The sequence below is a fragment of the Schistosoma mansoni genome, chromosome 2 (assembly GCF_000237925.1).
Source record: "Schistosoma mansoni strain Puerto Rico chromosome 2, complete genome".
Classification (NCBI taxonomy): Eukaryota; Metazoa; Platyhelminthes; class Trematoda; order Strigeidida; family Schistosomatidae; genus Schistosoma; species Schistosoma mansoni.
In genome coordinates this window covers 12807406-12879494 of record NC_031496.1, presented here as the reverse complement: position 1 = coordinate 12879494, position 72089 = coordinate 12807406, and the positions used below count along the sequence as shown (strand labels likewise).

Here is a 72089-nt window from a genome sequence, read left to right as displayed (position 1 = left end):
GAAAGGAGATCTGAGCAATTTTGAGAACTACATAGGGATCACACTGCTATCGGTACCTGTAAAAGCTTCCAATAGTTTTGCTGAACCGCATGAGAAAGTCAGTATAAATCCAGCTTCCAGATCAACAAGCTGGATTTTGCAAGGATAAGTCATGCACAAACCAAATCGTGACACTACGGATCATCGTCGAACAATCATTTGAGTGGAACTCGTCACTACACATCAAATTCATTGATTATGAGAAAGCATTTAATAGTGTGGACAGGAGAACATTATAGAAACTTCTTCGACACTATGTAGTTCCTGAAAAGATAGTCAACGTCATCCGGAATTCATACGACGGACTACAGTGCAAGGTCGTGCGTGGAGGACAGCTGACAGACGCATTCCAAGTGAGGACCAGAGTTAGACAAGGCTTCCTACTCTCCCTCCTTCTCTTCCTTCTGATTATTGTCTGGATTACGAAGACCTCGACATCTGAGAGGAAGCACGGAATAAAATGGACAGCTTGGATGCAACTAGACAATTTAGACTTTGCGGACGACCTGACCTTTCTATCCCATACACACCAACAAATGCAGGTCAAGACAAACAGTGGGGCAGCAGCCTCTGCATCAGTAGACTGCAACATATGCAAGGGCGAAAACAAGGTCCTGAACTACAACACAGAGAACACCAATATAGTTACACTTGATACAGAAACTTTAGAAGAAGTGGAAGCATTCACATGTCTGGATAGTACCATCGATGAACAGGAGGATCTGATGCAGAGGTAAAGGCGAGGATTGGCAAAACAAAGATGGCATACCTACAAGTGAAGTGTGGTGCGCTACTGATGTCGACAGATATAAGTAGAATGTGTCATCGATCGAAAGTGATTTGTCTAGCTGAGGAGTGTTGAGAAAGTCGAAGTTAAAAGAACGCGAACAGAGAATGATTGGTGTGGAAACGAAAGAACAAAGACGACTGGTTGACATTTAGCAGAACTAATAGTCAATTTTGAAACAATTGATTGACATTTTGCAAATGAAGAATTTACTGTGTGGCTCTCAGACCTCACTAAGATATTCCGTAATTTTTTGTTCAAATACATTCGTCTATTCCCACTAGTGTTCTCGTTCACCACAGAAGAACATATGGAACTCAAAACAACTGTCTGCAAGCCAACATCGAATTCAGAATCTTCAGTACAAACGTTAAAATAGTTCTTCTGTATGGAGCTGAAACTTGGAGAACTACCACAACCATCATCAAAAAGGTGCACGTATTTACAAAAAATTGTCTACTTAAGATACTGAATGTTCGTTGTTCAAATACCATCAGCAACAGCCTACTGTCGGAGAGGACAAACCAGCTTCCAGTTGAAGAGGAAATCAGGAAAAGACGTTAGAAGTGGATAGGACATATATTTTGGAGAACACCAGACTGCATCATGATGCAAGCCCTAACTTGGAATCCTGAACTGAAAAGGAAAAGGGGAAGATAATGGAACACTTTGCGTCGAGAATTGGAAGCAGACCTAAAAATACTGAATACCTACTGCAAGCAAGTGGAAAAGACTGTCGAGGACAAAGTTGAATGGAGAATACTGTTGAGCGTCCACTGCTACTTCAGAAGAAGGGTAACAGGGGTAGGTAAGTAAGCTAGTAATTAAGTAAGCAACTCGCAAAAGTCCACAATCAACCACAAAGGAATCATCGATTAGTACAAATACTACGGTTTGACAATGCTGTAAGATCCATTTTGAAGGTTTTGTGTGTGAAAACCCCTCCATGCATACATTTGCAGCTTTTTCTGATTGGTTTCTCTAGTCGTACATTTTGTTAGTCTCTTGATGCCATTTGAGATTGTTGTGTTTCATTTTATAATAGTTTTCTCATCCTTTCCTTTGCCTTTACTGTGTTTCTATGTTTCTTCCTGAATTGTATTTATGTTGTTTTGGTAGACACTTAATCTTGGCGGCAGCCATATTGACTGTTCCTCTCTTTGAATGTGTTGCTTGAGTTGACTGGGATAGTGCATTTTGGTTGTGAATTGGAGCACTTTTCCAAAATCGGAAACACTTTGTGTTAGAAAGCAACAAAACTGTTATCTTTTGAACGGATTTTTTCTTGATTTATCCAGAAATAGATAGAATATGACTTACTTTTTCACGCGTTCGGTAATTTTTCCACATTTCTTACCAATTTGTCTATTTATTGTAATTAAGATCGATTATTATGGAAACAATTAATGGTTGAATAACTAAATGGTAATATTTGTTGAGGTAAAATTGTACGTTTGTATTTATGATAAAATTTAGAACCGTTTTTCCCCAATCACCTTGTTCTGATTTCAATCGGGGTCCACGCGTATCTAGTTAATCAGGCAGTTATTCTTCAGCCAAACCTGAGTTTGGATAGTACAAATGCCTTTGTCTTTAAAACCTTTATAACGAAAATACACCAACCCGGTAAAATCAGAAGTCGAGGATAAGTGATTTCGTAGGTATATTTGGAAAGTTGTTGATATTTTGAGAAGCATTTGATTTAGGTTGGCTGTCAGTTGTAAGGGATGATTGAACGAGCGCCTCTAGCTAATGTCAGCCTGGTGCAACTAACGAATTTACCACATATGTTAAGGACTTACACCCCTATTTATTTTACGAATTTATTTCTACCACACACTTTCTAAACTCCAGGCACTGAAATATGTGGCAGGGATTTAGTAATTGTTGGAATCGACCCTACTTTTGTGCACTTGTTGCATGAAAAACGGTTCTTCATTTACTTTAACTTGAATTATTTAGGTTATGGCTGAAATTTCGCCTAACTTCATCTCGTGGTACTTTCTCCTTGATTCTGACACTTGTGTTCATATTGTGATCATGTTGTGTTTTGAACTCCCTTAATCTGATCGAGGTGGTTGACAGTACATATATATGTGCACAGCCAAATTGTTTATTCTCTGTGTAGGAAGGAACGCAATGTGATGAGTGTAAAAAGTGGCTCAATAAGATGTGTACCCGTTTAAGTCCCACCACATAAGAAAGGCTCTTGAAGCCTAACTCGCATATGCTTCATATGTTTTGCTGTAATAGTAAGACGGTACTGATCCAGGAGGCTATGAGCCCTCCAGCTTTGACATGTAAGGAGAAAGATAGTGATTGCGCTGGTAACACGAGTACTGACAGTCAAGAATGCGTCAGTGTGTGACTTGCCTTAACGGTACGTGTTAAACACCCTACTGTGATTGACGGAAAGGAAAAATCTCCATTAAAACTAACTAGAGGTGAAGCGCCACTTCATATTGATATAGGGAGTCATGCTTTTACAGTAGAAATTGAGGACCTGGATAAAACCGTCACCGCTCACAACAGTCCCGGTGTGACCATCTCGAGTGATGAAAAATGGATGACAGTATGGAGAAAAGAAGCACCCACTTGGCCGACGAGTCGTTGGTTAACTCCCATTCTAGTTCGCACAATACACTACCAAAGTCTGAAAGACAGAATTCCACCCTAGGGTGGCTTGGAAAGATTTGATCCCATCAAATATTATCACAAGTAATTAGCCAGAATCAAAAGACCCTTACCCCAAAATTAACATGAGCATGACCTGGAGAGGCTCAGTGAATTTATCCGTAGCATATTACCAGATAAATCTAAAGGTGTTCAGGCCAATAAATTTATTAGAATAGGTAAAACGGCCGACGATAGTTTTCAACCCCGACCATACAGACTCCTTAACGTAATCCTGGGGTCGGAGAAACAACGTGATCTTCTGTTAAGTAGCGCTCTAGTCATCACAGTACTGACATTCGAGTAAGACCTGATATGTCTCTTAAAGATAGAATAAAAAAGGAAGTTGGCACCAGCTGAACTAGAGACCCGTCGACAAAACGGTGAGGATAATCTCCGCTTAGTGGGTTTTCGAATACTCAGGTCTTGGAAGCGAATGTTATCAAGGCCTGTGTGGATAGGTCGTTCTCCCTAGGAGTTTTATATGCCAACGCTAGTAGTCCAAGAAATAAATTATATGAACTAGGAGCATTGATGGACAAATCAAGACCACTCATTGTAGCTGTGACGGAAACTTGGTTAGTCCATGACTTCGATATTACCCCAGAATTATCCGGATACCACTGCTTAGGAAGTGATAGACATAGATGTAGGAAAGGAGGTGGAGCCCTTTTATACATAGCCAATAATATAAATAATCAGTACTTTGCTTGCCAACTCTATGATGGTGGAACTTGTGAAGTCATTAGCTGTGAGCTCACTATCGGATGTTTCACATTTGTACTCGATGTCATGTATCGTAGCCCAATCTGCTTAGCTGATGACTTTATTTTAGAACACATTCAGCTATGGAGTGCAAATATAACAGATGCTTGATATTAGGAGACTTCAATGCATCTGATATTAGTTAGACTGAGATAGCCAAAGTAGGACCTAAAAACTATATGCCATTTAAATTGAACAATCATTTGAACCGTCCTTGATATTTTTCACTAAAACCATCAGAGTCGTTATTGCTATATGTATTTTGGTTTATGAATTAAGCTATCAAACTAGTTACCTAAAAAGATGTTGAACATAGTTCAGATAATAAAGTCACTGAATCAAGGTACTATCGTGCTACATTGGTATGATGACAAAACTATCGCGTAGTTGTCAGTCAAACAAGTATTCATGATAAACTCCGGAACCTATTATTGAAATTAACACCAAGTAGACGAATATTTCTGTACCACATTCGGAATATAATCAGGTAACGTGGACCCGCTACTGCCACAAACTTCCAATATTTCGGAATCACATAAAACAAAACTTTTTTTTAAAGCCTAATCTTCATTCAATACCATAAATATTTATTCATAATGGTTTCAGGATATTGCCATAAAGCATTAACATAACTCGACAACCACGTAATATGATTGATTAAATTGATGGAACTAATAACACAAAATCCGTTAACAAACTCACTTGAGATTATGATTGGATAGTGTTGTCTCTTCGTTATCTTCATCCACTACAGATGATTACAATTTGCTTATCTGTCGGTTGCTAATTCAGTAAATATCTTAAAACCTTATCAATCTAATTGGAGGTTTAGCGACGCAAACACGCATGCGACTCATCAGTATAAGCAGTCAAGTAAATTTCCTGCAAACTGAAAACAGTGTCTAATTTATCTCAACACTGACTAAGGTTCAAGCCGTCACCATTGATATGAGTTGAGAGTGTACTTCCCTCGGTTACAATCTACGTTCTCCCTGATAATCACATAAGTAAAACTCTTTGTTTTTTACTTTGTAAAGACTTATTTAGCCGAAAACATCTTGCAACACCACGGCACCTACATTTGCGACACATAGGCTTTGCTGATTTCAATAACTTTTAATCACTATATTTCAGACAAATAGTTGTCTACCTTATGCTTAACTCCATATTTGCAACCAACGTGCATGCACCATCAGCCGGTAAATATGCATATAAGTAATTGGTTTATTGTATACCAAAACATTTAGTCTAGAGCATGTTTTTCATTGATCCACTCATATTTGACAAATTACTGTTAACCATCTGTCCGTGGTTCGCACAATTGTCATCAATTTCACTTAATTCCTATCACGGGTAAACAACAATGAGGTCGTGTAAATCTCTCCAAAACTAAACAAACGTATTAAACTCGTTAAACTAACTGGAGCACTAGTTGAAGTTTATACCTTTGTTCTTTCAGTTAGCATACTAATGCAGATGCCAATGGAAATCACCTCATAAGGAGAGTACATCGACATGCAATAATGTAACAGGATGACCTCAATCAATTGGTCGCATGGATGGGCGGGTGGTCACCAGTAGTGAATCCTAACAAGAGTGTGGTGATACAATAAAACAACTATGATTATTCGTATTACTACACAATATGTGGATTCATGTTACCCAAAGTAAGAAGCTATGAAGATATAGGAGTCATAGTAAGCAGTTATCTCAAAACAACCAGTCACTGTAAGGCTGCTGCTGCAAAAGGTTATAGGGTATTATGGTCTATTCGTAGATCTTTTCAGTATTTGGATGGGGAAATGTTTAGATTATTATACCTGACCACATTTGGAATATAGGATTCAAGAAGCGAACCCTTGTTTCAAATATGAGGCGGATATACTGGAACGAGTCCAATGCTGAGGGGCTAAATTGGTAAAGGGTCTACCTGGTTTATCTTATGAAGACAGACTGAGACACCTCAACTCATTTCCGTTACCTTACCGCAGATTACGGGAGTGATCTAATATTGGCCTATCGTATACTGAACGATGTCCTTGGTAATATGTCTTATTTTTTCCTTCCGTTCGGGACTTATCATTTGATAGGGCATTCGAAGAAAGTCCAAAAACCGAGATCAAATCGTCGACGTTTGGAGTTTCGTTCCTCGCACCGAGTGGTGAATTACTAGAATTTTCTACCAGAACACGTAATATTATCACCTTCTGTTGATATATTCATAAGGAGATTGAACCTGCACAGTGTAACGAAACTGCAAGGAATAATATAGGTCGATAGACCTATCCTTATCACTGAAGTAGCCTAACTATTTTGCCTATTGGGTTTCAGAATTCGCTGGCATTAGCACTTATATGAAAATTGCGTTACTGTGCATCATGACTCCAAGGTCAGCTGGAGAGTCAAAACAATTGCCCCCAGAAGTACTATGTTTAATCCATAAGTCTGATCTCAGTACAGATGATTTGAAGAAAATTTATAACTATGCTCAAGCTAATCCAGTGCATCTCAGTCACCACATAAATCGTCTGGAAGTATTATTGACCAAACTGATAAATCCTGTGGAATGTAGTTGTTCAAACAGAAACTCAGTACATTTCGACTTTGCCTGCAAGAATGTGGAATATGATGAAAGGCTTCAGCTTTCCGCTGCATGTTTCTCCCTAATCCCATTTTTGAAATGCTCCCCTCAACGTCTTCAGGAGTTCCAGTTACGTCTGTCCAGATGCCTTTGTGACTCATTGTCCTGCCTCCTTAAAATCCATGGTTTGCCTCACGTGACTTTATCGACCGTTCAAACGTATTTAAATTCGAAGGTAGACGATTTTTCATGTATTATTCCGGTAGACAAGATAAAAAAGCTACCTGACGACTTCTCCAAGTTGCTGATTATGCGTGTTGATTTTTTCACCTATTGCTTACGTTATATCTTCACGCGTGATTTTCCAGTGCGCATCACTTTTTGCTTACCTATATTTGTTTCCATATTTAGTGGTTTTTTCGAAGTAAAATTGACAGACGTATCGAATATGCCGAATAGTCTGCTAAAAAGTTCCAGTCGTCTAATGTTATGTTTAGATACAATGTGTCAAACTGTTGGTACAGTAATCATGCCCGCTGTTCCTTGCTTGTTAACTCTTCTCACATACCACTTAGAATGGACTGCGAGCTGGCGACTTGAAAGTAAAAATATGGAGTATTTTGTGCGTCTGCGTTTGGCAGCTCTTTCTTGCTTACTCCATCTTACCACCGCGAGTTTAAAGTTTTCGTACGCATATTTTATAGAAATGATACCACGAATATTTTCACAGTTGATTTATGATTTACGAGGATTTCTTTCTACTTGTCAATATACATATCCAATCACATCCGCCAATGCTGTTTTCAATAGTGACCATCCGAAACCTCAAGTTGATTCGCCCGGAATGTTTGAGAAGCGTATGCTGTTGGCGATCCTGCTCCTGATAGAATATATTTTTAAAGATCCAGGGGTTCTGCGCTATGTGGAACTCTCTAAAGCAATAGACTCGAGTTGCACGACTAGTAAAGAAAATCCCTCCAGTCATACGCCTGTTCATAACGAAGTGAATAGTCTTTTGAACTGTATAGTCAGCTTACTCTCACATATAAATGTTATTCTTAGCTATGGAGTGTCTCATACTCAGCGGCAGGAAAAGACCGGTTTTACGGATTTGGTCAGTCCACCTCTGTTAATTGCTTTAGCAAAAGCTTCCTTTGCATGTGCCATGTCTACTCGCAGTCAAACGTTTCATGTCACTGTCCGGAAATTCTTCGCCAACCTCACAAAACATTCAAACAGTGTGGTAAGTTTATTCGCATTAGGTAATTACCATCAACTATGTGGTCTAAATATCAGCAGTTCCATTAGTCACGAAGATTCAGAGATAAATAGAAGTAGTCCGTCAAGTAGTCAACTTACTCATCAAACTAAGCTTGTCTTACCCGATGAAAAATATGGTGTCGAATACACTTCAGATGTATGTGCCGCTTCAACTAAAGTTTTGACTCCCGAACAAGAGAGACCTCCCGTCAAGCGTCTTCGAATGATAGAGTCACATACAGTTGCACAAGTTACTGATATATGTTCAGATGCCAGTCGTGGTGCTGTTGAAGCTGACGTCTCACCTAAAATTCAACAAGAGGATTCGCCAGCATCTGGTGAGCCAAATGTACTTGCATCAGATGATATAAACAGTTTTCTGACCACTTTCGATCCGACTTTTATGTGATTCTTTGGTAATTTTACTCCTATTCATACCTCTGTAAATAAAACACTTATTCTATAGTTAAAAGAATATTGAGAATAATTTAATTTGTTTATTTTTTCAGCTATTGCAGTGCTAGAATCGTCGTATCCAATTTGAAAAGTCTCTTGCAAGTTCTCCGTTTTTCTGACTGCCTTTTCTGTGGCTTTTGTTTAAGTCATGAAAAACGTTTGTATGTTCAACAAACTAAACTTTTGGGTGTAAACATTAGCAAGTTCAGATAACGTATAAGAGTGCTATATATTAATCATAGGTATTGTTTGATTGGTGCTAGCAAAGAATGGCACGAAGTATAAGTCAGAAAAAACTACCACAATGGTAAAGTACTAGTCGCCTATGTTAAAGTTACTGTGTTTGTTATGTCAATTTGATAATCAAACGTCGAAAACTACCGTTGAGTTTTGCGACCATGATCACAGGCTGTGGAACTTCAATCCTGATCCTTTTATCAGGTCACAGTCCCGTTCTATACCTCACCACTTCCCCACTTCGTTCTTTACATCATTCTCATCGTTAGTCTATACTACATCCACCCACCAGGTACTTAGAAATGAGCCAAATGCTGTGTGAGGAATATGGTACTAACTGACCGCCCAAACCGAATTATGATTGGTCTGCACTCCCCACCTACGTCTTTCGAATGTGTAGTAAATGATAGTTATTCAAGCTGTTCGTATCCAATACCATATCATGACAGTTTTCGCTAGCTGGATGTGAAATTCAAAATCAGAAAAGTATGCTATGTTTCTGACACACACAAACAGAACTAAGCTATGGTTATCCACTTAATCTCACCTCTATATCGTGGTGACCCAAAACTATTAACTCCTTGGTCATTTGAATATTACATACCGATGAGTAGATATGGAATTAAGCTTGAATTCAAAGCATACGCCTATGGACTGTCCCGTAACAGTTGCCTGTGCATTTCCGAATTGACTGTCACTTTAAGATCTGAAAAGCCCAATATACTACGTATCGCCTCTCGTTTAGAATCTTTCTACACTTATCGGACAGTTTCAAAGAAATAAACGGAATTTTCTGTCAGCAGCTTTAAAATTTACATAAGGACAGATGAACAAGTAAAATGCATCAGGATTAAGTTAAATCAAACGGAGTTATCTAATTACGACTTTTGTCCACATACCTCAGTGAGAAAATAACGTCAGGTATTTGGTATATTCGACCCCTGACAACCATTCGTTGTGAACAAGTAAAATTTTTATCTAAGGAAATATAACTTCTGGCTTAGTGACCGTCAACTCAATAAAATAAATATTGCCACTAGAAATCGTTCATTGGATTAGAACTGAACTCCAGGTTATTTTAAAACACATCTGTAATGACTTTTCAACGAATATTCAAATTAAGATACCAAGAGCTTTTTTAGGAAATACTAGTATGGGGGGAAAGTATCATCCCAAGGCACCTTGATGTGATCCCCAGTTTATTTCGAAACTGTTAACTACTGGTCACAACCCACAAAATGCTATGTATCAAAAACTAGTAACCTCCGGAATAGTGGCTAGTGGGGAACACTTGGGATGGCTCTCAGTGCTATCGATAAGTGTACCCCCAACATGTTTAGTGGATGGAAATGAACGATACGAAGTTTCAAATTATAAATATATGAGGCTACCCCGGAGAAACAAATCAGTGGCTATACCAGACTTATTTACTAAAATGATGGGTGTAGCACTGCAACAACAAGAGACCCTTTATTTTCTTTTGCCTACCAACAACTTGGATAAAGTACTCGCCTAAAGTCCCCAGTTTTAGCAAACTAAGGCGTTTCTAGAGGTTTTCGTTACGATGAAAGAAGTATGGGGAAACTCGGGACAATCCGGATTATTATGTAATTAGTAGGTAACCTTGCCATTGTATTTCTATATTCTCTTTATTGTAAGCTTCCAGTCGACCTATCAACTGTTTCTCAGTTATTGCTAATTAATCATATACTGTTTGCTCCGCTTTCTGTCACTTATAGCATAATTCTGTTTAAAGTATGCTTTGAGGTCTGGTAATTTGTTTATGTAAGCCGAGTGTTTGAAGCAGCTGCTGTGCCAGTGGGCTCGGCTAGATAGTTGCAGACTTTTCTTCAGACGCAAGACTGGGATCTTATCACAACAGTCTTTAAGGAGAAGTAGAGTAATAGAACTTAACGAGCTAACTCTAGAGGATTTTGGAAAAAGATAATTCAAAGTTGCTAATAAAACTGACTTCTTTTGGAGATTCACAGTAAACTCATCTTGTCAGTCAGTCTCTGTTAGTTCCGGTTGACAGGAAAGAATCGTAATCTCTTTACAATGACAATATGTTAATCAGCTAAAATTCTAGACTACGTATCAGCATAATACTTAACCGAAGTTCAGAAATAAGGGGTAATTTCGTCGTATCTACTAGCACTGAGCAGAGTATAGGCCATAGGAGTACTTAAGATTCTAGCTGTTTCTTGATCTGAAAGCGATAAGGGAGGTTACTAATCGAGATCTGTAATAATAAAGTGTTCAAAGGGTTGTAACTGGAAGCTTTTTATTCGAACACGTGGTCAGATCATCTTGCAGCGAATTAACATCTGGGTTTGTTACTCCAGTTAGCATTGTTCAAAGTTGTTCATTCTTCCTTTTTCATAAATGAACTACAGGTAATCACCTCTCTGCTCTTCTTGATTTGTTTGACCCAGAATTATTGATTGATGTAGAGCGATCGCAAAAAGATTTACGTAGCATGTTAGAGAGGCACTAAGACAGAATAGTCTCATCTGTGCAGCACTCTTGATTGGGGTTAGGTTACCAACCGCTTCTGTTTATGCTTATTCTCTTTGTTCCTAAAAAGCTGCGATGAATTAGAAAAATACATTTGGACTAGTATTGCGTGTGGTGGTCTTTTTTGCTTGGAACTAAGCTGTCGTAAAATATTTCAACGTTTCCAGTCTTCCTAACACATTATACAATCAGATGTCTGCGACCTTTTTTCGAGTGAATATCATTTCCACAATTGAATGAAATTAAGTATCCTGTTACATATTAATGACTTTGAAGTACATAACTGAACACAGCACTTTTAGACTAAGATACAACCTACTGAGTTCCAGTTTGTACATACGCTCAAGAAATAACGGTTACAATCAATATGTGTATATTTCTGAGACGAGTTAGGACTTATTTGGTGAAGTATTCATGCAATAAATAAATCTGAAGTTTACAGAAACAATAGAAGTATTTCATATATGAGGAAAGCAACAGTAATAAAAGCGAGACAATACGGAGTGAGTTGTTCGATGGAAAAATGCATCCTTTTTAATCGAGATGATCTGCAACTAATTATCGATAGTAAGCAGTCGTACATCTACACCAAATACTTCCAGCATATATCCCATTAATGTTCTTTGTTCTCCAATGCGAACTGATTCCACAAGTTTACAAACTCTGTTCTTTAAATTGCGTTGTCTACAGAGGGCATGAAGGCATACTGCTGATTTCAATCATTATATTTATTTCACGTTGAAACTTACTTAGTACTGGGACAAGTAGAACACAAAAGAAAAGGATTATTCGAGATATGAAACGAATCAGTAACATGGCGATGACAATACATACAGGTACAAGTATCTTTGGTTGGTTAATGGTGTTAAGGGTTGTTGTATCTAAAAATAGGAGAATCATCAAGGGTAAGCATATCACAAGAAGTCCTGTTAATACGGGAATGGGATTAAGAGCGCTATAAAAAAAACATTTTATAAACTTAATCATGTATTACCTGAGTAATATTATTATAATCAAGCTTAAAAGGAAGTAATTCGATTGATAATAAATTAGATTTGAAACCATTCGTTCATTCCATTTACATCCTCTGGGTATACTGTATCGAGCGCCAAAGCCTAAAAAGTCATTGAAAGATCGTAAAGGTACTGAACGCATCTAGGTTATATTCCCGAAAGTATTAGAATCTGAAAAAGAAATGTAACAAACAGACGTTATGGAGAAAACTAAACACCGAAATTCGAAACAACTAATCCCTCTGATAAATTTAGATGATGTAATAAAATTACTTTGTCAGGATTATGTAATATATTAGCACAATACATTTTGGACAGTCTGACCACAAATTCATTTGTTACGAAATTTATACATGAAAAAACGAAGGTCAGCTGGGAGGGAACCCATGGTAACAAGAACAACACTGTATATTACATTATACAAACCTCTATTCTCCTTCGCATATAAATCCCTAACAAGCAAGTGTTCGACCAGATTGTTAAAAATGTACTATATTAACACACCCTCTAGTTTCTATAAACTTTGTTTTACCGCTGCCTTATCTAAACACTAAAATACACTTATTTTCCTTAATTAAAAGACTACATCTTTATATTATTAATCGGTCCTCATAGATATTAACATATATAAAATGTTTGCTGCATATGTTCTGATTATGAACGACTTCCTTTGTTTTCTGAACCCTCAGTGTTTATTTTATACTCTAGTTCTTCTGCAAATTTATACTTTATATATATACGTTAAATATGAAATATCCTGCTAGTTATAAATCGATGAGTTTAACGAAACCATGACTTTGAACCTACTGTATTTAAAAAGATCTGTATTGTTGATGAGGAGCAGGAATACAATTTCTTTTAATACCCCTGCTTTAACTGAAGCAAATAAGACTGTGCCGCCAAAGGATACCATCAAGTCCTTGAAGTTGATTTGAATGTCTTTAACCATATCCGTAGATTATATGGGAGGTTTGGGAGGCTGGTCACATGAATGCACCACAGGTTGCAATGTTATTTTTTTATTGACAGATTTAGTGTCAGGGTCCTAAGAAGTAAGAGAACTGGTTGTATTGAAGTTCTTTGTCTTGCGCTGTTTCAACTCACTATATATACAAGGGAGAAGTCCATTGTTTTCCACTTATTACTTGTCTTGTTTTGGTATCTGTTCTACCTCGTTTAGTATTTTCAAGTACTAATGATCTGATCATCACATTTTTAAATAGGATTTATGTCTGACTGGGACATACTTTCATTTTTAAGCACCTCCTTAATCACTTGCACAGACATTCCAGTACCTCAATTCTATCTAAAGTTTATGTTGATTTAGTCTGGAAAGACAGTAAAAGCTTCATAATTAAATTATTCAGCCCCCAAATGCCCTGGTACGGCCGAGAGTGGGAAGAGTCCTCTCTCCCTCTCCAAATGCTCTCACATGGCCACGCGTATATAGTCTCTGCCAGAGAAGTCCTACTCACTGCCTTTTCGTGGCGGGGGTGTTGTTTACGAAATTGAGAGGACGAAAAGCGAATGTCCGGTGCTTTAACAGGGTTGGTGGACACGGAAAGTCCATCTAGGGGAGTTGGAAAACCCTCATTCCAAACCAATGGTGCACATGGGCTCCAGTATCCTGAGGGAACAAACGGCGTATGAACCAGTCGCTGATCACCGGCCACCATGGGACTGCATCTCCTTACGATGCTCCACTGCCTTGTGGATCAGACCTTTAGGTCAAAGGCTCCGGGTGTGACCCTCTAAGAAAACCACCTGCTTCGGTTTGGGCACCCGGGCAGTATCACAGCCCTTACACAAATCAAATGAGATTTGTGTGGCGCATATGCATTTGGTGCCCCTTTGTACCGATATTTATATGTTTAAATAAAAAAACAAATATTCATCTTATAAAACGTAGCTGTACGAAGAGTGTATTCATAATTTAAAATACTTATTGGCACATCTGTAGTTCCTCGGAAATCTTCAATCTTTGCATTTTGGGAGAAATAAAAGACAAATACCACATATTGTTGTCCAAAACCATTAAATTAATAGTGTATGACTGTAGTTGTTGTAGATGATGACCTTGTGACATAAGTAAATTACCAAAAAGGAAGCGCGTCCGTCGTTTCTGATTGCGTTTGAACCATGAAAATCTGGTAAAATTTCAGAAAATCGCTACCAGTGAAGTAACTACTTCTATAAATTCGGTGTTCATCTTGTTGTGCTAATGAGGTGTGGCAACTTGGATTGATGCATATACGCCCCTGATCCTACGTTGTAGCTGACTGACTGACTTAGAAAATGTGGGCTGAACTTTTAAGATCTGGAACTTCATTAAATTTACTTGACCTTTTCTAACCACCACATATACTTACAAAGGATTCACTTTAAGGGAGGACTCTACACTTTTCAAAATAGTCCACAACTGTAGATTAAGGCTTTTAGATATTAAAAAGCTGTTATATATGAGGTGACAATATACTGGGCCAGAAAACTGGGATCCAAGCCATCCCTTGGGATGGCAAATGAATTCCTTCCTTAAGTTAGCGTAGCAATGAATACCCTGACCCACCATTATTAAAAGCTGGTCACGGTGTGGGCAGCCGGGAAGTGATACTAGCCCTCATACCCTTAACTGCACACAAGACCAAGTTGGTCGCTTTCAAATCCTTCCTACACCTAATAACTCTGTTATCTCCTCGACTAACCCTTCCCACGTCCTTTTATCGCGTCGCACCGCTAGGGCAAACGATTCGAGTACACAGAACGTTATTCCTGGTCTCTTGAAACCACGCTCTAAACTACATATAGGAACTTTTAATGTCCGAACATTGTGCCAAATAGGACAACAGGCTTCCTTAGCTAGAACTCTAGAATCTTACACCATCGATGTGTGCTGCGTCTCCGAAACGCGCATACAAGATCCGAGTAGTGTCATTCATTTGACCGCACCTAATCAAAATAAAGTTTCATCTCGATACACGCTCCGTGTATCTGGAAGCCCTGACGCTGCTTCCCGTGGCCTCGCTGGAGTAGGTATAGCATTAAGTCCTAGGGCAGAACTAGCTCTTTTAGACTGGATCCCAGTAGACAGTCGTCTATGCGCTGTTCGACTAAACGGATCAGTAAGGACTCGGAAAGATAGGGAAATTCGTCGTTGCCTCTTCGTCGTCTCTGCCTACTCTCCCACTGACTGCAGCTCAGACGATATAAAAGATGAGTTCTACAGGAAACTTTCTGACCTTCTCCGAGAAGCTAGGCGTTCTGATGTAGTAATAGTAGCAGGTGACTTTAATGCTCAAGTAGGTAAACTAAGTGAAAGGGAAGGACACCTGGGTGGATCTTATGGTGTCATGGCGAAAAGAACAGATAATGGCGACCGTCTGTTGCAGCTATGCTCAGATAACCGCCTATTTCTTGCAAATACTAACTTTAAGCATAAGGAAAAACATCTTTTGACCTGGCGACCCCCGAATTCGTCCCAACGTTGGACCCAATTAGATCACATCGCTATCAGCCACCGATGGAGGGGCTCGATAGAAGACTGTCGCTCATTCTGGGGCACATGCTTAGATTCAGATCATGCTCTAGTGCGAGCACGTATTTGTCTGCGTCTTACTGGACGTAGGAAAGACACTGCAGGGAAGCCTCTAAGGGTTCTACTTAATGGTAGGCAAGCTAAGAATATATTTCAGGAACAACTAGAAAAACAGTTAGGCAGCCATGTAAGTTGTGTCCACCCCGAGGCAGCGTGGAATGACATCCGAAAAGCTGTGGAATCAGCAGTGATATCCGCTAATAAGGTAAACCATAACGTTAGGGAGAAACAATGGATCTCAGCAGCATCTACCGCACTGATAGATGCTCGTAAACTCATCCCACCTGGCTCTGAGCATAACGAAGAGCGGAGTCAACTTAAGCGCAGGCTTATAAGAAGTCTACGTAATGATCGTGAACAGTGGTGGGTAGCGAAAGCAAGAGAGATGGAAAAGGCAGCGGCAATAGGTAACAGTAGGCAGCTATTCAGACTCGTTAAAGAAACCGGTATTAGGAACCCGAATATCAGTGAAACCATCTCAGATAAAGATGGGCATATAATTCATTCTCAATCCAGGAGGTTGGATCGATGGGCAGAACACTTTAGGGATCAGTTCAACTGGCCTTCAGCCACACTTCAATTACCCACGATCCCCAGTCGTCCTGAATGGCAAATTGATGTAAGTCCTCCAACCCTCTGTGAGGTTGAAAAAGCTATAGGAAATCTGAAGCGAGGGAGAGCAGCAGGCCCTGACAGGTTGACCCCTGAGATTTTTAAGGATGGTGGTCCAGTACTAGCAGCGAGATTGACTGAGGTCTTAGGTAGAATCTGGGAACTGGACGTAATTCCATCTGACTGGTCCCAATCACTGATTGTGCCAGTTTATAAGAAAGGACAAAAGTCCTCTTGTGACAATCACAGAGGGATCAGTTTGACTAATATAGTGTCTAAAATATTAGCTTCAATAATACTAGGTCGCCTAACCAAAGCTCGTGAAGAGCAGACTAGAGAAAACCAAGCTGGTTTTCGACCTGGACGTGGTTGCATAGACCAGATATTCACCCTACGTCAGGTCCTAGAACATAGACACAAATTCAGACGTCCCACAATAGTAGTATTTCTTGACCTTAAGGCGGCATTTGACTCTGTTGATCGTGAGGTTCTATGGCAATGTTTGTCACTGAAAGGAGTACCAAAGAAGTACATTAACCTCATAAAGGCTCTCTACTCGAGCACAACTGGTCGAGTTAGAGCCTATGGCGAACTGTCATCAGAACTGATTACCACAAGTGGCGTTCGTCAGGGCTGTCCACTCTCCCCATTCTTGTTTAACTTTGTCATTGACTTACTTTTAGAGATAGCACTTTCATCAGCTAAACCTCCAGGAGTTGAACTTTTACCAGGAGACTCACTTGTCGACTTAGAATACGCCGACGACATAGTTTTACTCGGTGAAGACGCTGACAACATGCAGAGTCTTCTGACCACTATAAGCAACTATGCAGGCATGTTCGGAATGCGATTCTCTCCCTCGAAGTGCAAAATGTTACTTCAGGATTGGGTTGCATCGACACCTGAACTAATGATAGGGAGTGAAGTAGTTGAGCGTGTAGACCACTTCACTTATCTTGGAAGTCTCATCAGCCCTTGTGGTCTGGTATGTGACGAAATCTCAGCACGGATACAGAAGGCTCGTCTAGCTTTCGCCAACTTGCGTCATTTATGGCGTAGGCGAGATATCCGTCTAGCAACCAAAGGACGGGTTTACTGTGCAGCAGTTCGCTCCGTCCTACTCTATGGCAGTGAAACATGGCCAATAAGAGTAGAGGATATTCGTAGGCTACTAGTGTTCGATCATAGGTGTCTTCGAAGCATTGCTCGTATATCCTGGGACCACCGGGTAAGTAATGCAGTTGTTAGGAAACGAGTACTAGGTAGGGATGGCAAATCGATTGATGAAGTAGTGAAACTTCATCAGTTGAGATGGCTGGGACATGTGTTACGTATGCCCGACCACCGACTGCCCCGACGTGCAATGTTTCATGGTGTAGGAGTAGGTTGGAAGAAAGCTAGGGGTGGCCAGACCAAAACGTGGCACAAATCAATGAAGTCACTGACAAGTGGACTGGGCCATGTTGGTAGGTGTAGACTACCTGGTTGGGATTCGCGAGATGACAGCAACCGATGGTTAGAGACCTTGAATGACATGGCTCAAAATCGTTTGCAATGGCGAAGATGCATCCACTCTTTGTGTTCTACCAAATTCTAATCTTCTGAATTCCTCATGTCTTTATCTTTTTCTCTTTCCAAATTTATTTCACTGTACTATACTCCTTCAATAATTTCTTGAAACCCCTAATCTTTTGGATTTCTGATTATACTCCTACTACTTCTACCACTATGGGATTTGAATCGACAACTGCATCTCTGTGCTAATGTGGTATGGCAACTCGAACTGATGTACGTACGTACGAAGTTCTACGTTGTGACTGACTGACTGACTGAGTTATGAGGAGCAATTCGCTAGCACAGAAACAGTCAAGTAAAGCACAATGACAGGCTTTGAAAGACGCCACGTTGTCGTATTTTATACAGGACAAATAAAAATGGTAACCAATTAGTGATGAATCACATGGGATTTTGTAATCTCTTGAAAACGATTAGATTCGTAAGATCAATCTAAAAAACGATATGGGACTAGGTTAACAACCTGACCATTCCTGGTTCGCTCACCCCCTCGCATATGAACCCAGATAGTTTTGGTGGTCAAGTGATGTTATTCGTACATACTTGTTAGGAATTATATCACAGACTACCCGAGGTACATGGACAATAACCTTTTAAAGTTAAATAGCTTATGAATTTAGGCCCACGGATTCTTGAGTTTAGAACAGCTAAATTGTTAACTATATATCTCAACGATATTTATTAAAACGTCCACTTGACAGTTAATAACATCTAAAAGTGTCGGCATTCTAATTAAAATAATCAATTGTAACTAATTAATTGTAATTCGGTTGCATAATTGTTTCATGTTAATGCACCAGGAAAAATAAACACAACTTCTAAACAGTAAGTTGAATGGCCAAACTGAGGTCAAATGTTTCGTAGATTTGTAGACAATTAAACAGATGCATACACACTGAGCACTCGTCAGCTCACAATGTTACGTACCTTTTATACGCAGCGGAATGTACTGTCCAATCAAAATGGTTCAAATGGTTGAGGACGGAATAGAAGAAGCTTTCACTTAACAGGCTTCCGTGTCTGGTAGTAGTGGATCACCAATACCTCCAGGTAAGAACCTAGGTATATGAACGATAATAGAGGAAAAAAAAGAATTTGGTAAATCATAATAATATGTTATCCTTAGTCCTTAAGAATAAGTCAAGTTTCCTCTTAAAGGACTCCTGGGAGGTCGCTTGGACTAGCTCAGTCGGCAGCGAATTCCAGCACTTGACAACTCTAACGGAGTAGAAGTTGTGTCTGCAGTCTGTTCTGCTATGTAGGGTCTCCAATTTCTGGGTGTTACCTCTCAGGTTAGTGTTATGACTAAGCTTAAGAAGATGTTTAAGGGGATGACCAGAAGTATTAAGGATACTATAAGTCATAAGAAGATCACCTCTAAGACGCCTGTACTCTAACGGGTAAAGGTTAAGTGATTTGAAGCGATCTTCATAAGGTTTGAATTTGAGTCCCCGAACTGACTTCGTGGCTCGACGTTGGATACGTTCCAGAGTATCCTTGTCCTTTTGGAGGGAGGGAGGAAATACTATGTTTCCGTACTCTAAATGAGGACGAATAAAACTGTTGAAGATTATGTGGAAGGTTCTGCCGTCAAACTGGCCAAAAATGCGCTTCAATGTTACCAGTGCAAGGTTTGCTCGAAAGGCATTATTATCGCAGTTAGCGTAAGACATCAAATAGTAGGGTATCAATACTCCCAAGCTTTTTCAACCTAGGACACTTCTAAAGAGGAGTTTCCTAAGTTGTAACTGTAGTCAGAAACATGTTGCGGATGGACTATTTCACACTTTGAGGTGTTGAAGGTAAGTCCGTTGTCGTCTGCCCAACTTTGAAGTCGAGTCAGATCCTCCTGAAGAACTAGTGTATCATTATGATTACGTATCTCTCTCCAAAGTTTCACATCATCAGCAAAAAGCAATAAGTCAGATGAAACTTGTTGAGGAAGATCGTTAATATAAATCAAGAAGAGAAGAGGTCCTAGTATTGAACCCTGGGGGACCCCACTAGGACATTCCATAGCCTGAGAGAGAGTGAAGTTAACCCTGACCTTAAAGTGTCGGTTATCTAAATATGAAGAGAGCCAATCAATCAAAGAGGGTTTTATACCCAATCGTCCAAGCTTCTTGATAAGACATGCGTGGTTGACCTTATCAAAAGCTTTTGGGAAGTCCAGGTAAATGACGTCAACCTTCTCCTTGCGATCAAGGATGGTTGTCCATCTATCCACCGCAGTCAGCAGGTTGGTCATACAAGAATGACCTTTTCTGAAACCATGCTGTTGGGGCGAGAACTTTGAGGATGATAAGTGTTCTAGTATGCCGTCGAATACTAGGGATTCCATAATTTTGGAAGGTATGGAGAGAAGTGCCACTGGTCGGTAGCTTGAGGGTTCACTGCGTCGACATCCTTTGAAAATTGGTGTGATGTGGGCCAGCTTCCATATTTCCGGTAGTTTGCCTCTGCTTAGCGAGTGTGCAAACATCACACTAAGTGGTGTCGCCAGGATTGAAGCTGCTTCCCTCAATACAGCGGAATGAACCATGTCCGGACCAGGAGAAGTGTCTTTTCTTAGGTTCTACAGTTTACGGAGCACCAGGTCAGCACTCAGGTCCACTTCGGAAAGTCCTGTACAGGTGCAGGTGAAGCTTTCGTCAGTATGGTTGATGTGGGTCAGCTGGAATGTCCGGGAGTATTGTTCAGCCAAAAGGTTAGCGGCATCACTGTCGTTATTGGTCGGGCCATTAGGACCTAGCAGTTGAAAAACTCCAGTTTTGCCCTGTCGAAGAGAAGCTGCATAACTGAACAAGCTTTTCGGATTGGAGACGAATCTATCGATAAGCTTGGTCTGGAACTGAAGCCTGTCTTCTCTTATTGCCTTTGTGCATGTGTTCCTTATATGTTTGTATTGCCTGTACGCGCCGTTGTTATCCGTTCGTTTATATTCAGCCCAACAGTGCCTTTTGCGGCTTAGCAAACGAAAAGTGCGGTTCTTGATGATTGCAGGTTGCTTGTAGCTTTTTGGGACCATTTTAGGAACTGAATGCTCAGTAGCACATAAGATCGTGTGCAGTAAAAAATCCCAATGAGCATCCACGTCAATTTGAGGGTGAACATCCCAATCCACCTGTTGTAGATAGTCCTGTAAAGCTAACACATTCAACCGTTTGAAGTTCCAGCGCTTGTTGCTAGTAGGATATCGTAGCTCCGTTTTGCTGACAAAGCTGAATGATAAGACGGCGTGATCACTTTTCCCCAGGGGAGCCAGGATTGAGAGGTCGTCAACTAGGAATTCTTCATTTGTGAATGCCCAGTCTAAGCGCAACGGCGTCTGACTGTTTCTCCAACGGGTTGCCGACTTCACATTTTCAAATAATCCCAGGTCGCCGATAAGGTTGAAGAACAGAGCTTCAGTAGAGTTGGCACCACCAATGTATGTATGTTCCACGAAGTTGATTCTAGGGAGATTGAAGTCCCCTAGAATCAGGATTTGAGAGAATCCGAGACGCGTAGAGCGAGTTAATCCTTCCAGCAGACGTTTGTCATACTCGATGTCGGCAGTGGGCTTCCTGTAAATGACCCCAACTAGACACCTCGAGGTGGTAGACAATCTTACTGAGCACCATACTGACTCATCAAGATTGTGAAACTCTTGGTTGTGAAGTTGGTGCACATCCAGGCATGACCGTATGTATAGTGCTACCCCACCCCCCATTCCTGTTTTTCTGTCGTTGCGAAATAAAGACATTCCAGTTATTGCTAGCTCCTGGTCCGTAAACTGAGACGTTATCCAAGTTTCGGATATTCCTATCAGATGGGCATCATTAGCGTTGCTAAGTTCACGTAGCTCATCCATTTTGTTTGGCAAGCTCGCGGCGTTCGTGTATAGGCAGTTTATGCTCTCAATTTGGAACGCGTGAGCTTCTTCCCGTTTGTCTATATGAGCCGTGTGTGAGTGGACAGGTAGCCTACCTATACGATGTTTACCGAGTTGATAGTCCCTGTCCTTTACACGTTTTTTTTATGATCAAGACAGTCCACGAGTGGAATTGTCAGCTCCAGCTTTCGTTTGTGCTTGATCCTGCTGTCGTGGGGCCTATCCGGATGCATATGGATGCCAGTTGGCAACCGACGTCTATTGGCACGAAATGCTTCCAGAGTTGCAGCCGCCATGTGGGAGGAGGGGAAGGTTATCTTCAACAGCCGGGGCCTAGAGTCTCCGTCTCTCTTGGCTAGTCGCATTACCTGTTGGGTCAATATGTTCTTGAGTTTTAAGGAATGTTTAATGAATTTCCATTCCCGAATATCAGAGTTTGCTTGAGTTGGGTCCATATTTTCCGGCACATCTTGCATAATGATATTTCGTCCACGGAAAAACGCCTCGCGAGATTCCTTAGGGATGTTCCGGATGAGATTTCGTTCAGAATACGGTATATCGGGCAGTATTCTTACGTTCCCATCGGACTTCAGTAAGTGACTGGCTAGCAGGACGTCCTCTACGTCGGAGGCATTCTTAAGTGTAACACGAAGCAGCCTCGGATGGTTTAGGTGATTAGAGTCCTTCCCCCCGAGTGAGCCGTGTGACGGTCAAAGGCTCTATTCTAGGGAGTTCAAGCCTCTTGTTTAATTCTCCCCAGAGCACCCTATCGTTTTTGTCCTGCAAACTGAGAGGAAGGTCGGGGTTGTCAATAAGGTTCATGATTATGACAGAGTCGTCACGAACCGCAATTGATTTCCCAGGTTTCCCAGGGCGTCTAGGTTTGGTATCTTGTTGTTTGGAAAAGACAAGAGTCTAGATTGCTTGTGTTAGTCCTGGCAATGGTGGTTTCTCAGTCGATCCAACTATCCTTCGAAAACGTTGGCAAATGCAGCATCAATCATGTGACGAGATAATGAATTCCATTCTTTGGTGATTTGATGGCAAAGTCGATATTCAAATGGTTGTGGACGGAGTAGAAGCTTTAGCTAAACGGGCTTCCGTATCTAGTAGCAGTGGATCCCAATACCTCCAGGCAGGAACATAAGTATATTAACGATAGTAGAGGGAAAAAAGAAATTGGTAAATCATAATATGTTATCCTTAGTCCTTAAGAATAGGTCAAGTCTTCAAGCTTTCAGTGATAAGGATAGAAGGTCTGTCGACCTATATTATTCCTTGCAGTTTCGTTACACTGTGCAGGTTCAATCTCCTTATGAATATGTCAACAGAAGGTGATAATATTACGTGTTCTGGTAGAAAATTCTAGTAATTCACCACTCGGTGCGAGGAACGAAACTCCAAACGTCGACGATTTGATCTCGGTTTTTGGACTTTCTTCGAATGCCCTATCAAATGATAAGTCCCGAACGGAAGGAAAAAATAAGACATATTACCAAGGACATCGTTCAGTATACGATAGGCCAATATTAGATCACTCCCGTAATCTGCGGTAAGGTAACGGAAATGAGTTGAGGTGTCTCAGTCTGTCTTCATAAGATAAACCAGGTAGACCCTTTACCAATTTAGCCCCTCAGCATTGGACTCGTTCCAGTATATCCGCCTCATATTTGAAACAAGGGTTCGCTTCTTGAATCCTATATTCCAAATGTGGTCAGGTATAATAATCTAAACATTTCCCCATCCAAATACTGAAAAGATCTACGAATAGACCATAATACCCTATAACCTTTTGCAGCAGCAGCCTTACAGTGACTGGTTGTTTTGAGATAACTGCTTACTATGACTCCTATATCTTCATAGCTTCTTACTTTGGGTAACATGAATCCACATATTGTGTAGTAATACGAATAATCATAGTTGTTTTATTGTATCACCACACTCTTGTTAGGATTCACTACTGGTGACCACCCGCCCATCCATGCGACCAATTGATTGAGATCATCCTGTAATACCATTTTATCTGACATGCTATATATGGGTCTCCAAATCTTTACTTCATCGGCAAAGAGTAGGACGGATGACTTTGCCTCAGTTTGTAATTAATTTGCATAAAGTAAAAAGAGAAGAGGATCGGGGATTGTGCCCCGAAGAACCCCACTTTTTACAGGTTCCCACGATGAAAGAGCTCCATTTACTCTTACCCTTTGTTTCCTGTCATTAAGAAAGTCACTTATCCAGTCTATGACCGTATAATGAATTCCGAATGTTTCCTGTCTTAATTTAATATCAGAATGGCAGAACTTATCAAACGTTTTACTTAGATCTATGAAAATCACATCTACGGGAATATTTTGTTCTTTTGCTGCAGCTCAGTCTTCTCTTGCAGTGAGTAGATTTGTCAAACATGATAGGCCTTTCCGGAAACCATGTTGTTACCCAGATAACAGATCATGTCCTTCCACATAGTTTATAACAGCTGTCCGAATAATTATTTTCATCAGTTTTACAACTGCACTAGTTAAACTAACGGGTCAATAGTTACTAGCTAAATCTCTACTCCCAGCCTTATACACCGGACTAACTATAGCGTCTTTCCAATTTCTGGGTAATGTGGAATGCAGCAGATATATCAAACAGTATGGCTAAAGGTTCAGCAATTACATACGACGGGGCTTTCATAATTTTAGAATGTATATCGTCAAGACCACTGGGCTTATCAGGTTTGAGATGCTGAAGTACGTTTCTCAATAACTACAGGGTCCATCAACAAGCCGCCAAAGTCACAATGAATAGTTGGTTGTTCCTCATCATTGATAGAAAATAATTTGCTGAAATATTCCGATAAAACTTCAGCTTTTTCGATATCATCTCTTGCCAATATTAAGGGATTTTCTTGTACCAAAAGTGACGGGATTCCATCGCTTCTCCGAGTTCTCCTCTTTATATATAGGAATAACCGTTTCGGACTATATTTACAATCCCTAACTAACTGTTTTTCATATGACCGCCTAGTCCTATTTATTAACGCCCTGCAAGTATTCCTAATCGTACAATAACTGGATCTGTACTGTTCTAAGCCAGTAGAGATGAACATATTCCGGTGCTTTTCTACGTCTAACAAGTTTATTGGCCTGTTTAGTTGTCAGTGGTCGACATTTATTCGGTTCACGTGGTCCTAGGGGTGGTATGAACGAGGACGTGACTGAACTATGCTTACCTTCAAATATAGGCCATGCTTCTTCAACTGATGAGCTGGTATCTACTGGCCGATCTGTCTTGGCAGAGCACTACTTGATGGCTGATATGTCAGCTCTACATACATTTGGGTGAGACTTAACCTGATCGTATATCATGTCACTAACTCTAAACATGAGTGACAAAACAGCGTGATCGCTATTCGCTAACTACGGATGAATGTATAGGTTGACAATATCCCCAGTCGCATGAGTGATCACCAAGCCCAACGGTGAGCATTGGTTTGAACCAGAACGTGTAGGTTCGAATACATGCTGCACTAATTCATGCTCCATTACTGTTACCAGGATCCTACTATCAAAGGATAGATCCTTCCGTGGTCGTCTCAGTCCAACTAATATCAGATGCATTGAAGTCTCCTAATATCAAGCATCTGTTATATTTGCACTCCATAGCTGAATGTGTTCTAAAATAAAGTCATCAGCTAAGCAGATTGGGCTACGATACATGACATCGAGTACAAATGTGAAACATCCGATAGTGAGCTCACAGCTAATGACTTCACAAGTTCCACCATCATAGAGTTGGCAAGCAAAGTACTGATTATTTATATTATTGGCTATGTATAAAAGGGCTCCACCTCCTTTCCTACATCTATGTCTATCACTTCCTAAGCAGTGGTATCCGGATAATTCTGGGGTAATATCGAAGTCATGGACTAACCAAGTTTCCGTCACAGCTACAATGAGTGGTCTTGATTTGTCCATCAATGCTCCTAGTTCATATAATTTATTTCTTGGACTACTAGCGTTGGCATATAAAACTCCTAGGGAGAACGACCTATCCACACAGGCCTTGATAACATTCGCTTCCAAGACCTGAGTATTCGAAAACCCACTAAGCGGAGATTATCCTCACCGTTTTGTCGACGGGTCTCTAGTTCAGCTGGTGCCAACTTCCTTTTTTATTCTATCTTTAAGAGACATATCAGGTCTTACTCGAATGTCAGTACTGTGATGACTAGAGCGCTACTTAACAGAAGATCACGTTGTTTCTCCGACCCCAGGATTACGTTAAGGAGTCTATATGGTCGGGGTTGAAAACTATCGTCGGCCGTTTTACCTATTCTAATAAATTTATTGGCCTGAACACCTTTAGATTTATCTGGTAATATGCTACGGACATATTCTCCGAGCCTTTCCAAATCATGGGCGTGTCCAATTTGGGATCGGGATTGCTTGACTCTAGCAGATGACTCACAATAATATTCGATGAGACTAAGTTCTTCTCAGTCACTCTAGTGTGGTGTTCTACCTTACCATCAGAGTTTGGTAGTGTATTGTGCGAACTAGAACGGGAGTTAACCAATGACTTACCGACGAAGTGCATATTACCTCTAGCTTCTTTTTTCCCCCGTACTGCCGTCCATTTTTCATTACTTAAGACGGCCACATTGAGACTATTGTGGACGGTAATGGTTTTATCGAGGTCCTCAGTTCCCATCGGAGATGCATGAATACCCATGTTGATGCAAGTGGTGTTTAAATCCTCGTTAGTTTTAACGGAAATTTCACTTTTCCGTCAATCGCAGTAGGGTGTTTAACGCGTCCTGTAACGGCACGTACAACACTGAGACGGTTTTCACTGTCATTACTTGTGTTGTCAGGGCAACCACTATCGTTCTTTTTATAGGCCAAAGCTGATAGGCTCATAGCCTCCTGGAATAGTAACGTCCTATTCGTACAGCGAAAGATGTAAATCCAATGCGAGTTAGGCTTAGAGTATCTTTTGTATGCAGCGGGACTTAGACGGGTACACTTTTTTACACTCAACATACTGCATCCCTTCATCCACGAGGAACAAACAGTTCGGCTCTCCACACTTGTAAATACTGTCAACCATTGTAATCAGATTATGGTTTAAAACACAATGTGATCACAATAGTAACACAAGTGTCAGAGTCAATGAGAAAGAAGGTACCACAAGACAAAGGGTTTAGCAAAATTTCAAACCTTTACCGAGATAAATCGAGTTAAAGTAGATCAAAAATGCTTTTTCATGCAAGAAGTACACAAAAGCAACAATAGTCACAACAAGTATGAAACCACTGCCCTTTTTGAAACACGCGAACCTTCCTCCAAGCGAAGTCGCTTGGATTAGCTCAATCGACAGCGAATTCCAGCACTTGACAACTCTAACGGAGTAGAAGTTGTGTCTGCAGTCTGTTCTGCTATGTAGGGTCTCCAATTTCTGGGTGTTACCTCTCAGGTTAGTGTTATGACTAAGCTTAAGAAGATGTTTAAGGGGATGACCAGAAGTATTAAGGATACTATAAGTCATAAGAAGATCACCTCTAAGACGCCTGTACTCTAACGGGTAAAGGTTAAGTGATTTGAAGCGATCTTCATAAGGTTTGAATTTGAGTCCCCGAACTGACTTCGTGGCTCGACGTTGGATACGTTCCAGAGTATCCTTGTCCTTTTGGAGGGAGGGAGGAAATACTATGTTTCCGTACTCTAAATGAGGACGAATAAAACTGTTGAAGATTATGTGGAAGGTTCTGCCGTCAAACTGGCCAAAAATGCGCTTCAATGTTACCAGTGCAAGGTTTGCTCGAAAGGCATTATTATCGCAGTTAGCGTAAGACATCAAATAGTAGGGTATCAATACTCCCAAGCTTTTTCAACCTAGGACACTTCTAAAGAGGAGTTTCCTAAGTTGTAACTGTAGTCAGAAACATGTTGCGGATGGACTATTTCACACTTTGAGGTGTTGAAGGTAAGTCCGTTGTCGTCTGCCCAACTTTGAAGTCGAGTCAGATCCCCCTGAAGTGCCAGTATATCCCCTTGCTTGCGTAACTCTCTCCAAAGCTTCACGTCATCAGCAAAAAGCAATAAGTCAGACGATAATTGTTGTGGAAGATCGTTTATATAAACCAAGAAGAAAACAGGTCCTAGTAACGAGTCCTGGGGGATCACACTAGGACATTCTGCAGCCTTAGAGAAAGTGAAGTTAACCCTGACCTTAAAATGTAAATTTTTTAGATATGAAGTTAGCCAGTTAATTAGAGGTGATTTGATGCCTAATAGTTTAAGCTTATTGGTAAGACATATATGGTTGACCCTATCAAAAGATTTTGAGAAATCAAGGTAAATGATGTCAACCTTCCTCTTACGATCAAGGATGCTTGTTTATCTGTCAACCGCAGTCAGCAGGTTGGTTATACAAGAGTGACCCTCCCTGAAACCGTGCTGTTGGGGTGGGAACTTTAAGGATAATAAATAGTCGTGTACACCATCGTATATCAGGGACTCCATAATTTTAGAAGGTATAGAGAGAAGTGCCACCGGTCGGTAGCTTGAGGGTTCACTGCGTTGACCTCCTTTATAAATTGATATTATGTGAGCCAGCTTCCAAATTTTTGGTGGTTTGCCTCGGGTTAGAGAGTGTGAGAACATCACACTAAGCGGCGTTGTCGGGATTGAATCCGCTTCCCTCAGTATAGCAGAATGAACATTATCCGGACCAGGAGAAGTGTCTTTTCTTATGTGCTGCAGTTTCCGGAACACCAAGTCAGCGTTCAGGTTCACTTCGGAAAGTCTTGTGCAGTAGCAGATGAAGCTTTCATTGGTGTAGTTGACGAGAGTACTGTTCAGTTAGAAGGTTAGCGGCATTACCGTTGTTACTGGTCGGAACATTAGGACCTAGCAGTTGGGAAACTTCAGTTTTGACGTGTCGACGTAATAAGCTTTTCAGATTGGAGACAGATTTATCGATAAGCTTGATCCGGTACCGAATCTTGTCTTCTCTTATTGCCTTTGCGCATATGTTCCTTATATGTCTGTATTGCCTGTACGCGCCGTTGTTATCAGATCGTTTATATTCAGCCCAACAGTGTCTTTTGCAGCTTAGCAAACGAAAAGTGCGGTTCCTGATGATTGTAGGTCGCTTGTGGCTTTTGGGGACCATTTGAGGAACTGAATGCTTAGTAGCACATGAGAGCTTGTGCAGTAAGAAATCCCAATGAGCATCCACTTCCAGTTGAAGGTGAACATCCCCATCCACATGCTGTAGAAAGTCCTGTAAAGCTGACACATTCAACCGTTTGAAATTTCAGCACCTGTTGTTGATCAAATGTCTTAGCTGAGTTTTACTGACAAAGCTGAATGATAGGACGGCGTGATCACTTTTCCCCAGGGGAGCCAGGATTGAGAGGTCGTCGACTAGGATTTCTTCATTTTCAAATACCCAGTCTAAGTGCGACGGCGTCTAACTTTTTCTTCAACGAGTTGCTGATTTCACATTTTCGAATAATTCCAGGTCCTCAATGAGGTTGAAGAACCGAGTGTTACGTCCAATTATGAGTTTTTGCCCGTTCCAACTATTGAAGTACTGGCCGTTGATATTCGCAAATCACGAACCCAAGTAGGCAAGAGAACCAAAACTCCAAATTAGATACCAAGTTTATTCGCAATTCACAAATAATCGACCAAAGTCGTTTTAACAACAATTACAAAACAAACCTTCAATTTTGTAGGTTCCCGGAGCAAAAAACTCCCAGATACCAAACCAATGACAAAAGAAACCAAAATGTCCGAAAAGAATGATATAAACAAACAAGTCCAAAGGTTAAGTAAAACAAACACATCCAAAAACACAGTAAAATTGATGTACAGTAAAAAGGTTTTAATCAGCCAGATGTCTTCAGTTCTCCCGTAACACCGAGTTTCACCTCCAATATAGGTATGTTCCGCAAAGTTGACTCTAGGAAGATTGAAGTCTCCTAGAATCAGAATATGAGAGAGTCCATTGTTCTGAGCCTGTGAAGTTTTTAAGAGCGTCCGCGTAATGCAATACTCAACTTTAGAACGAACGGACACTGTATACAAAGTCAAAATGGTTTCGGCGCCAACGTGGCCAAAGGCTGTTTGTACTGACAATAGGGCTCTCTAACCTTAGGTGGATATCACACGATAGTGTGGAGCAGCTTTTAAGTCTTGGTCGAAGATGACTCCTAGGCCATTGCGGGTCTGAACAGAAGGTAGCTCACTGTTATTAACAGTGTAAGTATTTGTACATTGTTGACCAACAGACATCACAATGCACTTGGAAACATTTATTGGAAATTTCCAAATTCTAGTCAATGCACATAATTTCTCCAGATCATTTCGAATTTCTAAACCATCACCTTGCCCTATTATCGCTCTCCATATCTGGACATCGTCAGTATTTTACGGAGCCAACGATGATAGGAAACTGGGAAGATCATTAACATAAAAGAGGAACAACGCTGACCCCCAAACTGTATCTTGAGGCACTCTGCTAAGTTCAGTTACCCAGCCAGACAACTTCCGGTTTACCCACACTTCTTGCTGACGCTCAATTAATGAGTCCCATATCTACGTAAATAAATTGTCTTCAACCCGGATTGTGGGATATGTCCATAACTAGCCAATGAAATCTTTGCTTAGGCTCCCACCACGTTAATGTGGTCTGATGGGTCTGTCCTATCTTTGTTGCATGCGACTTACCAATTGAAGGACATTGTTATCCTTTTATATTAGTGCGACTCATAATTTACATTCATTTCGATAAGACACACAATACCAGTAGGTATGTTTGTGTGTTTCGCTTAGTGACTGTAACTCCTTTAATTATTATACTAATCGAATTGTTTTTGAGTTTAGGAACATATGATGTTTAAAGCCAAGTTGTCCTAATTCTGACAACTTAGGGTTGATTGGTTAGGGGTGAACCAAAAACTTGGCAGACTAATCGGGAGACTAGCTGAGATTCTTCCTCATGACTACTATTATTCTTTTCCCTCAGTTAGCCTGCTAATGCGAATACTACTGGAAATCAACTCAAACGGATAGCATACAGATATGAACATTAACTGGCCCTCTAATTCAAACCAAAAATAACATCAATATCAACATACCTACTACATTGATTGTTTTTTCTTTTTGTGGGCACAAAGTACCTGCACTACCCATAAGTTACGCTTTTAACCAGCAGTTATTGCTGTGCATCATAATGTAACTTGTTAAGATAACTTCATACTGAATCATTCTTTATTATGATGATCCCACCTTGTTTAACCCTTAAACAATCTTCACTCATTTCAAGCGTGTTTAGAATTAAACTAGACATTTCTGAAACTAATACATGCATTTCCCGATCACTTGCTTCCGACTCCTTGTTGATTTCTCTTCCAGCTTATCGATACCAGGAGCATTCTTATTTTTTGGCAACGTCCAGTTTGGGATTATCCCACTCAATTTGGTATCGAACCAACGTTACGTTGATTCTGGAGGGAGAGCAGTGTAGTGTTATTGGTTCTGTCGAAAGTGAACAGATGATTACTGAGATTTACACTCAACATTAAACACTAAGAAAAGGTCAAAAATGATGAACACACAAGGAAGGAATTGAAATAGCATGGCTCGATCACACAAGCGCGGTCACCCTCTTTAACCTCTTGTCTTTCATATCAAATATATTACCCTCTCCCCAGCCTAATTGTGTTCTCCAGAAATGCTAGACATCGTATTGTGAGTCGTCACGGTAGGACGAGTCAGTGTAAATAATGATGGGACCTAAACGTAAGATCATATAGATTAGGTAGTCACATCATGAAAGACCTGCAATTTTGGGATTAGGTCTACCGAATTAGACCTTAATTCTGAAGGGTCGATAGTTCTCAGGTTCGTGTCTTGCACATAATTTGAAGATAATACTTACCATAACATTCTCACAGTATTTTGGTAATCGACTCTGTCTACCGAAAGATTAAAACATACGCTTGAAGGATTCGTGACAAAATTTGCTGATTCTTTTAGTAAAGTACTATGCATACCATTGGGTTCCATGGAATTGTCTATATCAAGCTCATTTAGGAAACCAAAGGCATTGAGTTCTTTATTGTTCACAGTGTATAGTGTGTGTGAGGGGGTAGTATAAACTAAATGTGAGGGCATCTCTACGGCTCATACATTGATAAATTAATATGAGAATACCTGAAATTTACCATAATCGTCCTCCGCGAATGATGCAATACTACTGTCTCCGATAATTACACATAATCCTATACTTTCAGCTTCTTTCTGAACTACCTTCATTTATACAGTTCCTTTTCCACTCATATCTTGTTTACACTTGTTTGCTTTGACATATTAGAATGCTCTTGCTTAATAAGTACCTTGATAACAGAGAGATATACTTAGTTATACCCCAACTATTCCTCCATGAACATTGTCCGCTCTACTGCTCGTCTTTTTTTCTTACACCCTTTTTCAGCTATCGAAAACAGATATGAAACATGTGACTTCGTCCTGCATGATTGTTAAAGCCTCCGAAATTCCGGAAGGATATAAGGTTGCAATATCTAGAAGCCCACAACTTCGCATGGATCTATTGTTGACCATCAGTGGCATGTCGCAACGCAACCTTCATAAATCGCGCCAATTGTGATATTGGTGATGCGTTTCTTACTAAAACCATCTACATTCATATCTTATAAAATATCAACCCAGTCGAGTAATTTACTACAGTGAAAGTTGTAACTTCTGTAACGATTTGATATTGCCTGTAAAGTGGTGTGCCTCATGTAACAAACTGTTATTTGAGAATAAATTATTATTATTACTAATTTCACGTGAACAAGGCGCTTCCCGACGCTGGTACTAACACAAACAAAACCTTCATACCAGGCGTTGAAGAAGCCATTCATGTGTTCATGTGGAAATAAAACATAAGTAGCAGAGTGTTAGTGTTTGTAGAGGTTAATGAAAACATAGAATATGATAGTATTACTGTCCGAACTGACATATTACACAATGACTTCAAAGCAAATAAGATCACCAGCAGAGAGGTATTGGATACGAATCTATGTCCTTATTATAGGTCGATGCGCTGCACTGTTAAATCCAAACTGACCAGTTATAATGCGAGATGTGTGGCATGGCTTATCAAAATGTGATCTGGTGAAGATGTTCTACCGAGTGCGGTCAGGTAAGGCGTATTCTGTAGGACTAATGGGATCTCATCAACTTTGAAAAAGTATGAAGCCCCATTCTTGGAATATTTATTTACTACTACAGCTCACTCCCTCCACATATGGTCAGGAACGACCCAATAACTTCGGTTGATATTTTCTGTTCTAATAGTTCAATGTGTTTGGCAGCGCCTGTTCGTCTTTTACTATTCCAAGTCGGAATGAACAGAAAATACATACAAAGAACAGTGGCTGGGTTCTTCAGTTTCGCCTTTATCTTCTTTAGTTCAGTCGTCCTAAAAAACAAAACACGTGAAATGTAAAGTTATGCTTACGCAAGCACAAGAGAGTTAACCGGGCAAAAAAATATTGACATTTATGAGCAAATAAACCATAAGACACAGGAAGGATTATGTGCACCGAAAATATTCTTTTCAGCTTTTCATAAAAATCGTACCGAAATTTCTTTTGGTATCTAGGTCTTTATAGTAGGTAAATATGTTAACACGATTCCAAAGCTGAATACTTTCCGAATCCTATATTTTTAATAGGATAAAAATTCAAAATTGCAGCTAAAAACCTGAGAAACGTAAAGAACAATGGGAAAGGAACTATGGTAAGAACAGTTCTAATATAGCAGTTGCCTGGGAGTTCCCCTATAGTGAATCTGTGAGATCGATTTCTAAGTCAATATGAAGTGTAGTTGTATTTGCTCCTAGAGTGGTTAACCTAATCGCAAAATTTCAGATCTGTCATGGTGCGACTACATAATATATGGGATCTTAACTAAAATTCACACAATTATATAAGCTGATGATCAGCAATATGATGATTAATACGTCTGAAGAACACATTTTTGCTGATGATAAAGTCACATATTTATTATTAAAAGAAAGGATTTACATCGAGGGACTACGCCTGCATGGCTGAGCTATCCCATACAGATTAATATTTTTCGCATTCATCACCTCTGAACTTCTCTCTGAGTCAAATGTTGAGTGTGAAGTTTCTCAGTTATCTTATATTCGACTTCAAAGATCGTGTGGTTGAGGATCGATATCACTACAATCTCATTAGAGTTTAGGTCTCCATCCAGGATGGTCTTGGGCGCCTCTAAGATCGATAACAGCCTCTGATAAAACTGATCCTAATCGTCTCCATTGCTATCATTGGTGGGCGCATAGCACTGGATAACATCCATCGTGAGCATCTCCCTTGTTTTAAAGAATGTTTTGAGCATCAGAGCGACTCTCCGTATGTATGGAGCATTTTCTTTTTTATGATCAGGCTCCGAAAGAGCCTACCCTGAGTCTGACATTTTCTGTCCAATAGATCTCCTTTCTATAGTTCTCTAACTGGTCCTCACAGTCTACTACATTATCCGGACATTCTGTTTACCTATGTTAATTATTATTCTGGTCGTCAGAAGAGGAACCAACCTCGTGATACCCAAAGGATCTCGGCTTTCACCATAAGTCATGCTTGCGAACGAAGTTCCTCGAACTCGCAGGGTATAGTTTAAATGGTTAAAATTGTTTATTCTTGTTGGCGTCTTTTAGCAATGTTGTGTTTCTGAGGGATGAAGTTACTCACCTCATGCCCAACCCTAGAAGGGCTTCAGGCGGAGTTACTCGAATAATTAACTTTAAATAAGACGTAGACACTTTCATTTTGCCGGATTTCATTTGTAAGTAACTTAAGCTGAAGACTAAATAGGTTGTTGATTAAGTCGTCACCATAAGCTGTCCGTTTTCAGTAACTGCTGTGTCCTGAAGAGAATTGTGAATAGTAACTTTGGAGAACTATTTATGGACCAATGTAATATGTGTATTCCCTATTGTATAATTGTCAGGTAACTAAACTATCCATATCCGTGTCCCTCTTATTATAAGCTTTATTTTGACCCATATACTATTATTATACGATTTACCATTCCTGGAGGAGCTACAGGTGGAGTTAAGTCATGAGTGTGGGTCAGGAGAAAATAGGCCAGACTGGTTTTCTTATTCAGTCCTCAACATTTGCCTGTGATACATTAATCATTATTATCGATCGTGGGAGCGATACTCAACGAATGGGATTATGTAACACAATCTTTAGGTGGACGTACCTTTAACCACATGTGACTATCAGTTTTCCGTTTGGCATATGAGGAACAAAAGCAGGATCTTGTAGATGACTGTTCGTGTCCACGCAAAGGACTCTTCCAAACCCGTAGTCAATAAGACAGATATGGTTGGAAGGCAGAGTAAAAGAAATATTACTACAGCTGCTCAGTTCAACGACTTCCAATCCACTTCTAATATTAAATGATGTTTAAAGATGCCACAAGTATTTGAAGTTTCACAACGCTCTTACACGTGACACCTTTGTAATTGAAGTATGCTAAGCCAGTCAACTCAGAAGTCAGAAATGAAGAGATTCGAAGATATATTTGAAAGCCATCGATATATCCAGAAGCGTTTGGTATGAGCTGGCTAACGGCTGTAAGAGATGGATAGCATGGTGTACCCACTCGTGTTCTGATGCGTTTACGTGAACAAGCGCATTCAGCTAGGTGAGCCCAGTAAAAATAATGTGGTCAGCATCAAATGTTGAAAACTTACCGAACTATTTATTTTGGAGATTTATTTACCACTATATATTCTTAACCTTTCTCCGTTGTTGGAGGACTACAGCAAAAACGTGACTTTTTTATTATCCAGAACCCTCACTAATCATTTGGTTAAAGTCCCTAAGAAGCAAATAGCTGATTATTTCTTCGAATAATGCTTGAGGTTTGAAATAACAGCTAGCTTTAAAGGCGCTCTACTGTAAAGTATACGTTACATAATGACTGTTGATGCCGATGGGAATAAAATAGTTGTTTGTGACAATGGTACAGGAGTGAGTTTACTGCTTTGTATTTTACTGAAAACCTTCAGTTTGTAAAGTGTGGATACGCTGGAGCCACCTTCCCCGAATTTATTTTCCCATCACTCATAGGGAGACCAATATTGCGCGCAACTTCTCGCGTGGGCAATTTGGAAGTTCAGGATCTTATGGTGGGTGACGAGGCAAGTGAATTAAGACAAATGTTGGAACTAAGTTACCCACTGGAGAACGGTATTGTTAGAAATTGGGACGATATGATCCATTTATATGACTACATATTCGGACCAAAAAAGATGAACATTGATCCCAAACATGCAAAGATTTTGTTAACAGAGCCTCCTCTCAATCCATTGCGTAACAGAGAGAAAATGGTTGAAGTAATGTTTGAAAAATATGGTTTTAATGCACTATTCATTGCCATCCAAGCGACATTGACTCTTTACGCCCAAGGTAAGCTATCATTTGTAACTTACGCAAATCTGTTGTAAGCTGTGTGCCTGTTACATTGTAATCTAAAAGATCTTGATCTGTAGGTAGGACGCCTGTATGTTCCAGGTATTCTTCGGTAATGGACTGGCTAGTCATCACTCAGCAATCTTTATTTTCTATCGAGTTTTGTAAGGAATTTAACCAATTCCACAGGTAATGGCTGTAAGACAGTTTAATAAACTAGATTTACCAATAATGACTCAAATTACCATACTTTTGAAAGCGTTGATCATGTGTCTTAAATCTTTTCTCGGTCCGCAATATTGTTTTTCTTTATTGAGGTGAATTTTATCAGGTTTTGTTTCGTTGGTAGAACATCCATCTGTAAACGTTTCCTTTACATCTATAGCATGATCATAGTTCGTTTTTGATAGTTTTGAGCCTGCCATGAGTCTGCACTAACTTGTTGTAACTTGACATACGTCCTCATAAACACAGCGACTTTTCTGTCGAAAATATCAAGCACCTGGTTGTATAAAAATTATTGGAGCTTCTGCACTAGGCTAGATTTTTAGGCGAGACTAAAGAACATGGACGACCTTTGAACGAATCTTAAATGACCTTGAGGAATATTAGCCAATCAGAAGACAGTTAGTGTACATTAAAAATTTATTATACAAAACCAAAGAATTAAAGTGGATACACTTCTTTTACATGAGTTAAAAACTTATCAAGGTTGGATATAGGTTCGGAAGTTTTAAAATCGTATTGCATGCGGTACATAAATTCATCCATATGGCTCCATAGTAGTCTGCCTCTGGAGCCATGGTAAGGTCTCAAAAACTCCTTTAGTCTCGACCACATAGCTTCTATGTTGTTGGTATGCACCCCAGTAGTAGGGTCAACGAAATGTCGCTTATGTATAACGACTTCATGCTCATATCCCAGTCTACCTAGACATCTGTAAGCTCCCCAATCATCTGTATAAATAGTAGTACCCGGTAGCACATATTGCTGTATGATCGGTATGATTGTTGGTGCCTTCCGGTTCCTGACTCTTTGAAAATGTCCTTTCCGTAATGATCTATCATATATTCCAAAGACCTGTGAGGTATATTTATGGAAGAGGTACTTACCCAATCTTCTTTAATACAACGGCCACGGTTGTATTTGCGTTTCCTTACCACCGTTTCGTCTATTTCAACAATCTTTCCCACTCCTCCATACAATTGGTGTATGCTTGTCAGTTTTGTTGCGCATATATCTCTGCAAAACTCGTACCATTGAACTGCCGAAACTTCGCTTACATCGGCAAAGGCGGCAGCTAGTGTTACCGGTTCTTTTATTACCCAATTCTCAATAAGGAGCATAATTTGTCTCAACCTTAACTTTGAGCGAGCGAAAAATGTCCCTCTTCTAGCTGATTTCTTCCAACATGAGGGACATCGAAAGATAATATCGTCACGATAGTCTGCACATTGTACAATGTTCATTTGACAACCGCAGTCACAAGTACAGGAGCTTCTCAATAATCCCTTTTCCTGCAGTCGCTGAATTATCACGTCCTCTCGAAAATCCGCTGTAAAGCGATCGTACGTAAGCATCATGTTCCGAAATTACCGCCGTGACCTTGAAAACCCGCGAAAGCTTCTGATTGGCTCGTCCATGTTCTTTAGTCCCGCCGAATTAGAGTAAGAATTTTCATCACTAACTGATATAAACTATAACCTCAATGCTATTAAGCCGTATATGTAGTTGAATTCCACACAAAATAAAACAACCGCTATGTTAGATCTAATTGGTTCGTCCACAAACTATGGTCCTTCCCAATCTACCGAGTGATTAGCAACATATTGTAATGTTCTATAGATAAACCCTAAGAACAAGTGAAGATAGGCTATCTCGTATCTGAAGATTGTAACCATATTCCGAGCTAGTAAAGTATTGCCCTTACAATCTAAATTGTAGTCGTATTAACAAACAACTAGACACAATATATACCTAGTATGTACCTTGCATTTTAACTCCATGTTACAATTTGAGAGAGTTTGTTCGATTATTATTAATGCACGCACGATTAAATTCTAATAAAAGGGGAATCTAAACAGACTTGGTAATTTAGTGATGAACACAATGCTTCAACGTTTGCAGCCTACACGCAGTTAGATAGATCATATTTCAGAAGGGCCTTTCATATCCCAAATGAAGAGTGACTGCATGAGTAACACTACTGCACACATGGTGCAAAATAGCCAATAAAACATTATGTTGGTGTTTTTTTCTCTGAGCTGAATGGTTTGGTCGTGGAGCTTTCGTCGTTATTCTAAACGACATCATGAGGTAGAGGACTTCTACCTGAAGTTTGTGCTCCATCCAGATTGTTCACCTGAGCTACAAATCTCTACCATCTCAAAATATATTTACGCTGTATCGCTAGAAGTCAGCAATGACATCTCCAGGATTTAAAACAAGGGACGGGTTAGAAATGGATGATGTTTGTAGACTTACAATAAAGCCAGGTGGGAAAAATAGAAATCCGATGTATGACATTGGCTTCCTATACTCTATGACCCGTTTGAATGATTAGATTGGTCAGGCGTTAGAAGTATAAACAGTGTCCGGATCTAGCCCTAAATCATTACAATGTATAAACAACGTTGTTCTGTCAGATAAAAACGACTACAAAGTCTGAGATAGTCTAAACATATTGACCAAAATGCTGAAAAGTTTAGGGTTGAGGTCACTGCGGTACATATGACTTACTATTCATTTGAATCTAAGATGATTATGACCTCTTATTCCTTCTTATTGATCCACATCCTTGTTAATTTTCTTATCTTTCGGTTTTGTTAGACTCTTTATTTTAGAGGAAGTGTGACAATCTGAATCGATGTATTTTTGTGAAGGGATTTTCCGTCAACATGTATATATCTCTCGTCAGTACTGTACTAATGTTCACAAACTGGTATTTCTATTTAAATTTGTACGAAAATCTTTGGAGACTGCCTTCTGATTTTTTCTAAGAACATTTTTCCGGAAATGTATTTTTATCCGGAATAAACTGATGTGCTTTTGTTCGGACAAAAACGGTGTAGAATTTATGTAGTCTTATAGCAACCAACTATTTTTATTGTCTAAACGTTACCCTAACTTTATGGTATTATTTGTGAGATTGTCGGCATGTCAAAATATTTTTAAATACTCTGAAATGGTAATGTTGTCTATCTTTCGTATGCTTACTTATTAGTTGGTAAAGTTTGTTGTGTATTTCTTTTATCCCCGATTTTCTTCACAAGGCCTCATGACGGGGGTTGTTGTCGATTCGGGTGATGGCGTCACTCACATATGCCCAGTTTACGATGGACTCTCTTTGCCGCATTTGACAAGACGTTTGAACGTCGCCGGTCGAGACATAACACGCTACCTTATTAAAGCAAGTATATTTAAGTAGAATATTTTCATATTTTTTTTACGAACTTTCACCTGCTTGAGGTCTGTGTGACTTTTACAACTTTTGATGGCGTGGTCCAAAATCGTTTGTAACAACGCAGGTGCATCCATTCTTTGTCTTCTTACGGATTCAAAGTTTCTGAATTCCGCCTGGGTTTTTTATCACACTATTTTAAATTTTTTGGATCCTATTCTATTTACGTTCAAACATATCTCATGTATATTGCGTATCCACTACCGAATTGTTGTGAATTTATGCCCGACTTTTCATCACGTGATTCGCCCACCAATCAAAGTGCGACTTATCCAATCTTAGCACTGTGCCAAACCAATGACGTTTGACTGGTATGAGCAGCCTAGCGTCCTTATTGGTCCTTTATTCACCTAACCCTTCCAGTTGAGTTTAGAATACCAATAACAGCTTCTGCTATGCGACTCTTTTATTTCAAGCACACTTGGTTTACATACCAGCCAAACAAACCGCGACACATCATAGAATAGGAAATAACATTTATATACAATAAAGCCAAAAAGTGGCTGTGGACGTGGGAGACAGTTAATTATAAACTAAATATAATTTAGGAACAGTAAATCGTATAATAATAATTTTATAGGTCAAAATGAAGCTTATAATAAGAGGAATATAGATATACATAATCTAGTTACTGAACAGTTATACAATAGGAATATATATATATATATATATATATATATATAATATTAGTCCATCAATAGATCTCAGAAATTACCCATAATTTTATCTTCACTAGGATATATATATGACACAAATAAATTAATATAATATTATATTCTTAGAGTTTTAGATTTTCAAACACCACTAAAGTGTGCTGAATTGATCTAGGAATGTAATGAATCTAGAAGCTCCACTTGTTATTTGCCCATGGATTTGATTTCTAATTTCTAAAGTTTTGCAGGTTTTGTAGGAGTATTTTGGAAGCAGAGCGTGAATCTCTCATTTTCACCTATCCAACTGGACGGTACTATATAAACTGAAAGATTGAAATACTGGTGCTTATTCACAGTCCCTGCTTATTCACTCATTAACTATTGCTTGGATTACGTAAAAGCTTTGTCCCATCGAAAACTCTTTGAGGTCTTTCAAAACTCTAGGTTGTAAGTCCCATTCATCTCAACAAATGATTTCACCTCACAACTAGAAGGTTGACATAACAGAATGGCATATTTTTTTTCGGTACTTTCAAAATTTCATTCCTATAAGGTCAAAATGATAGCCAGTCATTTAATTTATGTTCTAAAACCAACCATCATATGGGGAAATCATGTAATATGTCTAAAGTAGCAATAAGTTTCAAGACTGATTAGAGTTGTGGAACCAAAATAGAACTAGTCACTGGTCGTCACTCTGAGGCGTGTCGAAAGTTTTGGACTTTTTGGTTGACATTCCTTGAAGAATGGTGATTTCAAGAAACATACCTCGAATTAGGGATCAGTGGTCCAGATGCACTTATCCCTTATCTTCTTTTAAATCTCGGGTGTATTATTACTTCATAATCTTTATCTTAAAAAGTCATTCATTCCTTTTGAAATATATTTGGTTTGCCACCACTGCTAACATTATTATTTCCATTCCGCCAGTTTTTGTTAATTGAGTGTCCTCTTGTATTAGTTTGAATGGTACCGATTTGGACCAATAGGAACTTGTACTGGGTCCTACATGGTCCCTGACTGGGTGGTAGTAACAGCCGATTTTAACGTAGAAAAATTGTTTACATTAATTACAAGTTAAGATAATTGGTAGTAGACTACCACATATACTTCAATTAAAACCATTCTTTTGTCTTCGTCATAATAGGAATAGCGAAATTTAAAACAAGATACCTGTACTAGTTTAGATAAGAGGCTAAGATATCAGTGCTGTATTTCAAAGTTTCTCGTTAGAATTTCGTGTCAATGTTTTTCTCTCCGAAGCAGTTTAATATAGCTTTGTTTATTGTACATGTCACTGTTGATTAAAAAATGTGAGTTTTCTCTAAAACAGTGAATACTTGAAAATTCATTCTGTCTCTTGGAATTATAAAAGGCAAAACCAGTTTATTCGGAGACTGCAAAAGTTTTAGCATAGAAAAACAACAACAGTATTTTGAATATTATGATAAAAAAATAACGTTAATTCGAAAAAATGTATTGTATTTTTGCATGATATATCTCTATTTATGTGAACATACATTTGTTCACAGGTTAGTGGATAAATTGTAACTGTTGGAAACATAAGAACGAGAGAGATAGTGGATAGTAAAGGAATGATATGAATTCTAGTATCATCTTTAAGACCAAAATTGAGTTAAAGATTATCAGGCCAAGTTCAATATGAAGACAAATTTTTTATGAACACCTAAATCTTGACTAGTTTTTTATGACTGACGTTTTCACAAATTTGAGGTTGGATTCCCGACAGTTGACCGATGAAAATTTGAAAGCTGTTTTAGCATCCATTCCATGACTTAATTGTATGTTTTGACAGGAAAATGATTGCTTATCGCTTCTTCTTAGAAGAGCTTATGAATCTAATTATTTTTGAAACTACTAAGATACTTGTTCCATCACCTCTCCGTCTGTTTGTGATGTGGTGTCTTATACCGATGTTAACATCTGTGTCGTAACATGTTTTTCGTTCTTTCTTTAACTGTAAGCTTAATTTTATATGTATTGCTGATAAACGTTTTTAGTCTTTCGTTTTTATAGTATTTGACATTTGTCGCATTTTGATGTAAGGGCAGATGAGTTGTCAGATAGTTTGAAGTATTATCACTCAAATACATCATTTCATAATTACACTATCAAAATTGGAAACGTAGTTTATTTTCTCAATAATAAGTCAGCATTACACCTAGTTTAGTGTAGCATGACGTGCTCAGTCCTATTATGATTTCGATTGTACTAAAAATATCCTGCTTTATTCTGAAGCAGTGACTTACATAAAGCCACAAAACGCTAGAAATACAAATTTCTACTCATTGGAATATCACTAAAATATATTTATTATTACCTGGTTCAGTGATTCATTCTTAATTTAGTTTCCTGTTTTTTTTTTCGTTCCAGCTCTTGTTACTGCGTGGTTACGCATTCAATCAAACAGCAGATTTTGAAACTATCCGCCAAATGAAAGAGAAGTTATGTTATGTGGCGTACGATGTAGAGCAGGAGCAGAATCTAGCTCTGGATACAACGGTTTTGGTGAAAAAATATACGGTCAGTTAGTTGACAGTTATTACTTAAGTAAATTTCTCACGAAGGGTAGATTTATGTACTCAGCTCTAAATTGTAGTTTTTATGTTAGGGCTAACGGTAGTAACTGGTCGTTCAAATCGAAGTAGGTCAGTTCAAACTCTGTAACACGGAGATCTTTGTAATATTTTTCAATTTAATTGAACTTCATTTGAAACTACAAGTTTTACCGCTGTTTTTGACATAAAAAGTAGAATGGTTGCATTACATTTCTGGATTCTTTTGGAAATATTAAAGTTCTGAAAGTTTCTTCTGCTGTCTCTCTTATGCTTGAGTAGATTATTAACTTTGAAGTACTACTACATATTTTTTAAAGTTAACTGTTTCACAAGGCGTTTGGTAATGAGCCATACTCTAAGTGTTTGGGTTGATGATACTAGGTCACACAAACCGATGTAGGTGGGAAGTCTAATTCGTATAGATACCGTTTCGTATTAGAAGAGTCTTTCAGTCATTTTAACTTTGATATAATGTAACAAACTCTCACATCATAACATTAAGTACAAGTCCTCTTATTTGCCTTTTAGTAATGAGGGCTAGTGATACTGCATGCTGTTCAAATTTAATTAGATGGAGGTGGATTTGAAATCTGCTATCTAGTGAAGTTAGATGTTGGATTCTTTAATCACTAAACTACCAATTCCTACTTCAATTTATCTAGCAGGTTGGTATCATTAGCCCTCACACAACTAAAGTATAACCCGAAGTTGAACACATAACCTCGTATACTTAGTAAACTGATCAAGTTAGTTATTAGTAAACAGTCGTTTGATTCATTTAGAGTTCACTAATTAATTTTGTGTTCAAATAGATCCACTTTAAAAAGTGAACTTGTTAGCAGCATCTAGTGTTGTAATTGGACTATTTGATTGTATCGTAAATTATTCACTAAAAATTAACAGGTGGTTTATATTAAATTATCATAAAATCTAGTATGTTGATTGCATTTGTGAGAGATCAGTGAATATCGATATTCCAAGGGTAATATGTTTACGCTATAATACAGTAGTAAATAGTAGTAGTAAAATGTCGTTCACACTTAAGAAACCTATATTTTAACATGGATGACAATCAAATTCGACCGAGTAAATAAACAATGAAAAATAATAACAGATAAATGTTTTATCTAACCAATTAAATGTTTTCACTTTCAATGTAATCAAGATTTTAATTTCTACTTATAAACATTCATTATCGTACATATTGTGTATATATACAATATTTAGTATTTTGATGGTATATATATACCATTTTCAAAATACTGAAATCTTGATATTTCAGGATTGACAATGAAGAGGTAATCTGGTTATCTTTATAATATAAAGTTGAATCTTGATGTCATCTTTGCTGAGATTTTTCAGTGATAAAAGTATTGGTTGTGTTAGTGTTAAAATGGAGGGTATTTATCATAGTAATTAGAGATAATCTATTTACAGTTAACTTTAAATGAATGTGTAGCCCCCAAATGCCCTGGTACGGCCGAGAGTGGGGAGGGGCCACCCTCCCTCTCTAAAGGCTCTCATCCGGCCACGCGTATACAGCCTCTGCCAGGGAAGTCCTACTCACCACCTTCTCGCACCAGGGGGTGTTGTTTATGAAATTGAGAGGTCGAAAAGCCAATGTCCGGCACTTTAACCGGGTTGGTGGACACGGAAAGTCCATCTAGGGGAGTTGGAAAACCCTCATTCCAAACCAATGGTGCACATGGGCTACAGTATTTTAAGGGAACAAATGGCGTATGAATCAATCGTTGGTCACCGGCTACCATGGGACTGCATCTCCTCACGATGCTCCACTGTCTTGTGGACCAGACCTTTAGGTCAAAGGTTCCGGGTGTGGCCCCCTAAGAGAACCACGTGCTTCAGTTTGGCCACCTGGGCAGTATCACAGCCCTCACACAAATCAACTGAGATTTGTGTGGCGCATATATATTTGGTGCCCCTTTGTACCAATATTTGTGTTTAAATAAAAATAAAAATAAATGAATCAGCACATTTAAAAAAAATCTTAACATGCTAAATTGAAAAGCCTAACTACTCTGTTCTAGATGGACCGAGTAACACTTGTTATTCTTGTTTTTTGATAATATCCCCTTATTCACTAATTTTTTTTAAAAAGAAAGATTTTGTTATTTGTCTTCATATATTGATACAAATATCTGTCGTGTTAAATTTTAGTTTTATGATGGTGTATTTACTGACCATTTGAAATTGATGGCTTAGTGGTTTAGATCCACTCAGCATCTAACCAATAAATTACAGGCTTAAAATCATCTTTAACCACTTCAGTTTGAGCAATTGAATAGCATGCTATTAGCCCTCAAATAAACAACGCAGCTTAAATAGTCCAAATATATAGACCTGTACTTGGTATGTTATGTTTATTGACTGTGGTGTACGACTTTAGACCAGTAATCTTTGTTGGAAATCACACTGAAGAACTGAAAAGCATTATATTAGTTTGTAGTATCGGTTTATATGTTAAGCCCATGTACTTTATTCTGGCTTCTGGCCAAGCCAATTCACCTATATATTATCAGTCATATTTTGATCTCGTTAATTATTCGCTTATTAACCTTGACTAATTTTTTAATTAAGCGTATATGTGTATGCACACTTCGTATCTCATTCATCATGTCTGTCATTCATTTTTGTCTGACTATAAATGTTGATTAACGTTTGATTAAAACGAGTTGGCTTCCCCACCATCTCCAATACATGTCATTTATGTTCAGGACAGAGTAACAGGCCCGCAATTTTTAGTAGACACGGGAGCGCCCCCATTGGGCAACGAAAGACAAAATATGACTGATAATATATAGGTGAATTGGCTTGGCCAGAAGCTAGAATAAAGTATATGGGCTTAACATATAAACCGATACTACAAGTTAACGACTAGCGAAAATACTGCTTGTAGAATCTGAGCAAACAGTTATTGATTTAGTCTGAAAAGAAATATCCCTAAAGATAATATACAATAGTAAGGCACTAGATACTTTCTTCCCAATAACATATTAAAGAAGCCATATTACTCGCACTATATACTATTTTATTAGCTATATATTACTAATGGTTTGATATATTTTAAACTTTTTATAAACTTTTCCTCCGCAATGATTTTTCAATGAATGTGATGGTTTGGAAAATAGACATTATACATTGCCAACTAGTAAAGTTTTTACTTCCCATGAGCATATAAACTGATTGACTCATATCACTGGATGATTCCCACACTATCTTTCTATTATCCAGAATCTGGTAAACTTAATTCATTATACTTTTAATCAGCAGATGAATAGTAACAAGCTTATCAAGATTTCATTTCAAAAACGTTGATAGAAGGTATTACTTAAGTCTCATAAGTTATGAAGTAATTGTTTTATAACGCTATGCTTTTCAACGGTTTCTCAACTATAATGATTAGTCAGATTTATTAAAAACTAACCATATCATCAAAACCACCAATATATATGAATCATATTTTCTTGTTTACAACTTTGCTTTTTATATAAATTAACTGACTTATTTGCAGAACTTCGTATATACATTCGTCTGTGAAGTGATTGAAGAGGTTCATATCTGTTCAAGTTAAATACTTTTGGAGATGTTTCATTTTCTAAGTTGGTTGGATTAGCTGTGAAGTTTTTATAGCCTTCCTATACGATATCATCAGCTCCTACTTTCGTTTCAATAAGACATCACTACAAGCATCCGTTCTTACATGTATCGTATAAATTACTATCATTATTCATTGCTATTATTATTACTTGAATAGTTACTGTGCTTCTCTATTTATTGATTTACTACTAACCTACCTTGTCAATTGTGTGCTGGTCGATTAAGAGTTTTACTCTTCTTGACCTTGATCTCAAGGTCAATTATCACTTTTTATTCTATTGGCGTGACTAAATTACACAGGTAACATTTTAATAAATGTTGGAATCAATATATGTGGTGCAAATTAGATGAATTATTTCTTCATTATAGTACAATGCTCTTAGAATGTATTGATTATCACCATTGTACTGATTTATTTGAACTCTAGTTCTTTTCAAAAGAACTAGTTTTATGTATGGTATATTTCTTGGATGCTATGAAACGTATTAGTTTTAAATAACAAAGATTTTTAAAGTTACAAATTGATGTCAGTTGAAACAATAATGAAAACTAGGGAGGAGGTGCAATGACTGTTTTGCTCTTATGTGAAACACGGTAGTAGTATGTTTATATGTTGACTCAAATTATTTCATGTTCAAGAAAAAAAATGTGGAATTCTAGAGGCTTGTTTGTCGGTTGCCTACAGTTATTACGAGACCAAGTGTAGAGAATGTTGTAGTAGAAAATTTGTTCTAAATAAAGCAGATTTTTATTTTGGTATTGTTAATTTAAAAAAAAGGTATAAGTATGATTTCATACTGTAAAGTGGAAATTTCCAAATTATACCGACAAGTATTGTGAATCTGTAAATCAATAACTTTTAGAAACTGATTATACATGATTTTTGTATCTCTGATTGATATAAGATCAGTTTAATATTTCAATGAGTTGTTTCTACTTAAAACGTTAATGTTGACATTTAAATTGACTACTGAACATGAGATAGATAGTTGTGTATGAAACAACTATAAGTCAAATCGTCTTCGCCATATGTATTCAACATATTGACAATTTTCCAATCAAAAGCCACTAATCACCTTAACAACAATCTTTTCGTGATTAATTTCAAAATATCACTTAAAAATATATTGACTAACGAATTTATACGGTTTTCATTAGTTTATTTGTGGTGAAAACATGAGGCACCTGTCCTATTTTATCAAATATCAATATATGACGCATCATATTATGAGTGTAATTGTGAGAGGCATAGAAATAATTGATCAAATCATAACTGGATACTTTTAGCAATTGCTTATTGTTAATGTCTGGCTTCATATGTAATTGTGGTACAGGTTTATTTACTTGGCTTTAAGTCATATTTTTTGTGTAGGGGTCAGAATTACTAACTGAAGTAAATGAAACAAACTCGAACCTTTAATCTACTGGTCGAAAACCAGTTGCTGACACATACACGAAGTGGAAATAATTGACAACAATTCCACAACTAACTTCCAGATTCGTTAATTTGAAAAAGACGAGTATGATAAGTCTCCGTAAATACACAATACAGATAACATATTTGTAAAGTCCTAATGTGTGAGAAGTCAAACTTCTGACGCTTCATAAATATTTCTATCATCAACAGTCGACCCAATGCTCAATTTATTCGAAGCTATCAAGCCAAACTTTGGTAATAAGATTCATAAAGACATGTTTATGTTGCAATTTGGTACGAATCACATGAACACTATCCGCTTTTTCCAACCAACTAATTAAGAACAATGTATAAATAATTTAAACTTCACTAACATATGCGAAATTGATTAGATGTACACAGCTTAAGTAATCTAATTAGCTAATCAGTCAAAATATCTCGGCTGGTAGCAGCCAATTCTTTATACTATCTTTTGTAATTTTCGGACGAAGGATCCAGCACTTTTAAAAAACTTTTCCATTACAAAACTATATGGTCCTGCCATATCGATCTATCAGCATTCTTAGATTTCTGCAATTGTATGACGCCACGAAAATGGTGAATAACGTCGCTTATGGCCTCATGAAGCGTCCCACTTATTAGCACTGTGTTTATAAAGCCTCCTTACAACTCGTTGAAGCATGTTGGACTACTCCGGAGGGCCACGAGTTTGAACACAAGCGAAGATTGTTACTCAATGGAATTGTGGTTACCTTGGGTAGGAACCAATAAGCCTGGTGGTTGGAGCGTGCTAATGCGTTGGAAGCAGCAGCTGCTTCTGGTGAATTCCGGAAGCTCTTTCAACTCATCCGAGTCACTGGCAGCAAGGATTCTGGTGTGAATGAAAAAATCTTTCGATTGTGTCCGAACTATTGGCTTCTGTTATACTTCGTAGATTGTTCACAACCCGAAAAAAACGACTCGCGGTGAACAGGCTGGTTTTCGTTCTGGTCGAGGTTGTATTGATTATATCTTCACCCTCTGCCAAATATTAGAACACCGTCATACTTATCACAAGCCAACAATCTTAGTGTTTCTTGATATCAGGGCTGCCTTCAATTCATTGAACAGGACTGTTCTCTGGTATTGTCTATTGAAGAAGGGTGTGCCAGAGGAGTTTATTAACATTCTTAAAAGCCCTATATACAAACACCTTAGATAGAGTGAGGGCATGCAACCACCTTTCTCCATTGTTCCATTCAAGAAGTGGGGTCAGACTGGGTTACCCAATCTCACTATTCCTCTTCAAGTTTGCCATCTATGACGCTCTGGAAACAGCTCTGATGGATGTAAGTAATGGCGGTGTGGGTCTGTTGCCTGGAGAAAGACTTCTCAACCTTGAGTATGCGGATGATATTGTCTTTATGTGCGATAATGCCCAAGTCATGAAATCCGCACTTAACCAGTTGACAATCAGTGTCCGTAGGCATGGTATGTGCTTCGAAGTGTAAAGTACTTCTGTAAGACTGACAGGACCCTGATCCTGCACTCATCCTGAGTAGTGAGCAGACAGAAGTAGTCAAGAAATTCATGTATCTGGGTAGCAGCGCAAATGCTGTTGGTGGCGTGAGTGTTGAGGTCAATCCACGCATAAAGAAAGCCAGACCAGCTTATGCCGATCTGGGCCATCTTTGGCAACTTCGTGATGTCAGTCTGGGTGTAAAAGGTCGGACCCACAACGCGTCGCTGAGAGCAGTTTTGTTTAATGCTTGTGAAACCTGGCCTCTGAGTTGAGGATGTTAGACGAGTCTCTGTGTTTGATCATTGATGTCGCTGAAGGGTAACTGACATCCATTGGTAACACCATGTTAGTAATGCAGAGGTTCGGCAACGTGTGTTTGGACACGGCGACTATAATTCAACTAGTGTCACCATTTTGAAACATCGACTTCGATGGTTTGGGAATGTTCTGCGAATTCCGATGCTAGAACCGGTTAAAAAAAGTGAAGAGGTGGTTAGTGTATGAGATGATGTCGTGGTATGAAAGAAAGCTGTACAGGACTGGCTTCTGTTGGCTTTTTGCACCTTCCTGTTTGGGGTTCTTGAGGTGATGAAACTCAGTGGCTAGAGACGTTATCAGACATAGCTCAGAATAGAATTCATGTGACTTCCTTTTACTTTCTCCCTGATTGTATATTTCCCAACTGACCTGCTTCTCAGATTATTATTATTTGACTGTCATACACTAATTTCTTTTCATCGTTGTTTTTCTACCCTTCATTTTCCACAACCTCATCTTTGCTGTGTGGTGCATATATATTTGGTACTCCCGTGTACCAATGTTTATGTGTGCAAATGAATAAATAGATTTCTTCTTTGTTAACTTACACTATATATTTCCGTCACTTTTTTAGGTTGAATTATCAATGGTAGTAGTTATCACTATATAATTTTTAAGCGTATAGGAAATCAATATTTACACTCCACTTCTACTTCTTTTGTCTCTCTACATCTATTACGGAATTTAACCTGTATCAATGTAAATATCTAACCTTCGATCTCTGTGCTACAGGTGGCCCAACCTCAATAGTTCACATGAGCTTGATTCTATGGAAGACATCTGATTCGAAACCGAGCTTTCTATCAATCTAGATCATCGTCGATGCATATCTTAATAAATCTATCATTTGTTTTTGCTTTTTCTTTTCCCAAACTTAATTGCAAACAACTACAGTTACCTGATGGTCGTGTTATCAAAGTAGGCGGTGAATTATTCGGTGCACCAGAAGCTCTCTTTCAACCTCATCTAATCGATCGTGAAGGTGTCGGTATATCAGAATTACTTTTTAATACAATCCAAGCTGCTGATATTGATACAAGACCAGCACTCTACAAGCATATAGTATTAAGTGGTGGGAGTACAATGTATCCTGGTTTGCCAAGTCGTCTTGAACGTGAAATTAAACAGTTATATTTACAAAATGTACTAAAAGGTGATACAGAAAGATTTGCAGTAAGTTTTCTAATTGTTTTCTCTTGATTAAGTCATTTAGCGAGTCATACGCAAAGTAGAATCAGGCATATATGCACATCGGTTCAAGTTGCCACGCCTTTATTAGTGGAGCAAGGAGAAATTGTTAGGGCAAGTCCCAGAGGGTAGAGTTATTATTAGTACTAGTAACAATATTATTAGTAAGCAGCGATGGATGGTGGCTAGCAGTGGAATCCAGGACTCACATTTCGTCCTATTTGGGACTCGTTAGTCAGATACATCTGGGTCTCAGAGTTGATGTTCACTCCAAGACTCGGGCCCAGTACCGTTCGCTTCAAACGCCATCGCGTTACCCACTTAGCTACCGAGTCCAGTGGGTTAAGGTTTTAATTCATATTTGTATTGGTCATTTGGACTCTGATGCAAGTACATCTAGATGGCGAATACCAAATAGGTCGAAACGGACATCCTGCATTCCACTGCTAACCATCATCCATCTCTGCTTATAATACGTGTGACTTAAGGCAATATCGAGGCCATCCGAACAGGATGCATAATTGCAGTCCTAAACATCAGTGGGAAGATTCTCGTTCGCAACACGTATTAACCTCAAAAAAATCAGGAAGCACAGAATAATTGTTTCGTCTCAGTATACAACTCGGTAGTTCTCGTCTAACACGATCCCACCGGGGACCCAATCCAAGATGTTCATATTTAGTGGCTGACTCTCAACCTTTAGACCAGTGGGTCTCCATTTAATGATTTATTTTTCAATGCGCGACACTGCTTTTGAGTTTGTTTAACCTCGGATAAGTAGTAGGACAAAACATCATTTCTTTGTGGTCGTTGGTATTCAGTGTTTTTCTAGATAATTTATCAATTTCTGACTGAAAACCAATCAGCTATTTAAAAAAAGAATATCTTTGATGTTATTTGACCAGTTTAAAAAGAATTTCTACTCCAAATGAATTTGATACTGAGAAAAAAATTTATAATTAAATGTACGTATATCATTGAAATTGAAACTGAAGCTAAATAAACACTGGACAACTAGGGAAACAGCGTTACAAAAGTTCAATACAGCCTTCCTTCGAGATATTAACAAACTCAACCAATTCAAGATAACTCTCAACAACAGGTTCCAAGCTCTACAGGATCTACTGAAAGAAGAAACTACGATGGAGGACAACTGGAAAGGAATCAAAGAAGCATTAACTTCAACGTGTCAGGAGGTTCTGGGTCGCACGAAGAATCATCATAAGGAATGGATCTCTATGGGGACCCTGGACAAGATTCAAGAAAGGAATAACAGGAAAATAGCGATTAACAACAGTCGAACATGAGCAGAGAAAGTCAAGGCACAAGCAGACTACGCAGAAGCAAACAGGAAAGTGAAGAAGAGCATTAGAGCCGACAAGCAGAAATATATGGGATAACTAGCAACGATTGCGGAAAAAGCTGCCAGGGAAGGGAATTTGAAACAACTATTTGATACAACGAAGAAACTAGCATGGAGATATAATAAACCAGAAAGACCAGTCAAGGACGAAGAAGGAAAGACAATCACGGAGATTGAGGAACAGAGGAACAAATGGATAGAATACTTCGACGAACTGCTGAATAGACCAGCCCCATTGAATCCACCGGACATCGAAACAGCACACACAGACCTTCCTATATCTGTCACTCCACCAACGACCGAGTAAAATCAAGATGACCATCAGACAAATCAAGAGTGGTAAGGCAGCGTAACCTGGCAATATACCAGCTGAAGCACTGAGGTCAAACATTGAAGCAACTGCAAACATGCTTCACCTTCTATTCAAGAAGATTTGGGAGGGAGAACAAGTGCCAACGGACTGGAAAGAAGGATACCTCATCAAAATACCAAAGACAGAAGATCTGAGCATATGTGAAAATTACAGAGGCATCACACTGTTGTCAGTTCCAGGAAAAGTTTCCCGCCAAGTGTTGCTAAACTGGATGAAAGACACAGTAGATGCCCGACTTCGAGATCAACGGACTGGATTCCGCAAGGATCGGTCGTGCACAGACCAAATTGCGACACTAAGGATCATCGTTGAGCAATCAGTTAAGTGGAACTCATAACTTTACATCAACTTCATTGACTGTGAAAAGGTGTTTGACAGTGGAAATTAGGAAGACGTTGGAAGTGGATAGGACATACATTGAGGAAATCAACAAACTGCATCACGAGGCAATCCCTAACTTGGAATCCGTTAGGGAACCGGAAAAGGGGAAAGCCAAAGAACAGATATGAAAAGGATGAATAGCATCTAGGAAGAACTGGAAAGGATTGCCCAGGACAGGGTCGGTTGGAGAATGCTGGTGTGCGGTCTATTCTCCTCCACAAGGGGTAACAGGCGTAAGTAAGTATATCATTGAAATTAATCTTTAAGTCACTGTGTCATCAACGGAATCTTTGGTGCTGATTTCTGTAGCTATATTTAAATAAATTTATATTTCTTTCTACTAATGACTTGGACTAATAGTTGATGGATTTATTTATGTATTTTTTGGTCTTGTCTCCATAATGGATGCAATCAGTCAATCTTTCATCACACAAAAGAAAACTTATAAGATTCCTTTAGTATAAGGACGATTTCAAATGCACAATAATTTCTATTTTCTTAATAATAGGATAAAACCATACATTTTGAGCCGTTCATACTGATATTTATCTCGACTCCATATCGGATAGTGAAGATAATTCATTTTTGGTGCCCTTATTTAAATTTAGGAGTTCATTTCAATGATAAATCATTTAGTTTTCATGTTAAAGATAATTATTTTCAGTTTGTTCAACTTTGTTAATTTATTATTTTCCCCAGAAATTCAAGATGTGTATTGAAGCCCCACCTCAAAGAAAACATATGGTATTTATAGGTGGATCGGTTTTGGCAAATATTATGAAAAATGACCGACGTACTACATGGTTAACTCGTGCTGAATACGAAGAAAAAGGCTTAAAAGTATTAGAAAGACTAAATTACTATAAATAACACTTTATCATGACCATCCCAACGTGTTGACCACAGTGGAATATATACACACTGATTAACCTTGCCAATTCAGGTTAACTTTCCTTCTCCGCTCACGAATTAACTGTAACTTGTATGTTTGTTTTTCTATCCTTTACTCAGCATATTTCTTTTTAACATTTTGTCACCCGTCTATTTCTGGGAAAGAAATCCAAATAATTTATTGTCAGAAGTTAATTTGGAGAAAATCCACTACACTCACTGTATTCATTATATGATATATATAATATGCCAATCTAAATCTCCAACGCCGTGTGTATAAAGAAGATTATTTTTATTGTTTATACACTTCAAGTATAGTGCAAAAATAAGAAAGTGATTTATAATTGAGCTGAAATAAATACTGCATAATTGTTTGTGGTGCTTTCATCATTATTTTAATAACTTTTTTTTTGAAAAAAGAAAGATTTCGGTGAATGAGAAATCTTCATGTTACACAGAAACGTTATAATTTTTTTTGAAATAGTAACCATGTATTGTTTCTTCATTTCTCTTTCATAATAACTCGTATAATATTCTGTAAGATTATTTGTTTATTACTTTTTATTGTTATCCTCAGGGTGTGCGCATAGCTATGTAAAAATAATCCATCAATCATCATTCCATTTAAATAACTAAACACTTTACAACATATACTAGTCCTAACTTCCAGCCATCAGTAGATTTACAGCTGTTGATTATTTATTGTTCGAGTCTTAAATGGCTAGAGGTAGTTGGCAGAAAAACTTTGCGCATTGATTGTGAGAAGTGGTGGGTTGCGAACGCAAAAGAGACGGAAAAGGCATTGGCAATAAGTAACAGTTGAAAACTGTTCAGACTTATCAAGAAAACAAGTATTGAAATTTCGGCTGTTGGTGAGACTTTATCGGAAAAAGACTGGGACAGTTATTCACTCAATGCAGGATATTGGGTCGACGAGCAGAACACTTTAGAAGACAGTTCGAATGGACCTCAGCTATCTATCATTTCTCAGTAACTTAAATGACGAATTGATGAAAGTCTCCCAAGTCCTAATGAGGTTGAAAAGGCTGTAGGCAATGTAAGGCAAGGGAGAGCACCACGATCTAATGAATTAACCCTGAAGATTTTTAAGGATGGTGGTGGTTTTAGCACTTAGAATAAATGAGATCATAGATAGAATCTGGGAACTGGACGTAATCCCTTATGACTAGTCTCAATTACTGATCGTCCCAGACTGTAATAAGAGACGAAAATCCTCCTATGACAATCACGGAGGATTCAGTTTGATCAGTATAGTGTCTACATTATTAACACTGATGATCCTTTAATGCTAATTTACGGCTCGTAAAAAGCGAGCTCTTGGAAACAGAACTGGTTTCTAGCCTGGATGTGGATATGTAGACTATGTAATAACTCTTCCCCGGGTTTTAGAAAATAGGCACCCAGCTACAGCTGTACTTATTGATCTTGAGACAGCATTCAACTCTGTTGACAGAGGTGTTTTGTGGTAATGTTTGTCATCGAAAGGCATACCAAAGAAGTACATCAACCTTGTGCAGGCTCTCTACTCGAAAACCAGTGGATGCGATTCTCTCTCTCCAAATGCAAAATATTCAGGATTGGCCTATATCAGTTCCTGAATTAATGGTAGCAAGCGTAGTTGAATGCATTGACCGTTTCACTTTTTTTGAAAGTCGCATCAGTCCTGGTGGCCAAGTGTCTGACGAAGTCTCGGCACGGATTCAGGAGGCTCAATTAGCTTTTGGCAACCTGTGTTACTTGTGGCGTAGGCAAGATATCCGTCTTCCAATCAAAAGGAGAGTTTACTGCGCAGCAGTTCGCCCCGTCCTACTTTATGGATCTGGTACATGGTCATTAACAATAAAGATATTCGTAGGTTACTGATGTTCCATCATAAATGTCTACGAAGCATTGCTCATGCATTTTAGGACCGCGGAGTAAGCATTGCCTGATTTAGGAATAGAGCACTAGGTTAAGATGAGAAATCGATTGGTGAGGTAATAAATTTTCACCAACTGAGGTGGTTGGGATATGCGTAACATATGCCGATCACCGCCTACTTCGACGGGAGATGTTTTCTGGTGTAGTGGATTGGAAGAAAGCTAACGGTGGTCAACCTGAAACGTCTCATCAGTCCATGACGTTGACGGTCGGGCTGGGCCATGTTAATAAATGTAGACTACCTGGTCGGGATCCGCATAATTATCGTAACCGATGGTTAGAGACTTAGGACGGCGTAGTTCAAAATCGTTTGCGATAGCGCAGGTGTATCAATTCGCATGGGCTTTTTATTTCACTAATTTAAATGTCTGAATCCTATCTTCGATGCCTAGTCTTTTGTATTACCACTGATACAGTTACTTTCTCTACTACTCTGGGATTTGCTCCAACAATTTCATCTCTCTTTGCTAGTCGGGTGTGTCAACTTGAACCGATATACATACGTACCGGGATCTAGGTTGCAACTGACAGACTGATTCGTAACCATATGTATGTAAATTCTAATCTCTGTTTTTCGGATGTTATCGTGTAAGAAGAGTAAAATAACACATAACGTAACTCAAATAATCATCATTATTCGGAAAACATAATAACAAAAGAAATGTTTGCTGACTTTTTTCAACACTGACTTACATGTATTGTTGCGAGACAAAAATAATAATAAGCAATTAACAGTGCTCAAATGTCAATCCAAAACATTGTAAAATTGAAAGCCGGTAATAGAATTAGTTGATTTTCAAATATACCACATTAAGAAGCAAAGTTTGTGGCTAGCATAAACTTTTCAATTAAAACAAAAGCAATACATATCAGGAAGTTTATCTCAGTTAATTAATATTCCAACATGTCCGTACCCACAATGACACTATCCTTCTGGTATTAATAATGATATGGAGTGTTATGGATAACAATGTTAAGGTAGACTTCAGAACTCGTTTTCATTTTACATTGAATCGTCATCTATCCAAAGCTTCGGATTCGTATGCAACTTTTCATGCCCAAATCTCATTCATTATTTACAAACTACATTTCTAATGTTGTTTGTAATATTATCACTACTAATTTGATTCTTTTGCTTCTCTTGTTGTAACTTGGTTTTTCATGAACATTTGTCTCATATTCAATGTTGTTTAAGGCAGACTAATATATATTGTACATCTTGCTATAATTCATTCAAGTGACAAGTAGTCCTATTTTCAATATCCATTCGTTTGCGATTGAAGATAAGGAATTTCAATGATTATTACATTGTTTATACATTAGTAGACACTTGTCCAACAAATTTATCAAGTATAGACCAGCATATTTGGTGGCCATTCACACTCCAAGTATGTGTCCTGATGATACTACCCGGTAGCCCAAACTGAAGTAGTTGGAGCGGGTTGTAGACCTGTCACTTGATAGCTGGAAGTCGAACATCTCAACCACTGCGAATGCTTTGTATATTACTGTGCATTTCTCGGTTGTCTGTGAGGTGTTTCTATTTTGTTTGAAACTGTGTCTCTGTTGACATCTACACTATATGGAAGTTATTTTCTCATAAAATCTGTTCATATAAACAGAAATTACATGCGACTGAATTGTATTAAAACTCCTGTACGGAATACCTCATGTGAACTAGAGTTATACAATTAGTTTTTTACACTTACAAATTAGGGATGACACCATTGGAGGAAGAAAGTCTCAGTTATGTACGATAACAAACACTTCACTCAAATTTCTATCTAGATATCCGTGCACATAATTTGCTGCATACTATACATATTGGGACCACTACCTTTCATTCTCAAGAAACGTAGGAATCTTCACGACGTTTTTTCCTTGATCTTACACGAGGGTAAACAAAAAGGCTTTGTTACAATGAACAAGATTATGTTACACTCATTCAACCCCATCTACACCAACATAGTAAAATAAAGTTGAGTAAACGACCGTTGAAAGATTAAAAACCGAGAGAACTAAACAATATACAAAATATCTCAAGTAGGATATAAGCATGCATCAGTTCAAGCATGTAGATGGATTATTTACCTAACGAAATCCACTATCCTGAAGGCAATGATGAAGTCTCTGTTGTACGTATATGCTTTTCGGATATTAAAGCTTCTTAAACGGTCTTATCTCTCTCAATTTGAATTGATAAAGCAATAGGAGTGTGCTGATTGATAGTGGCTAAATTAAATAGTAGATCAGATCAGAATTTGTTAACAAGTATGATAAGTAATGAGAAAATTTATTCAAGCAGGAATTGCATTAATTGATAAACAGAGATAATAAAATATAATCTATCAGTTAAATGCATTGAAATCCACTTCCATTCTTCTAATTGAAATGTGATCACTATTACACCCGGAAATTTCCCTTTCCTCACATCATGAAATGCAATTTTCAGAAAAAGTACCCAGATCTATAAAAAGTATCGCGAGAATGGAAAAATATAAGATTAGAAACAAAGATTTCACACTCCAAGTTAATTTCTCAGGTTTTTTTCCAGAAAGGAATCATTTCTATTCCAAACTCTCCTTATTACATGAGAAAAATCTTTTAGCATGTTCCAAAGCTTCTGATAAATTTAAGAATTTTCTGTGATGATCTGACGATGACAGTGAAATTGATTGTTTATCATTTAACTGTTGACGAATAACACTTTGTTGAACCCATTTAGGCAATTGTGATTGAATCGTTGAACGATAATACCGATTATCCATCAAGAAGACAGCAGCATAATCTTTGGCATGTCGTATAGATCGACCAATAGCTTGATTTATTAAACGCATACACATTGTCTCATAATATTGCCTACCTGGATTTTGTGTAGATTGGGAATCACGAATGAAATGCTTATCTAAATAAATCATTTTTTCTCTTAACTAGAAAAATGGAAAGAATGTTCATCAGTAAATATCATACCATAATGAATAAAACATAAATCAGTGGCCAAATATTTTAGAGGGTTTGTTATATTATTTAATCCCATCGCCCGACCATTATTGTTCTACAATTCGATCTGGTTACCAATATGCACTTCTTAAATCAGTGATAGTCGACTATGTGGAGAAAGTAAACAAAGACTGTGGGAATTTGATATAAATGTGTCATACAAATATTTCTTACTTATGTGTCTTGTCTGACCTAGACAAGGATGTATATGAGATAACCTTGGTCAAAGGAACAATTCACTTACATCAAGCCACCTCAACTTTTACTTATCATGTGGCCCTACGAATGTACATAAGCCGTTCGGTCTCACTTGACATCAGTCTAGCGTTTCTACAGTGTCCTTCAAATCTAGGTCAGGTATCAATTAAATACGTAAGTAATATTCATAACGCATAGGTACCGACTGGGGAACAGTATTGTAAGCCAGACAACACTGTATGGTAGTTTCATCCTAGTTTGAGAATGATGTTATATAGAAGAGATAAATTATAAGTTGTTCTTAGACAATGTATCAGAAATTTTTTTAAACTTTGTAATAATTATTTGTGAAACAATGGGGATTTATGGCTTAAGTGGGCGCTTCGCATGGTGTTAGGCTATCTAGACTGAATGGTTTAAGTCAAAATGCTTCAATCAAATTACTTTTTACGACTCCATTTAACAATTCAGCAATGCAAATAATGCAGGAGTATACACTTCAGTCGGGTATCGTTAAACGTACTGTGCTAACTGTAATTGCAGACAATGAGGTTGAGGAAAAGATATTAAAAATGTGGCCTCATGATTATACTCTATGTTCTAAACATTATTATCGCTTTACATAAGATTATAGAGGAAATGCAGTTTGTTGATAGAATTTTAAGAAGCAAAATTGACAGATTTAGTTTTCACAAATAATATATTCTACAAACTATAGTTTAGATCAGGAATTTTGTCTGTAAGAATAAAAATGACCAGGAACTGGTAAATGTTGAAAGCCACTACCATCTAACAGAGTTTCCATAAAAAATCGCATAACCTAAGGATAGTAACAAGTTTATGGGCCTCATGGACTTTAGTATCGAGCAACATAACACAATTGACCACTTCCTTCGGACTCAGAATATAAACACTCAAGTCCCAATTTAGAAAATTAGAGGACTTAGAAGGTAAGTTTGATGTACCATCGTCTATATATATATATATATATATATATATATATATACTATACTATATATATATATATATATATATATATATATATATATATATATATATATATACTATATATATATATACTATATACTATATATATAATGCAATAAACTTACGATTGGGGACTGTGGGTTTGCATATGGCATGCCAATAATGATAACAACTCGAGCTAAATCATCTGTGAAATTTATTCCTTCACTCAGTTTTCCACCAATCACACATAACAAAAGGGCTCCATGTTTATGCTTCAGTTTTTGAGTAGCTGCTACTCCATAAGCTTGCATTATCTAAAATCTCAAAGTAGTTGTTTAATTGAAACATCAATTAACCATCTTAGAATCAAGTAAATTTTCACATAATTTAGACAGACTACTAATTTATGTAATCTATGGGGCGGATCTTAAACATACGTTTGAAATGTCTTTGGGAAACAGTGTTTGAGCCATATCACAATAGTCTTCTATAAACACTCATAGGAGATTTATCACGATATATTCAATAGTGAATTCTAGTAGGACTTAATTTGTGCAGTGATCATGTTGGGATTAGTGATGACGAAGCTATAATGTAAATTGGTTGGAGTTGTGAATATGGACCAATGAATAGGGGACAATCTTCGCCATCAGAACAGAAGTTTATTAGTTCAGTTCCGTTTATAGATGTAAGTATGCACCACTGAGGAAACTTTAAAATTAAGATGAAACCATTGTCAGATGATCTCAAGTTTTTAATCATACAGTTTGATGAATCTGAAAGAAACTGCATAGATAAATAAACTAAATGGTCTGAATTTTCGCAAGAAATTCAACATAACACAAAACAGAGAATGCAACAATTTATGAATATCTTTAAAACTTTATCTGAAAAAATCACTCTACTTTTGCATGACAAGTAATATAATGTTATATACAATATTTCCATGAAAAAGCTTGGACCAGATTGCCAGGCGAAACGTTGGATTTACTTTAAATTCATTCGCTGAGATTTTACAAATATATTATCCCTATTAAATATGTAATTGTTTTACTACTTCAATTCTATCAAATATTTCATTATGAATTTTCAAATCATGAAAAGGAGTGAATATATATATTTAGTGAATAATATTAAGATTATTTGTAAAGATATGGCAAACTTTCGAAGATAGTTTCAATGATCAAGCCCCCAAATGCCCTGGTATGGCCGAGATTGCGGAGAGTCCGCTCCCCCTCTCCAAATGCTCTCACATGGCCACGCGTATAAAGCCTCTACCAGGGAAGTCCTACTCACTGCCTTCTCGTGGCGGGACAGTTCTTTACGAAATTGAGCAAACGAAAAGCGAATGTCCGGCGCTTTAACCGGGTTGGTGGACACGGCGAGTTCACTTAGGGGAGCTGGAAAACCCTCATTCCAAACCAATGGTGCACATGGGCTCCAGTATCCTGAGGGAACAAATGGCGTATGAATCAATCGTTGGTCACCGGCTACCATGGGACTGCATCTCCTTACGTTGCTCCACTGCCTTGTGGACTAGACCTTCAGGTCAAAGGCTCCGGGTGTGGCCCCCTAAGAAAACCACCTGCTTCGGTTTGGGCACCCGGGCAGTATCACAGCCCTCACAAAAATCAAATGAGATTTGTGTGGCGCATATGTATCTGGTGCCCCTTTGTACCAATATTTATGTGTTTAAATAAAATAATAACTCGTGTTAAATTCTACGTTTGTAACTTTATATGATCATGAGAACATATTCCTTTGAAAGTTTCAAAACAGTTTAAAACAACTATACAGTTTGCATTATTTTAAATAACTCCCTTTGATCTAACATTATCAGCAATGTTTTAAATTTTTATTAGGCGTGTCGAAATCAATTTTTTTCGTGACTTTTCCATGCATTTATTTAATAATCGCTGGACATTCGAGTGTAATTTTCATTAGGGATTTCATATCAAGTCCCATATTTTACTATACTTGTGCTTTTTATCTCCGATATATTGGTATTCGATATAATGAATATTATTCATAGTAGACAGTCATGGATAATTCGTCTATTGAAATGAAAACGGCACATTAATCTGCATCACTTACTCTATATGATAGGAAAATTCTGGGTATGCTACAATCACTAGATATTTAAAATGTTTTAGATAGCTTCAGAGCAATTCTCTAATTGATGTCACCTCGTAAGAAAATATGATTTGCAAGTAGCAAATTACTAATTTAGTCGAGAAAAACAGTATTCTGTTTACAATGATAATGTAGCTGATTAATCTGTTTTTTCATAGTTGAAAGCATGAGTCAATGGAAGCTAGACCACCAAGGAAAACCTGGAAGCACTGGACGGCCGTTTCGTCCCATTGTTGGACTCCTCAGCAGTGCACATCCACGACCTCGCCTCGCGAGATTCGAACGGCCGTCTAGTACTTCCAGGTTTCCCTTGGTGGTCTAGCTTCCATTGACTCATGCTTTTAACTATGAAAATACTAAATCTCCACAAAACCATTTCTGATTATAATCTGTTTTTGCACAAATATACTGAAAAACAAGAGTGTTATTTTTGAAATCTAAAAAAAATATTATGAAGCACTAATTTATTTGATATTTTTAGGTATGAGTATATTTCCTGAAGCATTGATATACCGGGTTTTGGTTGAAAAAAAGGGTAGAGCTCAAAACCTCTCTATCTTTTTCACTCTACTAACCAATTATCGAAGAAAAGTTGAACAAATGAATGAAATATTAATGATCAAATTATAATATAAATCAATAAAAAACCACTCACTTGATCTAAATGTGTTGTTGTTTTTGGTTCATGAAATAAACTTTTATACTTTTCTATTTTATTCAGTAAACCAGTCGCCTCCCAACGATTATGTAAAATTGACTGATATTCATAAGACGGAGTAAACACAACAATTCCAGCTACAATGAGAACAAAAAAAACCATGCAAAAAGTCAAAGGTTAGTAATAATTCAATAAAATAACACGAAGGGGGATCACAGTCCAATTTAAGTAAATCGACCAAGTTTAACAAATAATAAATAGACACCGTGAGATAAATTATCAATCAATTAACTATTAGTAAGGTTTCGTGATATCTAGTTGTTTAGTTATGTGCATCCTAACCGGTTCCCTCGAAATACATCCGTATAAATGTATTTATACGAATAAATTAGTGGCTATTTGGACTTGGTAGCTTAGTAAAACAAACGGTACTGGGTCCGAGTGTCAATATGGATGACAACACTGGAATCTAGGTACATCCAACCGACAAGTCCCATATAGGACGAAACGTAAGTCCTGGATCCCACTACTGAGAAGCACTAACAGCTTATTTATTCGGCCAAATGTAATTACTGGATATCTCTGGACTGAAGGCTCATGATAGTTGGAAGCAATAACCAACAGGGGAATTAATGCTCCTGAGGATGGAATCAGTGAAAATAGGGCACGGCAGTAAATACACTTTATTGATTTAACTGATTTAATCGGATAAATTGAAAGGTATAGATTTAATTTTCCAAGATTATAAAAGTTAATATTCAGCTGTAAACAAAATGTCTCATATTCATTGGTTTATCTAACAAAAGCTTAGAAAATATGGAAGGTCTTCTAACGTGGAAGACCAACCAATTTCCAATGCTTATTTTTTAAACACGTTTTCAATATACGATTTCAAATACTTAAGTATATCTTAGTGAAAAATTACTGTCTTTGATAATGAAGTCAATAAAATTTTGAGTCAGACACTACAATATTTGATTTGTTTAGCCTATGGATTCGATTGTACAGTTAATCAACAGTAGGTGATTTACTTTATGTAGAATATAACACCAATGAATGATGTAAGAACCGTAAGTACGCAGAGTTGTCAATTCTTGCTTCCCTCATTAAAATTTTACCGGTCATTGTTGAAACAACTCCAAAGAAAGTTTATTATATAGTTCTCTGTTACCCAAAGATGAACTTCTTACCTTAAGCATAAGAATGCTAGTCTTCCACTCTGTGACAAACAAACGTTTCAAACTGACACAATATTCAAAATAGAAGATTGAACGAAAACTTATCCAATATTGAAATTGTGTGAAGTCAACTGATTTAGTAATTCGAAGGTTCATGAATTTGAAATTCTGTTTCAACTCAAGTTATTCATCGACTTTATTCAGAAACTGAAATTTTGTGCATTAAGTTTATTTTATACGCAAAAGCAAATTCCTAATTCTTTCTGAGGTATGAAAGTTGTATCAAGACTACATAGTTCAGATGATAGTTTAAATGAGCGAAAACCAGAGCTAAAATTTATGTTATCTGAAGAATTATTGAATTTTCTCTTACTTCTCTCAACTCTAAAAAATAAATATCCATCTAACTTTTTTAAAAATAAATATATAATTCGAAGAGATTCTACGCAAGAAACCAATTACATGAATGTTCTTTTTAACAAAACCAAAAATGATATTAAAAACATCTGAACAATAACAGATGTTAGCAGTGGAATCCAAGACGCATGTTTCGTCGTATTTAACTATCAAGATTCAGTAGCTAAGTGGATAACACAATGGCGTTTGAAGCGAACGGTACTAGGTCGGAGTCCCAGAGTGAACATCAACTCTGAGATGCAGGTACATCCAGCTGACGAGTCCCAAATAGGACGAAACAAGCGTCCTGGATTCCAATGCTAGCCACTATCCATCTTTGCTTGTAAAGCTTGTGACTTCAGGCAATATCGAAGCAGTCCGCACAGGATGCACATATCCCAACAAGAGACTAATCACTTGCATTCTTAAATAACAAGGGGATAATACAAGTAAACAATACCAAGTGAGTTTAAACAACAGAGGTTAGTCAGGAAATTTGTGATGCTGAGGTTATCACACATTACATTCAGAATAAAATAATGTAAATACCTCAAAATATGTTGTTAACGTTAAAATTTTTTACAAAACCTTATCAGATTTTAAGTAATCCAATTCAGTAAAGACACAAATAAGTATACTAGATATCTGTGTCAAACCTCTTTTTACTATGACAACGAGTTGATATGCCTCTCATTTACAATTATTGAAACCACTATGAAATGACTTTAATCAATTTGATGATACGAAAGTTATTAATATAAAATTGAATATACATTATGTTATAATCAGTTTGATTCTCATATGATTTACATTTGAACAAGAACAAGAGAATTGATTTAAACGTGACCAGTAAGATATGAATTGCTCAACAACAACAACAACAACAAAAAAAAAGGGAAGAATTAAACAATTCAATAATTACGATGATGATTTTTTTTATTCTTCACTAAATAAAATTAGTAAGAGTTTTATTTTTCTTATTAGAGAGAGAGAAAGATCAGATGATGATGTTATTGTATAAATTCAATAATGATAATATTCTCTTTGTTGTTTATTATTGTTCATTTTATTTGATACCGAAGAAAAAAATTTTCAAGTTAATTGATTTTAACATTTATCTACTATCAACATTATTTATCATGATGTAGAAAGGATTATTTTATGATATGATAGTCGATAATATTGATTATGTTTTCGAAGAACACTATCCGGTTTGGCTCTTAAAAAGGAGAATGTAAAAAGATTATTAGTTCGATACAGGAGTATTTAATTAACTGTGGACATATCGCTCAAAAAGACTCTTCTTTTAAAGTAATCTACAGAGTCAAAGGAACTGGATTAGAGGGGGGTTGGATCAATATTTTATGTACTGCTGAAGCATTGGCAATCCACGAACTCAAACCTGAACTTTGCGTGCAGTAACGATTTGTCCAACCTCTTACCCTTCCTTGGCCTTAATTCCCTTGTTGGATATGTTTCTGGTTGTCGGTTTTTTTTCTTTTCTGCACTTTTATTTGATTATTATCGATTTTTTGTTTTTTAATTACTGTTTTGCATTTTAAACTCTAATCAGTTATTATTATTATTACTACCTTATACAAGTTTTCTTTATTATTATTCAGTCTATTATTATGACCTTTGTGTTTGTCGCTTTTTCTTCATATCTGTCAATTGGACTATCTGACCCATGAATTATTTTTTTCCTTACCCCTTGATTAGTACGTAACCTCATTTGTTATTTATTCTAGAATCAATTTATGATGCAATCTTTCCAAGCCTCCTATAAACATATATTTTCCATATAACTATATATACGAATGTACAGCTCAAGTAAATGATTTCGTCGAAATGAAAAATTTTCTTCGCTGAATTCTCTTTTTCCTATTCAAAAGTTTTTGTTTCACATTTTAAGATTAAAAACTTAATCAAGAAATTGATAAAGATCACTGATGAGTAATGTACGGATAGTTAAGTGATACTGAAAAGTTGAATGAAATTGAAAATGAAGGACTATAGGGTGAGAATTTAGTAATCTAATGGTAATGCACTCAACACAAGATTATAAGTTTGTAGATCCGATCACTAATAAGATCATAACTGAGCATTATAACGGAGCTCCATACCGGGACGAAACAATTGTCTAGCAGTTCATGAATTTTAAAGGTTGATTAGATAGGATGGCATATTTTCTTTTCTCTAATGCTTATAGAATGATAATTAATTCAATTAACTCTACAGAACAGTGAAATTCTCTTGGTGCTACGTGTAACCTAATCACAGTCAGACAAATTGTCAGTAAGCTACATTTTGTTGACTAAAAATCTGTCACTTAAAGACTTACTTTACATGGAATAGTGAGTTAAATAAACAATTGTACAGAGCTAAAACTTGTAGAATTACTACAACTATCATCAAAAAGGTACAGGTATTTAAAAACAACTGTCTACGAAAAGTTATCCAGATCTGTTGACCAGACATCATTAGCAACAACCTACTGTGTTAGAGAACAAACCAGCTTGGAACTGAAGAGGAAATTAAGAAAAGACTCTGAAGGTAGATAGGACACGGATTGCCAAAATCATCAACCTAGATAACAAGGCAAGCGCTAATTTGGAATCCTCAAGACAAAGAGACAGATCAAAGAACACATTGCGCCGAGAATCGGAGGCAGACATACAAAAGATGTATAGAACATGGGAACAAATGGGAAGGAGAGCCCAGGATAGAATTGGTTGGAAATTGCTGGTCTGAATCCTGTGCTCCACGAGATTTAACAGGAGCAAGTAAGTGAGTAAACAATCGTAACTCAATGAATGATTTGTAAAATTGTTCATTACAACAGTGTACATTTATCCCTTTTCCATAATCTGACTGATCTACTGAGTGACTAACTAGTACTGTCTTCTTCCTGTTGATGTTCTCCAGTTGTCTTAAATCAAAATATAATATCTGCGATAATAAGTTGTTTAGACTAGTAATCATATTTCAAATTGATCAATGAAATTCAATGAGGATTAGCCAAACACTATATGATTAGTTAATATTCACTGATCAATCAGTTTGACCAACACAATATGGTTTCTTGTTATTATTTGCCAAAAGTAAATTTCTAAACCGCGGTAAATATTACCCTGGTTGATGATAACTGTTTTTTTCTTTTGAAAAAAAAGACAACTATGAAATATAAGACACATTTCAAATTGATCAGGTTGGCTCAGTGCACCCTGAGGAAACTTTCGAATCTAAACTATTCAGCACTTCTTTTTTGTAAATGTTTTCGAGTATTTCTTCTATTTATGTTAAAAAAAAGTAATTTGAAAGTACCGATAAAACACACAAACATTTGAAAAACTATAATTAAACAATCAATTATCATGCAAAATAAAATAGTTGAAATGGTAACAAGAAATCATGGAATTGTTGAATCGAAAAAAATCTTTCCCTTCATTGATATAGATTATTTAACTAGTTGCCTAGATGAAAATTAAATAAGAGTTTGTAGACGATTATAAATTTGATTGAAAATAATAACAGGGATTATTTTGTTGAAGAGGTATCGTAGAGATAATTTTATTTTTGAAGGGTGTATTCGTCACAGACCGATATCAGTTGAGATACCTTTGAAGAAAATAGAGCATAGTTATCATCTATAACACTGGTTGATTGTTGTGTAGTTTCGCTAAATTGATTGAATGTGAATTAGTACCACTGGATGTCTCCTCCCTAATGATTTTAATGTTTAAGAGTTCAGCTCGAGACCTTACCAATCTTAAATATACACTACTGGGAAGTTCTATAATAGGGCGAAACGGTTGTCCAATGTCCTCAAGTTTTCAATGGTACCGCAGATGAGGTCAATCTGTGACAAATACAGCCTATGAATATTAGAAATACCTAAAGGTAACATTGGTATATAGAAAAGAGATCATCAAGTGATGAATGATAGAACACAGCCACAGATTTTGTATTCTATTGCAACTAACTTTCCTCTAATTGACTGCAAAATTTTTCAACTCTTTTATAGCTTAGAATTTTTTTCTAATCAACTGAGCTTACTTTACCACACATAGTTTATTTCAACTATTACTAAATAAAACTACATATCTTTATCATGCAAGTTCCATTATCTTTTTATTACCATTATAATTGATATCTCGAAGCCGTCATTTATAGTATAATGTTAATAACATCATTATCACGTTTTCTAACTCTATTTGGATCCTTATCACCTTTATTACACTAAAATCCGAATATATGTGTTTACATTTGTATCTATAAGATAAGATTAAATGCATTTTTAATTCTGATATTGTAATTATGTAGATCCCATGCCAGTTGATAAGATTCTGGTGAAATCCATGTGAATTTATATTACTCTACCCAAATGCGTCACAAGACAAGCCCTCACATGGAATCCTGAAGGCCAAAGGAAAAGAGGAAGACCAAAAAACACATTACGCCGAGAAATAGAGAAAGACATGAGAAGAATGAACAAAAACTGGATAGAATTAGAAGAGAAGGCTCAGGACAGAGTGGGTCTGAGAATGCTGGTCAGCGGCCTATGCTCCATCGAGAGTAACAGGCGTAAGTAAGTAAGTACTGAAAAAAATCCTTGTTAACACTTTTTTCTCAAATTATTTAAGAGGTATAATTGATATACCTATTGTAAAGAAAAACACCAAGAGTTTCCAACTTCAATCAAATGTAGACTAAATCTTTCTCTTTTATCAAGCGAATGTGACTCACCAATTACAAGTTTCAGTATGCAACTTTACGTCACAAATGCGATAACCTACGAACTACTTGGTTACAAATCAATTATTTTAACTATTAAACAATTGTGCTTCATTTTTATCGGACTGAAGAATATCAATTGAAATTTACATCTCTTATCATCACGTAATACTTGAAAGTGGTAACCTCAATTTGTAACTACCAAACAAGGGTTTGTTTTAATTTTCACAACAAAAAATGAAAATAAAACCGAAAATATATAATGTTCAGCACACTCTAATTTATTTGTAAAAGGAGATAATTTACATAAGTTCAATTGGTGTCTATATAAGTCTAAGTTAAAGTAAACGAAAGACTACTTTTATTGAATACAAAACACATGTGAATAATATATATGATGAAGTTTCAGTCACACGCCACATGTTAGCCAGAAGAAATAATCAATATATCTCGCATTAATGTAAACAGAATTAAAACGAATACACAGAATTTAACAATAATCTAATAACTAGAGGAGTTTTATATATAACATATTTCATAGGTTGACAACTTTAATAGAACTGAATAAGTGTATTTGACGTACAGTCACTCAATATACAAAGCAATTCAGTCAGTCATAAGAAACATAGAACCTGGAATATATTAAGCATCGATTCAATTTGTCACATCAAACTAACAAAACAACATGAAATTTTCAAGCTAAATGTTAAACTTGTCAGTATAGGTTGTCGTGGAGCCTGTTGAGTTTGAATTGAGATCATGAACCAATCAATGTTAGACCACCATTTAAAACCTAGAAGCACTGTACGGTCGTTACATCCTAGTACTACTAGTAAATATATATGCGCCATACTTCGTCATCCAATTTATGTGAGGATTAGAATGCTTCCCGGACACCAAAACAGAAGCACGTGGTTTTCATAAGGGGCCACACCACGAGCCTTTAACCTACAGGTATAATTCACAAGGCAGTGAAGCAACGTCAGGAGACATAGTCCCATGGTAGCCGGTGACCAGCAATAAGTTCATACGCCATTTTTTCCCTCAGGATCCTAGAGCACATGTGCACCATCGTTTTTGAATAAGGGTTTTCCAACTCCCTTAAGTGGGTCTTCCGTATACACTAACCCGGTTAAAGCGGTGGATATCGGATTTCCGTCCTCTCAATTTCATGAACAACACCCACACGGCGAGAAGGTAGTGAGTAGGACTTCTGTGACAGTGGCTGTATTCGCGTGACCATGCGAGAGCATTTCGAGAGGGAGTGTGGACTATCCCCACTCTCGGCCGTACCAGGGCATTTGGGAGCTTAACTCTTAAATCAACTGTTATTTATCACAAAGTTCGAATAGTGAAACTCTTTATAATTAAATTTATTATTTGAATTACGTAAATAAAATTTCAGTCATCCGATTGTATAACTTTTAACTTGAATGCAACAAAATCTAATTCGAACTTCAATGTATAGATAGGAACATGTGATAAGTTACATAATTATATACACTGAATTCAACCGGGATCTGATAACTAAATAAAAATGAAAAATATATTTTTTATATTCAATAAATAAGTGAAGATTCAAAAACATGACATATTTACAGCTTATTCTAACTAGTCATAGGTATTAACATTCTCATGTTGAAAACGTGTTTGACTAATATTAGTGGTTCGCAGTAAAACTGATCTTATCAAAATAAATAGATTGCATTATATTCATTTCACTTAACGAATAATCAACTTATATGTGAATAGAAATGAACCTAATTTTACATACAACAACATGTCTCAATTTGAGAACTATGGTGGTGAACGAGAACGCAGGCGTGGACAGCCAAACGTACACAAATACAATATTACAGAATCTTTGAGTAAAATCTGAGAACCATACAGTAAATACTTCATTTACAAAGTATCCATCAATTGTCTCAGAATTTATTGTCCCTTCATTTCCATACCAATCACTCTCTGATCTCGTTATCTCTTTGACCTCAACTTTCCTCCGCCAGGCATTCCACTTTCGACTGGTGATACATACTACTTATATCTGTAGCCATAAGTAGCACTCATCACACCACAAAAGTTTAGTTTAGACAATTATCCAACATTTTATGATTAATTCAATTACTCAAGTAATAATAATGATAGATAAATATAAATATATGTTGCCCAGACATGTACAAATCTATCCATATGTTGATAATTTACCTTAGTTGCAAAATTGAAAATGAGATTTACATTATTTTGAAAAAAACAAAAACAAACAAACAACTGGCTTCTTAATTTACAAAAGAAGTATTCAATTACATTTAGTCCATATAGTGTTTATTACCATTCGATCTCAATCGAAATGTGTAGCTAATTTATTTTTACCTACCACAAATATAATTCACTCCACAACATTGATTAGAAATATTATGAATTTATTTATTGGAGTGAATATATATGTATTACATAGCTTAGAGCAAAGTAACTTACCAATTATGTATATTATAAGTATACTTTAAATAAATTGAATAAAACAACATTGAACCTTGAAAAAATTAAAAAGGTATCAATTCTATTATCGATTTTTTTAATGATTTTGATCAGTACTCTGAAGAAGACCAGAAAAGCTTGCTGGACGAAACGTTGGAATTGT

At 37.4% G+C, this 72089-nt stretch overlaps 4 protein-coding genes across 6 annotated transcripts; 2 read left to right on the top strand and 2 right to left on the bottom strand.

Moving 5' to 3' along the window:
- The first annotated feature begins 7044 nt into the window (after positions 1–7044).
- Smp_130220 (hypothetical protein) lies at positions 7045–8590 on the top strand. The gene has a single exon (XM_018795738.1). The coding sequence runs from the start codon at positions 7156–7158 to the stop codon at positions 8512–8514; it is 1359 nt and encodes a 452-aa protein (XP_018650020.1). The 5' UTR covers positions 7045–7155; the 3' UTR covers positions 8515–8590.
- Positions 8591–11673: 3083 nt separating this feature from the next.
- On the bottom strand, positions 11674–12503 carry Smp_014800.1 (putative pra1 protein; the record flags this gene model as incomplete). 2 transcript variants are annotated; one of them, XM_018795736.1, is made up of 3 exons in its annotated part: positions 11817–12024; positions 12065–12270; positions 12310–12470. In XM_018795736.1, 3 exons carry the CDS (start codon positions 12468–12470, stop codon positions 11870–11872), a joined length of 522 nt encoding a protein of 173 aa, XP_018650019.1. In that variant the 3' UTR covers positions 11817–11869. The 2 variants fall into 2 exon arrangements, with proteins under 2 accessions (XP_018650018.1, XP_018650019.1); XM_018795737.1 differs by having other exon boundaries at positions 11674–12270; positions 12310–12503.
- A 23482-nt stretch (positions 12504–35985) lies between these two features.
- Smp_101290.1 (actin-related protein 2, arp2) lies at positions 35986–54889 on the top strand (the record flags this gene model as incomplete). 2 transcript variants are annotated; one of them, XM_018795735.1, is made up of 6 exons in its annotated part: positions 35986–36061; positions 36100–36499; positions 39775–39875; positions 43010–43159; positions 50943–51221; positions 54018–54889. In XM_018795735.1, the coding sequence occupies 6 exons, from the start codon at positions 36008–36010 to the stop codon at positions 54033–54035; spliced, it is 1002 nt and encodes a 333-aa protein (XP_018650017.1). In that variant the 3' UTR covers positions 54036–54889. The 2 variants fall into 2 exon arrangements, with proteins under 2 accessions (XP_018650017.1, XP_018650016.1); XM_018795734.1 differs by having other exon boundaries at positions 36008–36061; positions 54053–54889.
- Positions 54890–58752: 3863 nt separating this feature from the next.
- Smp_101300 (putative chl1 helicase homolog) lies at positions 58753–63305 on the bottom strand (the record flags this gene model as incomplete). Its single annotated transcript, XM_018795733.1, has 3 exons — positions 58753–59115; positions 60496–60666; positions 63141–63305. 3 exons carry the CDS (start codon positions 63303–63305, stop codon positions 58753–58755), a joined length of 699 nt encoding a protein of 232 aa, XP_018650015.1.
- Between the last annotated feature and the right edge of the window lie 8784 nt (positions 63306–72089).

Coding starts and splice junctions, on each gene's coding strand:
- Smp_130220 (XM_018795738.1), top strand. CDS start 7,156: ATGCGTGTTGATTTTTTCACCTATTGCTTACGTTATATCTTCACGCGT.